The following is a 61,266-nucleotide window of genomic DNA, read 5'->3' as shown; positions in this document are numbered from 1 at the left end:
AGGGCCAAAAAGTCATCTTGTACGCCGGCAAATACAGTAGTTGTTGCTGAGTCTTAATGCTGAACTTATCCATCTTCTTTATTGGTAAAACTTGAGAACCTTGATCCTTAGCATGGCAAGTGACATATTGTTATCAGAATAAAGACCAAAAGGAAGACAAAACACTGTTTTTCATATGTTAATTTATATATACAGGTGCAAGTTAATAACTTTTATAATTTAAACAGATTGACTTGAGTAGGATTGGGATTGGGTGACCTCTGTGGCTCTTTGCCCGTTTTCTTGGTTGCAACTTTGGTTCTTTGGTTTTCAAATCAGATTTGGGCTGGACAGAAGGCATGTCCTTTGGCAGCCATTCAAAGGGAGGACTGTCCTCTGAAAGAGGACTTGTGGTTACTCTCTTGACCATCCCTTGAGTTGAGGTCACCTCCCGACTAGTTTGAGAGGGGACTCCACTCGTGGACCCTCTTCCTTTATTTTTTTGTGATCTTTTATGGGAAGTCAAAGAGTTAGGCTTTTGGGGCCACAGCTTTTCTCTCTGAAAAGCAATCAAGAGTGAAAAAGCACCCCTTTATTCTTTTTGTGCTTGGAGGAAACTTCCAGAATCCCTCATTCTGGAGACAAACAGGAAGCTGTTGAACACTCTGTTGCAAACAGTAGCAAATTAGGAATGTTCCCACCATTATCTGTGCCCAAGACAAGTAGTTGGGCTAGAGTTGGAACAAAAGGTTTGTTTTGGTTTGTTTTTGCCTCACCAACTTGCATCAAATGTAGGTTCTCAGAAACATAACCCATTCTGATGTGAGGCCCCTCTTTAATTTCTTTATGTGACAGGGACAATTCCAGTACTCAAAACCATTCTACAGATATGCACTGGAATTCTAATGTCCCATGGCATGGCATGTATTTAGCACAGGGGTGGGCAATGATGGCTGCCCAGATGTCGTTAGATCTTAATTTCCATCAGACCTAGCCAGCATAGCTAATAGTGAGGGCTACTAACAGGTGAACTTCCAAACATCTAGAAGGCCAGAGTCCAGCTATGATTCTGTTCCACTGGTGGCGTGGCAGATGCTTTATGTGGCTGTTGGTAGGTTCAGACAGTTCATCCTCATTCTGTGTTACGTGCTGTCAAGGCAGTTACAACTTATACTGATCCCAATAGGGCATTCAAGGTGAGACATTTAAGGAGCAGTTTACCAGTGCACCCCACAGTAAGTTTCAATCACCGAGCATGGATTTGAACTTAGGTCTTCTGTGTCCTAGTCCATCATTCTGTCCACTACAGTACATCACACTGGGCATCTTCATCCAAACCATAATGTATGGTTTTTTGTGAGCAATAGCTCAACTCCCTTAACTGAGGACAGCTTTGGAGTGCCTGCTCATATGTGATGTTTCCAGGTGAAAGCTTCAGGATAAAAGCTACATAAAGTCCAGGCTTTGTGTGTGTGTGTCAATGGTAACTTTAAAGTGAATTGCCTGATGGAGTGACTCCATGATTATTATGAAAAAAAGTGAAATAATTAATCCTGCAGGGAGATCATGATGGCAAATGTGCTGAAAATGCTTTGTGCTTGGTGTCACAATGCCCTCAGATGAATGACTAGACATTTCTCCCCTTCTCAAGTGTCAGAGATGTGATATAACTTAGAATCTTGCCTAAGATCAGGGTCAGCACAAGCTCCTCTGCCACATGGAAGAGAGTGAAACTCCACTACCTTGTATTGCATGGGCATTGCCAAACCTGCATCACGTGCAGCAATACTCATGTTCTGTTGGTGAGGCTCATTGCCAAGGGATAGAAGGTGGAGTTGATACAGCAGCAACAGTGGTAGCTGGAGAGACAAGGCAGCAATGATGTGACACTACCTCTTGCCTGCTGTGAGTGGAACAAAAAGCAGCAGCTGCTCCTGCTCCAGGAAGGCCGCTTGCCCTGGAAAAGATGGCCAGCTTCTAAATGCAGTCAGCCATGAGGTAGTATTGTTGTTGTTGAGGGTAGGCAACCTCCAGGGCTTGGCCAGCTGAGGCGACTTAACTGAGCTAATGGGAGGCCTGGTCTTGCATGAGATGGAAATTCTTTTACTGTATCTCCACAAGTGACCCAGAAAACATGCAGGCAGGTTCCAGACAGAGGACTCCTAGTGCTGCCAATCAAAAGGCATTGTGCAGTTATCATGCTTTCTCCTCCCAAATAGATTTTTCTGTTGTCAGAAGTGTGGGAAAACATGGACGAGTTACAAAACACCAATATCTGGATCATTGATAAAATTAGGTGAACAACGCAAGGTGATTTGTGCATTAAAAACCTGTTCTGGAAACACATAATGACTTTCTAGTAACATTCCACCCACCCATGCAATACTATTTGGAGGATTAAACTTGCCATTGTATTCATAGACACACTCTGATCCTCTATGCTTCTTTAGAAGGAAGTCTTAATTCACTAACACTTGTGCCGGATTGTATTTTCATGTAAACTCACTGACTCTCACTGAAAGCAGGTTCCATTGATACCAGTGTGATGGAATTCTGAGCAAACATTGGTAGGATTCTGTCAAATAAGCATTTTCCTCATGCTTCACCCTTAAATTAAACTTCATTTATGTTTTCCTTCCATGCAAATTCATTGCATTGTGGAGCTGCTGCAAAATTGCATATTAAAGTACCCTCCAGAAAATTACAACTCAAATGTGGTATCAAGTTAAAGGGGAGGGTAAACCCTTATCATTAATTTTCAGCCATCCACACCACAATGTAAGAGTAATAATATAGACCTTCATTCAGAAGTTACCAATATAATTTTTTAAAAAAAAGTTAATAGGCACGTTCCTAACCAGGAAACACTGTGTGTCTCTATAGAGTATCATAGGGGGTCTTTTTGTTTGTTTTTGTTACAACCACTGTTTGCGTCACCTTATTTTGTCCAATAATAATAATCTCTCTTAGGCATCCTTCAGTCTTGAGAGACTATGGTAACGTGCTCTGTATCGAGGACTTGGAACAGCGTCTAGTGTGGCTGAAAAGGCCAATTCGAGAGTGAAAATCCCCCGTGACAATACAATAATAATAACAAGAACAAGCACAACAAGAAGAACATTATTATTATTATTATTATTATTATTATTATTATTATTATTATTATTATTATTATTATTATTATTATTATTATTATTATTATTATTATTATTATTATTATTATTATTTTTATTATTATTTTTATTATTATTTTTATTTTTATTATTTTTATTATTTTTATTATTTTTATTTTTATTTTTATTTATTTATTTATTTATTTATTTATTTATTTATCTATTTATCTATTTATCTATTTATCTATTTTTTATTATTTGAATGGGCTTTGGGGATCCCTTTGTTGACTACAAAATGCCCTGTGAGAGGGCTACATGTAGTCCATAGACAACATTTGGCAGCCCCCAACCCAGGGCTGAAATCAGATATGCTGAAGTCCTAAAGTATGCCAAGTCTAAGATGCCCTTGCATTATTACTCCTTTTTTTTTGGTAATATTTTGAGCCGTCTCATAATCTCAGACCCTAATATGTTGTTTATTCAGTTGATATATAAATCCTACATTGCCTAAAGCCAAAGCTTTTTGCTTAAGCTTGATGGGAAGCTATGCAGACTGATAGCGTTTCTGTCAAACCCACTGTTTACTTAAGATAGTTGCATCAGATCATCAAGCTCTTACTTTCTGCAGAAGATATATTATTTAAATTGCTCTCTCAAAAGCTATCTTACATAATCTAACAGATGGTGAAACTACCGCTTCAGAAACAGAGACATTTCCTCAAAAGCATGGGGTTTAGAAATTGCTTCTGACAAAATTAATTGATTTTTTTGGGGGGGGGGTGTCGGGGGGAAGATGCTTCATCCAACTTCTGAACCATGGTTTAAATTTAAGATAATTTGATAAAGCCATAGGATGTGTAGGTTTCTCTAACCGACTGAAACTTTTTATAATCATTTCTCTGTGAGTTATCTTCTCCAAGCTCACTTACGTAATTTTTCTATGTAACCTGAAAGCTGACTCATGCCTTCAGTAGGATGCAAGGTTTTGCCAGCAAAATGGAAAAGCATACACTGTCACCTCCTTTGTAATATCACCCCATGAGTAAAGGCAATTATATTTCATTGTGTAGTACCTGTAGCTTCTGTCTGTGTGACTGCCTCTTATAAAGTGGGAATCGGGTGGCTGTGAGTCAGACAGTCTGAACGATTCCAGAATGCAAGCAAATGTTCCTTTTCCAACAGGGGCCAGCCCTCCCAAGCAGGTGAGCCAGGCATAATCAGGAAAAGCAATTCCTTCAGGGCTCAGTAGTGTCCTTAGTCCTGAGCTGTGATTGATCTGGTACCTGGAGAAGCTACACGTCTACATGGTAGTCTTCTCATCATTTGTTACTGGCTCCCTCAGTCAGGATGGTGTGTGGCAGATGGAGGCAGGCTTTCCTTTGGCCTTGAAGTACTGTATAGGAACCATTCATATGACAGTTGGTCCAGCATTTTTCTCCCTGCCTCTCTATGCATAGAGAAAAACTAAATGGGCTGGTGATATTGTCAGACAGCCCCCTGGATTGGTCCTGAGGAGGTATCTAGCCACCAGTAGCAACCTAGCCACCACTGTAGCCATCAGCAGCTTTTCAGTTTTTCAAAAATGGAAGCTGGACACTCCTGTATGTAAACATGTCCTCAGCCATGGGACTACCTGAGAAAAGGAAAGTAGGCAGGCACTCAGTCTGCAGGATTGCCTCCACGAGGCTGCAGCTAAGGGCCAAGCCTACTTTGTGCTCTGCTTCCCAGTCAGGGAAAGGAGGAGCTGCAGCGGGGAAGAGCAGATTAGCCAAGTTGCAACCTTAAGGGCTCAGATGGTTTACTCTCCTGCTTTTTCTTCCTTCTGAGCCTGAATGAGGGGCTCACCATAGACACCCTGGGCCACCTTGGCAGGCCAGATTTGGCAGTTCCACAGTTTTTTGTCTCTTGCTGCAAGAATCTACTTTCTTACAATAGGCCCTCTTTGTATATTTGTAAATAAAACAGATATTACAGAGACATATAGTCCCATCACCTCTTGTTCAAAGACCTACAGCGTTGCCTTCGCACCTCACTGCAGTGCAGAGTGTCTAATAATATTATTAACAGAATTGTTTTTTTAAATGCTTGAAATATTACAACATCTCCATGCTTTCTACTTTGATGGATTTTGCATGCATTTCACTTTCTTTCAGATATATTCACTTAATGTCACTTAAGACCACCCAATTTGACAGATGAGGTGAATCTGAACAAGTGTCTTCCTCCTTTCCCCACACCACTATTTCTCCCTGTTTGACAGTCCAGTAACCCCCTGATAAAACTAAGTGCGATGGACAATTCACTCCTCCTACATAGCAGTGGTGGTAGTTGTCCCAGGTATAGCAAAATATATTGCAGGCAGGAATTATTTAGACAATATGCATGCTGCGTATTTTCACTTTTAAGATGCAATACTCTTAATGATGGAAACTGCCTTGGGTCCTTTTCAAGGAGAATGGTGGGGTAAAAATATTTTAAATAAATCAATACAGTAAATACTTCCAATCTTTACATTTTTTAGTTGTATCTGTTCTCTCTTAGTATTTGCTCAGAATATCATTTGTTTCTTCAGTTAATATGCAGAAAAACTTTGTATCCTCCTGCTGGGGAACAAGAAATCTCCCCATTGTTTGGTAATAGTTCTGTTATGGCAATTTCTCCCAAACGTAGGTGGGAAAGGAGCTAAAGAAGACTTGAGAGGGGTGGGTCATGAAGTGTTGCTGAAGAAAAATACAAAGGAGGAAGAGGAAGAACAGAGAACATGATGTACACAAAACAGCCAACTACAGTTCCCTAAAATGTATGAAGGCTCAAATTGAAGGACTGTTGTGTCAGGACAGCACTGAGTAGACCATGTAGGGGAATTTATTACAGGCCTCTTTATGGGTCTTTATTCATCACAGCCCAATTGAGAAGGCTCCAGAATCAGTTGACTGCTTCTCCTCACAACGACCTTCCAGTGTCTGGTTGCTCCGGTACATGGGGCTACTGGTGGCATCCGGATGCAGCACTTTCTCTGATACCTGGTCAGAAGGAAGGGGATACAAAGACACGTTAGCATCTTATCTGGGAGCAGGAATCCCTGTGGTCTGTGCACCTCTGGGTTTAGAAGAGGTAGCTCTGTTAGTCTGTCCTAGCATGTAGGGCAACTCTGGATAATTCTCCTCACATTGAGGAGTGTGCTAGCAGTGTAGACCCCTGAGATAAATGTATTTAGTTTCAAAGTTCACATGCAACAAGCTCAGGCTTGTATGATTTAAGAGCTGAGCTTGGTGGTGATCCCCCACCTCTCCTAGTCTTTAAAGGCTCCCAAGCTCCTACTTCAGGATACACTTACATGATGCAATGCACCACATACCTCAGGGTGGCATACACAATTCTTCTTGCCTCTATTTTATCCTCACAACAACTCAGTGAGGTAGGTTTTGCTGAGGGAAGCTGATTGGCCTAAATTCACACTCAGCTACAAGGATGGGTAGGGATCTGAACCCATTTCTCTCAATAACTTGTTCAATGTATTTGCGAAGGCTTTCACGGTTGGGATCTAATGGTTGTCGTGGGTTTTTCGGGCTCTTTGGCCGTGTTCTGAAGGTTGTTCTTCCTAACGTTTTGCCAGTCTCTGCGGCCGGCATCTTCAGAGAACAGGAGTCAGAACTCTGTGCTCTGGTGCAGTTTGTTTGGGAGTTGAGTATTTATGGCTGTGTGATCAGCTTTTGTCCTTTTCAGGAAAATGGTGATCAGTGTGTTTTTGTTGTGGGTGTATTGTTGTGATAAGGAGGAGACTGTCTGTCACTGACTGATGGGTATCATTAGCTGGTCTTTTGTGTGTAGTGATCACCGGTCCTTGTGGCTGGGTAGAGTTCATTGACCTTTTGTCCACTGTATTTTTCAGTGCTGGGAGCCAGCAGTTCACACATAAATGTTTAATTATCCCTGGGAAGGTGCATTTCAAATGTCGACATGGCACACAGCTACCCTTCTCCCTCAGCCTTCTTTGCCATGACCACGATGCTCTTATACACCCCTTTCGCTGACATTCAAATCCCTTCTGTCTGTTTTTTTATGTTTAACAAGTAAAATAGTGCTGAACTGACAAGGCATTTATGAATTTCATTGCAGCTTTAGTCCTTAGAAGAGCGAACAGAAGGAAGGCTAATGGTGTAGGGTTTACCATACCCCACTCTGCCCATTGTTAGTGCTATCATCTGGACATGCCTGCGTCAAAGGACCAACAGAGGTGGTGATCACTGAAGTCAAAAACAACATAAAATAGTGTGACTGGAAATGCTACCAAAAACCCCGCAAGCCTTGCTGGCCAAACAAAATATGCTGCATACCAAATAATCAGATCTACTTGCAATTAGCACAAATGTTTTGTAATGGACAGAGCAAATATCGAAATGAACATTGAGGAACACTGCAGAGACAGTGGGACAAAAACTCATCTAGTTCTCTTTAAGGTTCTTAAACCCCTCACAATGATGGGAACCCTGGGGAACCACTGCTGGGAATGGACTAAGCTTTCTTCCCCAATACTGTAATGCCCCAAACCCCCCCCCCCAGCATTACGCCTCCACCATTGCGCTTAGAAGTTTTAAAACTGTCCATTAGCACCATTGGTTACCTTGCAGTAGGAGGTGTGAACTGTGGATCAAATGGCAGTATGGTGAATGGGTAGAAAATCAGGTCTAGACAGGAAGCCATGGAACAACTGTACAGTGATTCCATTGCTAGGAAATTGAGCCAAAACAAACCATGAAAGGGCTAGAAAGGCTGATCTGGGCAGGATTACACCTAGAATAGAAGGTAAAGGTTCCCCTTGACAATTAGTCCAGTCATGTCTAACTCTAGGGTGCAGTGCTCAGTCCTGTTTCCAAGCCATAGAGCCAGCGTTTGTCCAAAGACAGTTTCTGTGGTCATGTGGCCAGCGTGACCAGACACAGAACGCCGTTACCTCCCCATCGAGGTGGTACCTATGTATCTACTCACTTTTTTACATGCTTTCGAATGCTAGGTTGGCAGGAGCTGGGACAAGCGATGGGAGCTCACTCTGCCGCGTTGATTCGATCTTACGACTGCTGGTCTTCTGACCTTGCAGCACAGAGGCTTCTGCAGTTTAACCCGCAGCACCACCACATAGAAAAGGCCTCCCAAAAGTAGAAGTTTCTCATACACTCAGGAGCAAATGGATTTGGATTTGTGTGGATTTGGCAGGACAGAGCTGTATCAGAGTTGTGTCAGGGATGCCTCTTGTTGGCCAAGATGGGACAATGATAACTGTATAACCTTCACAGACCCACCTCTTCAAACTTTTTGGCTTTGTACTGATCTGCTCCCTTCAGGAAGTTTAGGAGAATGATATCACACAGGACAGTCCCCTAAAGTGAGAAAAGAGCAGGAGAGACAGTCTGTTGAGGGCAAGAAGGCAACATGTTAACAGAATGAATAATACCTGGCCTAACTTTTGATTGCACGCCGATCAAAATTTTCAGACAAATACAGATCTCTTACCCAAGTGGGAACTAATTCCTTGGGAGCTTCCAGAAATCAGACACTCCTTCATCCTTAATCAGATTAACATATGCTTTGGCACCTTTAGCAGAAACAGTACTATTCATCTGCGTAGGTAGGTAGGTAGGTAGGTAGGCAGGCAGGCAGGCAGGCAGGCAGGTAAGAAGTAATTAAGTAATTAAGTAAGTAATTAAGTAATTAAGTAAGTAATTAAGTAAGTAATTAAGTAATTAAGTAATTAAGGAATTAAGGAAGGAAGGAAGGAAGGAAGGAAGGAAGACCCCTGTCAGTGTATAAAATGCAGCTTTTAAGATGACAGAAATGTAACCTCCAGCACCACCAACAGGTGCAACACTCTTGAGATCTGAAATTCTGAGAACCAAGTAGATTGTGTCCAAACCCACAAAGGCTTGGCAGTTCTCTCCTAGAGACTACTACTAGTGCTGTATACTCTACAGTGTAGAGTGAGCAAAGACAAAACTGCAGACAAGAGAAATTGCTTACCACCCCAACCGATGTGAAGGCTGCTACAGTATTAATGAGGGTAGGGATGATGTTGAACTTCCCAGCCTGGAAGAACAGAAGGTAGAGTTAGCATGTATAAATAAGGGCTAATACAGCAGTGAGCAGGGAATAACAGTGAAGCATGATCTGGGAATGAACACTTTTGCCTCTTCCCATCTACTAGTTTGCACTGCTAATAAAATAATAATAACTTTCCTTTACAGGTTTTTTAAAATAGAATCTGCAAAGATTCTAGTACTGTATCAGTTGACAGTTTAAACAAGTTTTGTGCTAAACTGCTATCCTGATAAACCATCTCAAGGCTATCATGGTTCTCTCTGTCTGTCTGTCTGTCTGTCTGTCTGTCTGTCTGTCTGTCTGTCTGTCTGTCTGTCTGTCTGTCTGTCTGTCTGTCTGTCTATCTATCTATCTATCTATCTATCTATCTATCTATCTATCTATCTATCTATCTATCTATCTATCTATCTATCTAATCTGTCTCTGTCTGTCTGCCTGCCTGCCTACCTACATACCTACTGTACCTACCTACTTACCTACCTATGTCTCCCCAGATCATAATTATAACTGAAATGATTGCTCTGGTTCACATTTTGCACTATACTCATATACTGCTAAACCACTTTGTCGCTGTATTGGTTGTCAAAACAAGTGAGGAAAAGAAAAGAAGAGAAGAGATGCTGAGTTAACAACTAAATGCAACAAAAGTATTGAATATAGGCACATAACATTTTTTAGGTCTGCAAAACCTGAAGTTTATATTTATTTATTACCAGGGCGCGCTATAGGTGGGCAGGAACCAGGTATAAAAAGGAGTGTAAACAGGAATGGGTGGGAGTGGGGTAGAGAAGAAGCATTGCATATCTTGGAATTCTTTGCTAAAAGAAAGTCAGATGTATGATTCATATAACTGGTATGCTCTGGTATGTAGTACAGGGAGCATGAATCAACATGGAACAATCATCCAGTCTGGTCACATTAATTAGTGTACTTTCACCAATTACCCTGCAGGAATATTCTATTATTTCTATACATGCATGGGTATATGGGCTTTTTACTCTCCAAATGGGGATAGAAAATTCTGACCTTCAAATATTTTTGGCCTACAACTCCCATAATCCTTCATCATTGGCTATGCTGGCTAGGGTTGATAGGGGCTACAGGCAAAAACTGTCTGGATAGCCATGTGTTGCCTACCTCTGCTCTTGAGTTGTTATATGCCATAAATTCAGAACTGACTTATAGAGACCCTAATAGGGTTTTCAAGGTAAGTGAGGGATTTAAGGAGTGGTTTTAACAGTTCTACTCCCCCAGTGAGTTTCCATGGCTGAGCAGGGATTCGAACCCCCTCCTGCAGAGTACTGGTCTGTCATTCAATCCACTACACCCACACTGAATACTATCTGTTCTAGACAGACTCAAATTCTCACATTTAAGACTTCTCAGAAGGTCTCTCCGTAGATACAATTTTTTGTTTGTACAAATGGTCACTCACATTTCCATACACCAGAACATCAAAGCGGATGCCATATGCCTTCATCAGTGTGCGAAACTCAGTACCATTCTCTTGCTTGTAGTACTTGGCATACCTGGGGGCAAAAAGAAAAGCATATCTCCACCCATATATATGGTCCAACAGCAAACAAGTGTTAGTATCTGTCATGCGGTACATAGGTAACAGTGAAGTTCTCCAACAGAGTATGCTTTGGGGATCTGGCTTTCATCGAGTGGTACAAGGGGAGAGTTAGTGAGTAAATGTGCAGCTTGAAAGCATTAGGACAGTCTGTACGCCTAAACCAAAACTTGGAAGTTACGTTTTGGAGTATTGTGCCCAGGATCCCCCAACTAGCACAGCCAGTCTATGATGGCTTGGTGATTCTGGGAAATAGAGGGTAAACAACAACAACAACAACAACAACAACAACAACAACAACAACAACAACAACAACAACAACAACAACAACAACAACAACAACAACAACAACAAAATGGCTTTTCCAAGCTTTTGCCTCAACAGTTGAACCTCAGGTTTCTCTAGATTACTGCACTCAAATCAATTAGTATTGCCATTTTGATTATGTCATTATGTTTTTATGGGAATGAAGTGGGTGTGGGTTGTGGGATTCTGCTTGTTTGTACACCATCCAGAATAGTGTTAATTCACTAATTGTGTGGTATAATCAGTCAGTCACTCATTCAGTCATGTACAGTAAAGCAACCACTAAAATGCCATGAGAAATAAATGAAGTTGTTTAAGGACTCTATGAGTCCAAATGACATAGGAAGCAGGCAGAAAATTGGTCCATTTCACCCAGTATTGCCTATTCTACCGGTAAAAATTTTTTTTCCAGAATTTCAGGCCAAGGGATCTTCCTGATCATCTTCTACCTCTCACCTGGCTGTTTAATTAGAGATGGCCTGAGCTGAACAGGGCAGCTTCTGTCTGCAAACCATGTATTCTACCCCCCTCACCTTTCCCCTTCATCCTTTAAATCTAAAGGACACACACATCTGTGCAAACATTCTATGCTCACAGTAGATGTATCTTCTATATGTTGATGAAATGTTGTGTCCCTGTAACAATACCAGGCCAGGGGTTAGGCTTGTGAGTGCCAGGGACAGTATGTTTTTAAGAGAAAGCCAGACTGAAAGTTGAAGGGAGGGAGGTTTGGACTTGCCTGAAATTGTATCCGCGGGAGACTTTGCTCTTTTCAGAGACGCTGTCAAGACGACTAAATGAATACCTAGGGATGCAGTGCTCCCAAGAATGGTCCAGATCACACACCCATCCAATCTTGATCCCTATTATTCCACCCTGCACAGAGGGAGGGAAAGCCAAAACGAAACCACAATTCTATGAGAAACTGAGCAAAGCAGGCAGTTCCCATCTAGTAAGCAAGGGCAAGGAATGTAAAACAGATTCTGACAGCACATCCTTAAGACTACCCAATGCAGATTAATTGCCCTTCATGTTCTTTGACTCTTGGAACATACAATCTGAGTCAACAAAATCTAGTTAAAGTGTAAATTCTCTCCCGCCTTTCTCCCACACAACATTGTGAGATATTGATGGGGGGGGTGGAGGCGAGGAGAATGTGTAGCCAGGAAAACATTGTTGGGTTGTATTGCCCATCACAATGAGCTCAACAAGCCAGTGGTGAAAGAATAAGAGAACAGCAGCTCATCAATATCTGAGGGCCGCATACTCCCCATCCCTAAATTAACCCTAAGTATTTCCCAAGGAGGTCAGAGATCAAGCATTACATCAGTGCAAGGCAGGCTAGTCTGAGTAAAAGTAATGGTCCCCAAGAGTCTGAGAGAATTTTGCAGATGAGTAGGAGTTGGAAGATTCAAACCTAGACCCTGGAAAGCCAACACAAAATACCCCTCCCACCCCACCATGGTCACAGAGTGCATATGCCAATGTCACATATTGCCAGCACTCATTCTTACCGTCCCAGCCAGTGTGGAAAAGTTCTGGCCAGCAAATCTCACTATGTCCCCAAGGCGCAGGATAGGACAGAAGGGCTGCCGTACAGGGTCAAAATGACATGTCTTAATATCTTCACTGGTGAGGCTGGGTAGGAGGTTTCCCCTGCAAAGGAGGCAAAGGAAACCACGCTGAGATGAAAACTGCTGGTCTCCCAAAGGAAGCAGGGAAAGGACAGAGGTGGGACCATTCTGAGCGAGATACAATAAAACCAAGATTCCAACTGCTTCCCAACCAATCTCTTCATCTTGCACTAACTGGAGTTGAATGATGGTGTAAATGAGACTGGTCCCAAGAATTGTAGGCAGTTTGTTAAAGGGACCTGCTCTTGAATCCAACCTTACCTCCTGCTTGGAATGACAGGGCTGAAGATAGAACAAGTGGTCCATCACTCTCCTGAAGAGCTAGCAAAAATGCAACACCAAGATGGCTTGCCTAGATCTGCTACACGGGGTCCTGGACTTGTGTCTCCTTTTGCTGTCAGATGCTTGCTGGCACCTGAACGCAAAACATTTGACCTCTAGATTTTACAGCAGGCATAAAGTAACTTTGGTTCTCCAGTTGCTCTGTACTACATCTCCCACAATCCCGAATTATGAGCTGAGTTTGGATTCTGGGAGGTGAGGTTCCAAAATATTTCAACCCCTCCATTTTAGAGTCTACAATAAAGAGGTGTGTGGTCTGTGAGAAAACCAGTTCTGTGTAAGGCACATTCCTGCCAGTGTACAAACCACAGCTGGATCTACAACTTCTCTAGCTTGTTGTGAAAACAGGGACAATGGTTAGTCTCCACAGAAACAAGTTCGATGGCAATTTTGCACTCCATCACAGACAAAGTGTCATGGCTGTGTTATAAGCCCTGCTTTTGGTGCATAGTGTTTCTCTGACCTAGGACTGTGGTAGGACAGCTATTGTGCACCTGCTTCTCATTCTTTAAATGGGGCCATTTGCAAAGCCCATCATGCAGGATGTTGAGAAGAAATTTGTGTCCTAAAGGCATTTCCAGGAGATGATTTTCAACCAACTCTATCAAAAACTTGCCGGAAATCAAACTCCTGAACACACTCATTTTGAGCTCCAATTTATGATTGTAGTTCCCTTACTCACTTTTCAAAATTGAACAGTGGGAAGCGAATGCTGTTCTTAATGAAGAGTGTGAAGTTTTCTGCTTCTAGCATGACAGGTCTGTAGGGAGAAAAATGACTAAAATCAGTTCCTTGAAATGAGGTGAATCTAGGAAGCAAAGGCTAGTAGAAAGACACTTCCTCTTAAGAGTTATTTCTTATCCTTGGAAATCCATTTTGTCCTAGACACACTGGGAAGGACCTGATACTTGCACTAGAGGAGGGGGAAGCCATGACTGATGTCATTGGGAACCCTTCAACCAACCCAGGGCTCTTCCAGACAGAGAATTTGGTCAACAAAAATACCTGATTGGTCTCCAATGATCTGGACTCTGTCCCCTATTCCCCACTCCTGCAAGCAACATTCCTAGATTGATTTAAGACAAATACTGGTGGGTGCAGATGAGATAACCACATTTGACAGTGAAACATGGCTGTTTATTTTATTTTAAATACATTTCAGTAATCCATTTATGAAGACCACAGAGAAAGGGATTCCCTCGTATTACATCAAGGGCAGGGCTACGCTTCTCTGTGAGATGCTAAGATTCTATCTTGCACTGACTGGCTAGAACCAGTTGGAGATTGGAACTTGGTTTTGAATGTCCAGAGATGGGGCTCAAGTCACAGCTGAAGCCTAAACTCTTGCCATTGAAGACAAGGCAATCTACTGCTGCCCCAATTCCTATCAAAGGGTTCATTATGCAGACAGTGATCCCTTTGCTTTGAAATAACCATGGGCTATTCTAAATGAGCACTTACACATCAACATTGTCCACCTCTGCTGGGCACCAACCTTGGATCTGACAGGTACGGAAAGTGGCGTTGTAATTAACACATCGACCCGTTAGGATCCCTGCAGAAGAAAATAGCCTTTCATGTAAAGATTACGTTAAAAATCAAAATCCAGCATGATCCACCTGTTCTTTCAAAGCCTGCTGAGGAATTTATGTGCATCTCAAATAGAACAACCAGCTGGACCTCTCACTTTTTAGCTCATTATAATGTGTTCATTTAAGGTCTTAGCGCTGAACAAATGTGTACATCGCACATTTAGATCAGTCCATTGGAAGTCTAACTCTAACAACCTGTTAAGAATTTATTCTTGTCAAGTTTAGTGTCAACTGTTTGTTTGGGGTCAACTATGAATCTGCCTACTGGAGCAAATTCACTACTTCCCTGTTTCCCCTAAAATATGACCTAACCTGAAAATAAGCCCTTGTATGATTTTTCAGGACGCTTGAAATATAAGCCTTACCCAAAAAATAAGCCCCAGTTAAGTGAAAACCCACCCTCCACCATTGTGCAGCAACCAGAAGATGACAGGAATGTAAAATAAAACATCCCCTGAAAACAAGCCCTAATGTTTTTTTGAGCAAAAAGTAATATAAGACCCTGTCTTGTTTTGGGCAAAATATGGTAGCACTTTATAGCCTTTACAATATGTAGAGCATTCTTGAAAACCTTGAAGGGTTTCTCCCCTCCTCAGAAATATAAGAGATTTTTCCACTTTGACAGAAGACATACCAAGGTTGAGAACTAACAGCTTGTCAAAGCCCAGACAAAGTACGTTGACATAGGTGGGATTTGAACACTGAGCTCCAAGACTAGGGAGTTTCTGATGTACTTTCTTTGTGCCACACTGACTTTTCTTAGTCCAGCCTCTTCCACAGATTCAGTGCAAATTATAACATTTTAATCTTCCATATCTAAACGGCAAACCACTGCTGGGATATGTATGCCCAGCTCATTGTTTTTGATGACCTTCAATGAATTCCCCCATCCCGTCTGCTGCAAAATGTACTATGGTGTCAGAAAAGGGGGGGGGGGTGATTTTTTCAAGCCCAACAGCATTGCTAGAACCACGATTCAGCTTAAAACAAGATGCTTGTTACCCATGCACCTTGTTTTGCAGAGAAATTGCATCATCTTTGACATTGCAACGGCGAGTGCTAGCCTTCAATTCGTTTTGCCTCTGTTCTCATTAGGGGGCCAAATTTGCTTACCCCCTCCAGTGGTGGGAACAGGCCTCTTGCAATCATTGTCTGACTTACACTTGTACTCTGGTTGATTCTGAAACAGAAAAGAGCAGATATGTGAAGAGATAATAAATCTCTGCCATTTTCCCCCTATTTTTATCTTGTCCCCTTGCTGCTGTTCTGAGATGTATAGACTTCTCAGAAAGTATTCACTTTGCTCTCCCAGGTCCCACCTGCCATTAGTGGCCAGATTATGATGGACGGAGGACGTAATTGCTCAGCTTGTGGACAGATATGGGAGGTGGCACTTCTTGAATCAGCCATAAGTCACCAAATACAGTACTTAGAATAATGGAATCATAGAAAAATGGAAAGGGCTGATAAAGGACATCGAGTCCAACCCCCTGCTCAATGCAGGAATCCAAATCAAAGTATATCTGACAGAGGGTTGTCTAACTTTCTCTTGAATGCCTCCAGTGTTTGGAGCGCTCACCGCCTCCAGAGGTAATTGGTAATTGTATTGCTCTAACAGGATTTTTTCCCCCGATAGGTTTCCTGTAACTTGAGCCTATTATTACGGAATCTTCACTCTGGGATGATAGAGAACAGATCCTGCCCCTCCCCTGTATGACAATCTTTCAAGTATTTTAACAGTGCTAGCATATTTCTCCCCCACCCTTCTTTACTCAAGTCTAAACATGCTCAGTTCTTTCAGTCTTTCCTCACAGGGCTTGGTTTCCAGTTGACTGAAGCTCAATAGTAGGTCATGTGCTTAGCATACAAATGGTCCCAGGTCCCATGTTTGGATGGAAACAATCCTGCTCTGAACTCTTGGAGGCTCACTGCCAATCAACCTGAGCTAGACTTTCTGTACTGCAGTTTTAGGCACATCCTGTCCCTCTGTAGCCTTTCAAAAATAGCAGATTTGGGGGAGGCAGCACAATAGGCTGAGCTCCTCTACAGTCTTGAACCTTGCCTACCCACCCCCAGATCCATGAGAATCTGCCCAAGGCAGGGGAAACCACATCCCTTGATTCTTTCTTCCCTCACCTTCTTACCTCAGGGCAGAAGCCTTGTACCTGGTTCTCTGTCACAATGAGTTTGGTGATGATAACGAAGACTGATGTTCCCTAAAAAGGGTGGCATGGGAGTGGGGGTTAAAAAGATGAGAAAGGAGAAAATATGTCATGCTGAGGAATCTAAAGGCACAGTGGAAGAAGAACAGACAAGTGAACAAGAGAGAGAGAGAATAATTATTCCCATAAGTCCTTCCCCCCCCCCGCCTCAGTTTTTACTAGCCTGTCCATCTGTTAGATACTTGCGGCACCAATGACATAAAGGATAAATAACTGACTCTTGACAGATTTGCAAAAGCTCTCTTGCCCCATCACCAGGAGGCAACCTTTACAGGCTGCAAGACCTGTGACCATTTAAAAGTCTGAATCAGACTTTGTAAAACACGAGAGACTTTAAGGCCTCAGTCAGAAAGGACATGAAGTTTTTATATCTTTTCCCCATTACTTTTAGTAACCAAAGCAATCCTGAATGCTCTTCCTGTCAAGAAATTGGAAAAATAGGGGATCATGGTTTCTGTTGCTTTTCTGGAAAATAAGGCTATGCAATTTGTTCCTAGGATGAACTGATCAAGAGAAGGGGGAGAAAGTGCCCACCGTTAACTGGGAGGCAGCAAACACCTCCATCTTATTTCTGTGAGAAAGGAGGCTTCAAGGCCGGACTAAGCTTGCTCCCTGGTACAGAATTAATTAGCAGAATGATTTCAGCTGAGTGAACGGATGGGAGGACAGGAGTTACTTTCTTCTTCATTAAAGACCAGGAAAACTTGACACCTGATTGCTAGATCTTCTGGATAGGTCTGGCAACTGGCATTTTTGGTATAAAAGTGGGGGAAAATTTACTTAGTTTAGCCTAGCTATCTCTTAGGAGAATGTTATGCTCATCTGCTGATCTGTTACATCACTTGCACTCTGCATATGCTCTGGAACTATTCTAAAGGTCTGCTAGGATGTATTTGTTTAGGTTAGCTAGCTTTCGTATCTTCTTGAGGGATTGTTCTGGAATTATTGCTTCCTCACACCTTCTGATTGCTTATTTTATTCCACAAGCCTTTGACTATTCTATAACTGTTGAAGCTGTGCTGAAGTTCTTCTCTTTGTCTTTTTACACCACCCATAATAAAATACAAAATTTTTACTACTGTTTAGTCATTTTGGAGTAAAGCCTACATAAAACTAGGCTTGCCTTATCTACCAGAAGCCTGAGTGTTCTGTGGGTATTTTTGGTGTTCCTATCTTGCAGGGTTGATGTAAGAGTCAAAGCGCTCAATAACGTAGATCTTTGGTAACTCCCTGGAAGCACTGCTAGGTCAGACTGGACTAAGGCATTGAAAGCATGCCTAGTAAGATGATTTTCCCCAGCCACCAGCACATTTTGCCCTCCTGTAACTTTACTCACACCAGGAATGTCAGGTTAGCATTGGTGAGTGGTTATTATAGGCCTCTGAAACCTAGGCTAATCTTGACATTTCCCAAACAACATAGCTTTATTTGTTTTCACTCCCAATTATTTCCCACCCAAGCTGCTCATCCATTTTCTCCCTATGGTTAAAAAAAAGCCCAGGAGCAAATTTTCAGCAGAAAAAACTCCTCACACCATCAGCTGCCCTCCCCTGCTGTTTCTCTGTTTAAATTTACAGGGTGACCTCAGACACTAAGTCCTGCCAATCCGATGTGCAGTCAGTTTTGGATTCAGTGGATGGTACTTCACTGAATATTTGAAAGGCGACTTTTAGAAACCTACAGTTTGCATGTTCTTATGTGAATTCAACTTCAGGCAGTATCCATGTGAATTGCTAGAAGCTGAATGGGGAGGTTATGGCCTCACTTCACATACTGTATTGTCAAAAGCTGCCGTGTTTCTGCATTGCTAGAGGTCCATTTCACAAGCATGCATATTTTCAACTTTATGTATCACAGGGATATACAGTATCATATGGAAATATGTACTAGGGAGTTGAGATCAACTACGGCTCCTTGCAGTACTGATGAACAAGGATGCAACCTATAGAGCAGCAAAAATGCAGTCCTCTGTGAAGTCGTACTCAGGACGTCAGCTTGCCCTGGATAAATTTGCTTTAGCCAACCACACAGGAATCAGCAGAAAGAGAGGAAGAAACTGCCAATCAGCCCGTTTGCAGCTTGTTAAGGCAGCTTCTCTGCTGCAGCCGTCCAGATCTGGAGGATGCACAGCGACAGCAGAAGCTGCCTAACAAGCTGCAAGCAGGGGCTGCTTGGCAATTTCCTCATCCCCCTTTCTCTCTTTTTGGGTCTCCTAGGTGCCAAGTGCAATTTTGTTCCAGCATTGGTACTGAGCTGAAGGAAGTAAGTAAGTTTGGAGACAAGGAGTGCTCAGTTGAAGGGAACTGATGCTCCCATGAGTGCTCCTTTTCTTCCTCTTTCCCTACCTGACCAACCGCCAGCAACCCTCCCTGCACATGCTTTTCTGCATCAGCTAGAGACAATACTGTCTGAATCAATGTTAATGCATTTGGTTGCACAAAAGGTGATGGAGGAAAAATGTATAGATGGGAGTGGGGGAACTCCAGGCTGATTTACATTGACTTGTAGTCAACAGAAAATAATATGAATCTGACTATTTCAATCCTGGAGGAATTCCTTTATTATTTGTCACCAGCCCCCTAAGAGAGCTGATGCAGAGTTTGGGAAGCTACTTTTAAAATTATAATTAGTTACATTGGCAGTTCTTCAGTTACAAACAGTAGTTAATTATTGTAATAGCTGCTTTTTAAAAAAATGACTCCTTCCTTTTCTGTTTCTCAGAAGTAACTAATTATTTTTAGGGGCCTCCTAGGTAGAACATGGACTTGATCAGTCTCTGAAGATCCAGTGATCAGCCATAGAGATTTCCAACTCCTCTTCTCTCTGAAGATTCAGAGTCTCCCATGAAATCCCCTTTGTCACTGGGAAGCTGTGGGGTGCAATGAGATGGGAGGCAAATCTTTAATTACAGAAAATCTCTGCCAGCAAGATGACTTTTTCCAGCAACCGTGACTTTTGATAATTAAAGGCTCCCACCTGGTGCTCCCTGCACCAGAAATGCTGAGAAGCCCAAAGTGTATTTATAATAGTAACAATAACTAATAACATTCCAGTCTAGCACGTTGCATAGGGTAGTTGCTGGAAACATAAAATGGAAAGGGGAAAAGAATCATGACTATTGGCTGAATAGCTCAGTAGTTTAGATATCTGTCTGTGGAGCCAGAGGTTGGGTGTTCGATTCCCCACTGGGTCTCTGCACAGTACCAGGGCATCCCCAGAAGAAAGGAATGGTAAGCTACCTCTGAGTATTCTCTACTTGGAAAATCCTGAAAACAGTCCCCATAAGTCAGAATTCACATGACAGCCCATCATCATGATGATTATATACCATCCTAAACTGTTTCAGGAATGGGTACCTAAAGATGAAATACGTAACTTCTCCCAGGTGGTTGTGAGATGAGGACCAGTACTGAAATAAAACCAAACCACCACCACCCTTAGGCTTGCTGCAAAATGAAGATCGAAATCCTGTTCATTTTCACATAATGCAAAGTTATGCCAGAGGAAGCATGCTGAGCATGACACCCAGGCACTCCAGATTGCTCAACTGGATTGCACAGTCAACCACATCACTCCCAGTTTGCTCACTGCATGGCACAAATGTGGAACTACTTTGTGCATTTCGTTTCCACCCTACCACACTTCACCTAATACAGTATGTGCCCAACTTTGCGTTGCACATGAATAGAATGGATTTCAGCCATTAAGTCTGGAAAGAAGGACAATCCAATTCACAACAATGAACACTCATTTTCCATGCATGTGTCCCAAACAGGCCCAGCTGGGTTGGCAAAAGGACGGAGAGCTGGCTTCTTTCTCTTCTCAGCTGGGAAGGAAATGAGAATAGAAACAGACTTTCCTCTTATTCCTTGATGTGTCACTTCCCTTCTCTCTCCACACCACCATTTCCCCCTTTCTGAAATAAAGAAATATTACTCACAATTTCCAAGACTATTTATAAAAACATTCCCTCATCATAGTTTTCAGAAATCAAACTAAATAAGTTGAAACACGGCATTCAAATCTTTGAAAAGAAAGCAGGACCTGCAATGAAACACTGAATCGCAAAGTGCTTCTTCTGTTCTGGATAACGTGTTCCGTTCCACCCATCCGTGGTTTTCCCCTTAATCAGCATTTTGGGGTCACTAAGCATAGCTAGACCTGGCTGCTCCGTTTTAGGGCCTCTGCCACTGAAGGATATCTTCCTTGAACTATTGATGTAATTCTGAAAGCCTAGATGCTCCCTCAGGCCTGCTGATGCCTTCTTCTTCTTTGTGTGTGTGTGTTGGGGGGGGGGGCTGGTGCTATTTTGGCTACAAAGTAATAGCACTCACAGGCTGAACATCAGAAATAGAAGGAATAATAAAGTGCCTTTATAGCGAGTTCAATGGTGAGGGAGGTATGCTTATCTTCAGGATATTAAAACACTTCCTTTACTGGCTTCTGTCACTCAAGCTGCACAGTAACAGGTCAGGATGCTGGGCTCGCTTCCATTATACAGGAGCACAGGAAGTTGTTTTGTCCAGAGTCAGGCCATTAGTCCATCCAGTCCAATGCCATCACCTCTGACTGGCAGCAGTGCCCCAGGATCTCCAGCAGGGTTTCTAGCTCTCCTTAGAGACCCTGGTATTCTCTGACGCTTCCCCATGCTTGTACTTAACCAGGCCTGACCCTGCTTGCCTTTGTTTTCAAAAGTTCAATTTAGAGAGGCTTGTGTCTCCCAGGGAATTTGGGGGGTGGCTGGATCCATCATTCTTTTGCCTTCCAAAAGTACTTATTTGGGGGCAGGAGTTGTCTCTGGCTGAGACTTAGCTGCCAGGGCTTTTCTTTTTGGACTTTTTTGGCTTCTGTGCCACAGTGGGTTGGGGGGGGGTTCCTAATTACATTATACAGAGGGGGGGATTTGTTTAGGCAGGCAGGTCACATTTTAGTAAAAGAATTACACCACCATCATTCTAAAAATAAAAATGACACATACACTCTCTATTAGTTTACTTCCTCAATCTCTATTGTTTTATTTGTTTAGTTGGTTTTGTTAGGCAGGCAGTAGAAAATGAAGGGATTTCTTCAGGGGCAATCCAATGGGGAAGAAGGCTGTGAAGCTACGCAGGCTAGGTAGCAGCACTCTCATCATGACCACCACATGCACAACCATGTCTACGATAACCAGTGCTGCCACTGTCTCTCCTCTCGTGGCCTTGTAGGCAAGCAGCAAAGCAAAGCTTCCAGAGGTGCCAAAAGAACTGCCTCTCCTCTTCCTAGAGGAATCTGATGAGTGACTGGTTTCCGAAGATACCCAGTCCAAGTTGGAACCAGTAATGGCAGAAAAGGCTTCACAGCCCCCCCCCCAGTTCCCAGAGTCATCTGCTCCCTGCTTCCAGACCACCAGCACCCCTGGGACACAGAGCTCTTCCCAGGCCAGCAGTCAGGGGCAGGCAGTGGGTCCTCGTTTGGGCAAACATGGCAGAAGGGCCATGTGGGATCATTTCATGGCGCTCAGCAATAACCCACAGCTGGCACACTGCAATACTTGCCTTGGGGTGGTCCAAAGGGGGTCAGACCCCAGGCACCTGTCCTCCACCACCGCCAACATCTGGAGAGGTGCCACCCTAGGTTGCTGGCCAGGGAAGGCACTTTGTCCATGCCATCTGGGAGAGGGAAAAGAGCAGCTCCAGGGGAGGCAGAAGGGAGGCAGGAGGAGGTGCCTCTTTTCAAAAGGGCAGACACGGGGGTTTCTGGGGATGGGAGCATGAGTCAGGCCATGCTCCATGAAGTGGCACCCATTGGGTCTGCCATGACCCTCAGCCAGCGGTCGAAGGGCAAGACCCAGCAGGCAGCCACTCATCTCATTGCCAAGATAATCACCCTGCTCGGACTTCCACTGTCCACTGCGGAATCCCACGCCTTCCACCATTATTTTTGCCCCTGGTATGACTTCCCCTCACAGAGAACTCTCAGTTCTAGAGTGCTGCCCTCACTCTATGACTCTGTGAGGGAGGTGGTCCGTGACCGTTTTTCACGGCTACAGGGGCGCAAGGTGCACTTCACAGCGGACCTGTGGAGCGGAAGTCAGCACGGCTATCTCTCGCTCACAGCCCACTGGTGGCAGCCAGAGGACTAGAGTAGTGGCAGGGCTGCAGGGGGAGGCCCTTGCCCTGCCCCCAGGCTACAGGTCTGTTCTGCTGCAGGTACGGCACATGGAAGCTCAGGCAATGGGGAGGAACATCGCCGATGAGTTCCTGTCAATGCTGCAGGAGTGGGCACCGGAGGGGGAGGTGACCCATGGCCACATGGTCACAGATGCTGGGCGGAACATGTTGGCGGCATTGAATGCAGCGGGCTTTGAGGGCATCATACACATGGCACACAAATTACAGCTTGTGGTGCGCAATGTCCTTGGCCTGGGCAGCCACATCAAACCCGAGTGGGACGCAGGCACCTGGGAGACGTGGGCACTCCTGGAGCAATGCTGCCAACTGGTGGGCCAGTTCTCCCACAGCCTGAAAGCTGCCCACGGGCTGTGTGAGAAGCAGGAGGAGTTGGGTCAGGAGACCCACGTTCTCCTGACAGACCTGCCCACCAGGTGGAACTCCATCTACACCTTGGTGTCCCACCTGGTGGAGCAGAAGGCCGTTTTGGAGGGCGTCATGTCCTCCATGCCCATTCTGCCCAGGGGGGGAAGAGGTGGGCATCAGTGCCATGGATTGGCTGGCCCTCTCCCAGATGGTGGAGGTGCTCAAGCCCTTCCTGGAAACCACAGACACCTTGTGTGGTTATATGGCAAGCCTGGGGCAGGTCATTCCCCTGATTCATGCCCTCGATCGGTCTCTGGAGACTGCTGTGGCACCAGGATCCTCCCTCCTTCCATGGACCAGGGCTTTGGTGAAGAGGTTGCAGGCAAGCATGCAGAAGCGACTCCATCCTGTCTACATCGACAGAGCTTACCGCATGGTCTGCTTGTGTGATCCTCGAATCAAGGGGGGGCTTGGCAGCATGCACCTCAGACCTTGGGAAGTGGAGAATGGAGCTCTCCACTGAGGTCCTCAGGGCGTTGGGGGCACAAAGTCTGCATGGGGAGATGGGAACATCAGGCCATGAGGGGCAGGGTGGTTTGCCTGAACCACAAGGAAGGACTTCACCTGGTGAAGGCTCCATTCACCATCAACATTACTGAAGCTCTGTGGTGACCTTGGTACTTGCCTCAGAAGAAAGATAGTTGGCTGAGGAGGATTTGGTAGAGATAATGGTGCGGGAATATCCGGCTGAATCCCCTAAGCCCCACCAGTCAGATCCCCTCCATTACTGGGCTAAGAAACTGGTCATATGGCCAGAGTTGTCCAATGTGGCCGTGGACCTCCTTTCCACCCCAATCCCCACCAGCGTTTAGAGCGAGCACGTGTTCTCCCATCTCGGAGACATACTCTGACCATGCCACTCGCATTTGGATCCCGTTACTGTAGAGAGACTGTCGTTCATCAAGGTGAACCTTCCCTTGTTGGGCTTCCTCTCACTGAACCCAAAGAGGTAGGGTTCCAATGAGAGTCTCTCCCTTAACACACCACCTGCCAGCCTGCCCTCTTGGCACACCCAAAGCCTGTCCCAGCACCCCCGGACATGACAAGTGGGCCAGCCTGTCTCAGCCCCCCCAAAACCTCCGAGGGCTATCTTTATCATATCTGAGCGGTCTCAGCAGCCAAGTTGTAATCCCCCCCCCAGCTTTCTAGTTCTAAATGAGCATCTTTGCTTGTTTGAAGGTTGTCAGCAAGTCTAGTTAGACATTGATCTGTCTCAGACCCACCCAAAGCCTGTCCAGGCGTTGCCCCATCACTCGGTTTCTGATTGCAGAGCACCTGTTTCTGACAGCCCCGTGACCCCACGGATTAGCCGCCATTAGTAGCACCAGGCTTGGACCCTTTTCTCCTGTTGGTGCTACTGATTCCCTGAGAGGCAGACTCTGGTCCCCGAGCCTGTCCATACATCCCCCATACCAAGATGGACAACAGCAGCAGCAGCAGCAGCAACAACAACAACAACAACAGCACCTACAGTGGTACCTTCACTTGCGAACTTAACCCATATTGGCACGACGTTCGTAAGTCGAAGCACCATTTCCCATTGAAATGCATGGGGACGGGCCCTGCGGATTAACCGCTGTAGTATGAGCATGGCCGGGCTCTGCCCCACCCACCCAAAGCCTTTCTGTGCATCACCCGAATGTGCCAAGAGGGCCATCTAACACTTTTGGCTGGCACACCCAGCGCTGGACCCGGCACCCCCGAATGAGTGAAGAGGGCCATCCAGCTCTCTTGGCAGACCCAGACTGAGCAGTAAGAAGAATGAATAAAGAGTTGCTCTTGTACATTAAAGTACAAGAGCAACTCTTTATTCATCTTGTACACTAAAGTGTACAAGAGCAAAGTGTTGGGTGACGCCCATAATGTGCCAAGAGAGGGCTATCCAGCCATGTTGGCACACCCAAAGCTGGGCTCTGCCCCATCCAAGCCTGTTCAGGTGTCGCCCCATCACCTGGCTTCAGACAGCAGAGTTCATCTGGTTTTCAACCCGTGCCAAGGGGACTGGCCTGTCTAAGCCCCCACCCCCAAACCTCCGAGGGCTATCTTTATCATATCTCAGCACCAAGTTGCAAGCAACCCCTAGCTTTCCAGTTGTAAACAAGCATCTTTGTCTCCCCATCACCCAGCTTCAGATTGCAGAGCTGATCTGTTTCCGACAGCCCCGCAGCCCCATGGATTAACCGCTGTTAGTAGCACCGACCCTATTCATCTGCTGGTGCTGTTGGAAGTTGCAAGCAAGCTCAATTGCCCCCTGGGGGCAAAAACCTTTCCTTTGCAGCAAATCTGATGTTGCTGAAGAAGATCAGAGTCTGCTCTGCTGCCTTTTGCCTCAGGGCCCCGATGGGGCAAGACATGCCGCTTTGCTGCTGCCTTTTCCCTCAGGGCCCAATGGGGCCAAAAGCGCTTGTTTTCCTGCTGCCAACTTCTTCAGTGCCCGACGGAGCCAAAAAGCCTGCTGTGCTGCCAAATACCTCCTTGCCTCCAGTCCTCCTGAGGGCAAACTCTACTTCACCGGCAAATGTAATGTTGCTGAAGACAAACTGAATGCCTCATGCATATCTCTCAGTGCCAAAGAAGAGCTCTCATTCTGCTGGGACCAAAAATATAACTCCCTCAATGCCATGGGCTTCTGTGACGTGTGGTAAACTCTCCCGGGGGGATCCAATTTGTGGGTAAATAACTCAAGAGTTCCAATATCCAATCTTCACCAAAGTTGGCAGGGGTGTTGGGGAAAGACATAGGAAGCTACATTGTGATTCTGGAGTCTTTAAGTACCTGAGAGAGCTTTCCTGGGGGGTCCTCTTTGTGACTATATAACTCTGGGGTCCATGATCTAATGTTCACCAAACTTTCATGAGCTGTAGAACAGTGTCTGAGGAAGCTTCCCTGTCAATTTGGTGTCTCCAGGTCATTGGGGGCCAGTGTTATAGCCATTTAAAGTGCAGCTGGATCGATGAATGGGGAAATGGGGGGGAAAACCCAAAAGCAACCAACCCCCCCCAAGGCCCATCAGAAATGGGGGGAAACAAAAAAACAAACAAACCCCCAAGACCCATCGGAAATGGGGAAAAACACTCCAAAAAGCAACAAAATCCCCCAAGGCCCATCGGAAATGGGGAGAAAACCTAAAAACTAAACAACCCACCCAAGACCTATCACAGCACAGAAACATAACCCCCCCAGCTCAAAAACATGCTGCAGAAACAGCCAGAACAGTTTTTAAAAAGCAGTAAATAGCACCTTACCTTACAAGGCAGCCCGAAGCCTCCCTGCAAACACACACACACTCAGAAGCAGAAGGAGGCACACTCTCTAACTGCTGGGGCGAAAAAGCTACAAAGAAGCAGCCTCGTCGCCACCTACAGTTAGACATTTGAATTTCCTGCCTTTTCCCCCTGCCTTTTTTCTGTTCATAAGTGGAAACTCCGGTCGCAAGTAGAAGCAAAATTTTGTGGCTGGAGCTGGTCGTAACTCGAAATGGTTGTGAGTAGGGACGTTCATAGGTCGAGGCACCACTGTACAGTGGACCCTCTACTTACGGAATTAATCCGTATTGGAGTGGTGGCTGCAAGTCGAAAAGTCTGTAGGTCGAATCTCCATTGACCTACAATGCATTGAAAACCGATTAATCCCATAACTGGCAGTTTTTATTCTATTTTTGTTCCATTTTGGGTTTTTTCTGGTCTGTAAGTCGATTCTCCGGCTGCAAGTCGAATCTAAATTTTGCAGCCAGAGAAGTCTGTAACTCGAAAAGTCTGTAAGTCGAGCCATCTGTAAGTCGAAGGTCCACTGTATTTTAAATGTTGACTGCCATTATCTGGGACCTTGTGGCATGGAAAGGAAATAGCAGCAGTTGCCTGGAGCTGAAAGGAGCATGGGGTCTAGGCAGAGCTCCCTTGGCATCTCCCTACTGATGCCAAATCTTGATGCTGGGCCTGCCTAAGGGAATAGTTCTTTTTAAATAGCTTTACAGAAAAGAAGGAAGGAAGCCAAGCTTTGAAAGAAACTCAACTGCCAAACTGTGGAGAGTTGCTAAGGCAAGTATCTGTCCGGAGCAAATGTGTCCAAGAAAAAGTATGACTTTTAGCACTATCTAATTACTCTACCAATTACAAGGATATTTATACAATCAACACTTTAAAAATTGTTGTAGGTTTTTCTGGCTGTTTGGCTGTGTTCTGGAGGTTTTTGTTCCTAACATTTCGCCAGTCTCTGTGGCTGGCATCTTCAGAGGACAGGAGCTAGAACTTTGTCTGTGTTTTGGCATAGTGTGTGGGACAGTTGAGTATTTGTAGCCTTGAGTATTTGAAAGCCTTCAAAAATTGATTACCAGTGTGGATTCTGCAATTGTCATCTTCTGTACCTCATTTCCCTCACAACAAGCATGTACACTGTGCCTATAAAATTGTGGGTTATATATTGAACTCCGTGGCCTAAATCTTATTGGCAGTCCTGACTGGAGCAGATCCAGTGAATCCACAGGCTCTACATAAGTGTTCACTTACTGTTCAAAGATTGATTCAATGGGTCCAGTTTAGCTGGGGCAAGCAATAGGAGTCTTATCTGTATGCCTGAGGAAATAGATTGCAATTTTAAAAAAAGGACACTGAAACCATTCTGTTTGTCTTGTCTTAAAGATGCTACAAGACCTTGGATTTGACTAGGCAACCAATTGTCTTGGCCTAGACTGGTCTAAACCATGCTAAATAGGGCCACTTTGAGGTGTGATATGTCACTTGGGACAATTCTTGCATCCACATGCAAGGATCAGCCACATCGCTCTTCATGGAACTCTGTTTTGCACATTCTTGACTGATCTTTCCCTTTAAAGGAAAGGAAATTAAATAGAAAATAAAATAAATCCCCCTCTTATCTCCTTCACATAAGCCACTTGAGAAACTGAAAACAGAAGGGAGGGGAGACAAAGCTTTCCACTTCTTTTTGCTGCCAGTTGACACAGGGCATCAAGAAAGCATTGAAAAGGCTTTTAAAATGCTCCTTTCAAAGCACTGCTGATGTGTTACCAACAATAAAAAAGAAACAAAAAACTTCCTCCCTCTCCTCCTATCTGCTGGGAAGCAAGAAGGGAGCTTTCCATTTCTCAAGATTGTTAAGTGGCTTAAGCTAAGGAACAGTTTAAACCACCCTCTTTGGTTGGAAACCAACAGACACACATGCTGGAACTGGACCAAAACAGACGAATCTTACCTGCACACACGCACAAAAGAAAAACAACAACAAAAACCCCACTAGTCTCTGACAGAGACCCCAAAAAGTATATGTAGGAAAAGGAAAAGGAGCAAACCAACCTGGACCAAACTGCAAAGCAAATGTCTGCCTCTAGTCATACCCTTTATTTGTTAAAAGGTAAAGGTTCCCCTTGACAATTTTTGTCCAGTCGTGTTTGACTCTAGGGGGCGGTGCTCATCCCCGTTTCCAAGCCATAGAGCCAGCGTTTGTCCGAAGACAATCTTCCGTGGTCACATGGCCAGTGCGACTTAGACACGGAACGCTGTTACCTTCCCACCGAGGTGGTCCCTATTTATCTACTTGCATTTGCATACTTTCGAACCACAAGGTTGGCGGGAGCTGGGACAAGCAACGGGCGCTCACTCCGTCGCGTGGATTCGATCTTACGACTGCTTGGTCTTCTGACCCTGCAGCATAGGCTTCTGCGGTTTAGCCCGCAGTGCCACCACGTCCCTTTTCTTAGTTACCAGAGTAGTTTTAAAATCTTAAGATCATGGGGAAACTGTTGTTTATACATCACCTTTAAAGAATGATTCAAAGTTAATTCCAACTTGTGACCTCTAGCTGTCACAGCTACACATTCAGAGATGGGAAAAAGGCAGATTTTTAAGAGGATTAGTTTGAATGGAGGATGAAAGGGCTGGAGTAAAACCTGCCTTCAATGAAGAAAATACTGTAGAAGTCCTGTACAGATTTTCTCGGGTCCATAGTCTCTCAGAGCCAAGCCCTGCAGGCAAGTTGCCCATGAAGGGACCATCTAAAGTCATCAAGAAGTATTCCCATTCTTTGTTAAAGGTATGATCAAGTCAACCACATTTACTACAGCATCATGCCATCTGTTGACGGAGGTGTTGCACTGGTAAAGTTTAGCCAGCCACTTGCTCAATCTGGCTGACACTTCCAGGTGCTGTGGACTAACCATGATCGTAGCCTCTCTATATTTTTTTTTCCTTCCATCTATGCAAATCTTTCTTCCTGCATAGCCTGGTTCCTATAGGGCCTGCACTTATTTGGTGAATTTCCTGCTTGGCTGTAAAGGTGAAACCAGCATTAAAATTCTGTTCCACTTGCAGGGGCGGGTTGGGATGGGGAAAGAGGGTCATCTGAGGTCTTGAAAAGTACAGTACATATTTAGAACAGAAATTGCTGGTGTTCACTGACCTGTTCCAAATTTGATGCTGAAGGTACAATAAAACCTGTACGCACATCCACAGAATAGTCTGACTCAAGGCTCCAGTAATTTTAGCTATAGTTCTGGTGGATGTAAGACACTGTAGCCTAGTGTCTTAGATCCACCAGAAAGGCTTTTTCTCATAACTCTAGCTGGTACTGCTGCCACTAATCGCCAAACTTTACTGTATTTCATACAATGACAAGCAAGCACATTTTTGGCTATTAAGGCATGACTCATCTGAACTATCTTTCAGGGCTGCTGCTTTAAACAAGACTTTGCATTTGGGCATGACTGCCTAGAACAGTGGTTCTTAACCTTTGTTACTCGGATGCTTTGAACTGCAACTCCCAGAAACCCCAGTCAGGACAGCTGGTGGTGAAGGCTTCTGGGAGTTGCAGTCCAAAACTCCTGAGTAACCCAAGGTTAAGAACCAGTGGCCTAGAACACAAAATACTTGCAAGGAGCATTTGCACATATGTATTTATAGCTGTTTGTCCCTTTAAAAATGCAATGCCAATAGGGTGCTGACCCTCTCCTGATCACTGCTTGTGTGTACTATAGATGGATAAAATGTTTGTATGGGTAATTAAAAATAATGATGTATCTTGCAGGTCTGATTTGCCTACACCTGTTTATCTCTTGATGGCTATACCACCAGGTGAAGACCGGAATGAATCAACAGGGCACCTCAGACATACATGCTGCAAACAGACCTTCCTTTTATACCACCTCACGTACCTGTAAAGGGCCAAATCCAATGGTCTGATCAAGGAAGTTAGCAAAACAAGCAGGTTTTTCAGCAAACCTTTTCCCCTCTACTCCCAGAAACCTCTGAAAACTCTTTTAAAGTTATTTTCAAAAAGTCATTTGTTCCATTTACTCCCTTACATTATAATAAGTACTTTGTTGTCATTACTCAGAAAAATGTTGAAAACATAACTTTTTAAGTTATTCACAACCTTTTCATTGTGGGTTTAAGCCCTTGGATTAATATGAAAATGACACAAAATTTGAAAACTTCTGCACAAAATGCCCAATGCCCTTCAATGCCCTTAAAGTGACTGTTTCTAGTTACTCATTATAGATACAGAAGAAAACATTTCCCATGCTGACCTAACCCTGATTTTTTTTTCAGAGAGAGCGCAGTTCATTACAGATGACTATGTTACTTATAACTTGCTATGTCTAACCTCTACTTGGGGGTCTCTGTTGATGTGTTGAGTGAAGTAAGGCACAGGGAATGGAGGGGAATGGGGGGGGGCACTAGCAAAATATCAGCTTGAATGAATTCAATTTCACCTTTTTCCTCCCAAGACCCTTGAGACCCATGTCCAGGGTCCCCAATCCCTGTGGGGAGAATTTCATGGGGTGTGCTGTGGGTCTGCCAGGGAAAGAAAGTTGCCTGCCATTCAGTTGCCTTGCAGGGGAGTTTTCCAGATTCTTCCTAGAGATTTTCCATGGATTTTCCATACAGTTTATACACTGACCTATTACTTTTTTTTATTATTGTTTTGATAACTTGGGTTAGGGTATGGGATGCAGAAGGTAAGAGGGAGTGTGAGGGGGGAAAGGGTTGGGGTTGAGGAGAAACAAAAATATGCTAACATCCAATCTATTCATACTGCAATATCAAAATTCAAACTCTGCTTTTCTATTTTTTGCCTTCCAGATTTTAGTTCACATTTTGATTTATGTTATTCAAGCACAATCTAGTGACTCTAACCATTTGTAGAATAAGTCCCATCTTTCAGTTGCCTTTTGTGTAGGACAGTCCTTCATCACTTCTGATAGAATGTCCCTTTCTGCCCCTTCCCTTATCTTCTCACTAAGATCCTCTTGTTTCGGTACCACCAGACTTTTCCAATTTTTGGCATAAAGAATTCTGGCTGCAGTGACTATATATATATAACTAAACACTTCTTTGCTTTATCTATGTTATCTGGTATCATAATAGAAACAGTTATGGAGTTAATGGAACCTTACATAGCAATATTTGTTGCAACACAGTATGCACTCCTATCCAATAGTTTTGCTACTCTACAAGTCCACCACATATGATAATAACTTCCCATGTGTGCTTCACATTTCCAACAGGCATTTGATACATCTGTATAAATCTTCGACAATTTTTCTGGAGTCATATGCCACATATAAAACATATTATATATGTTCTCCTTAAAATTAACCAATTTTGTAAGCTTTATATTATTTTGCCATATTTGCGACCATTGATCAATATCAATATTATGTCCTATATTTTGTGCCTACTTAATCATACATTCTTAAACCATCTCATCTTGCATTTTAATTTCTAGCAAATAATTATACATTTTCTCAATTATATTTTGAGCTTAATAAAAATTTGTCAAATGTCGTTTGTTCTGAGTAGAAACCCTCTATTTTGTCTTTTCTCTATCTGGATTCCAGCTGTTACACTGGGCTATTACTGATCCCACACTCACTAATACAGCTGAGAGAAGTCAAGCAATGTACATGCATGAAGCGAGGCCTAGAATGAAAACATGAACATGTAAATATATATATGCATGCAAGGAACAGAAGGCAAAGAGAACAGGTACACCACAAAACTGCCAAATATAGAAAGATCCTGTTTTGACTACTCACATTTTGTGTGTCTCGCTGCTAGTAAATCAAGCAGCTGGCTCATCATCCCACTCCATAATGCTGCCAACCCCTTGCAACCCCCTCTCCCATCAGACTTGTGTAAGGAGTTACCTGTGGTGGGGTAACATAGTCAGCTGTGTCCATCACACGGTTGCTGTACTTGCCAAAGCCTTTCACTTTTGTGACCACAGAAGACTCAATGGACGTGTCCCTCATCTGATAGGCCTTTTCATGGAGGAACACCCACCTGTAACACAGAAAAGTATTAGCAGCTGCTCCAGCCTGCTTCCTCCCTCTGCGTCATGGTAGGGTCAGTCCTGCACAAATGTTTTCCCAGTTTAGGTATTTTATTCATATTTGCTTCTGATTATATATAAGTCACCGACCAATATATGAAGACTTCCAAAGAGTGTGCAACATTAATGAAGCCTACAATACAAGAGCAGTCAATAAAACCAAGGTACCATATTGACATTATCCATGGCCAAAATCCTTCTGGGGGAAAAAACAAACACATGCAGAAGAGCAATCATCCTTCTGGCTTGTCACCCACCACACAACCAAGCACATGGCGAGGCATAATACTGCTTCCTTGAATAGAGAAAGTAGAGGAGCTTGACGAACAATTGGCAGTGCAGCTTGCACAACCACCTATTTATGCTGTGCAATTCTAACAGGATTCTGGCCCATACAAAGCCAAGCCAAGCCAAGCCATTGTAAGTGAAGAGGGAGTTTTACCAGGTGCAATGTATTCAAATCTCAGCAAGGTTATTTATTTATTTAACTTATATGCCGCCCACACTACCCGAAGGTCTCTGGTTATGGTTAGAATAATTAAAATCTGCAGTCTAGACTTACACAAATTAGGTGACATTTTGTCCTATACAAACTCCCCGGGGTTCTGTTCACACCTAAATGTTGACATTCAGATTTTAGCAGATCATTGGCATCTAGCCTTTGAAGAAGACATAACTTATTGTCTGCCTTTTTCTTATTAATTTGTGGCTGCTGTATAGGTTGGGTGTGGGCTTTTGAAGATTTCAGATTCTCCTTTAACTGTTCCTGATATTGTCTCCTTTTCTATTTTGAGAGGTGTTTTTTTTACTGTTTTTAATATCTACCTTTTATGTATGGCATTGAGTGGCAATGTGATTTATTTATTTGTTGGTTGGTTATTTAAAATGTTACCTCACCCATATAGTGGCCAGGCTACTACTCTGGGCAGCTTACTTTTATATAAACTAAAAGTGGCACTCACTGACATTCATTCTTCTATGCAATTATTAAAGGAACAGAAACTTAACCTTCCTTTAAATCTAATCCACTTGATATTACTCTAATATACAGCCATTATCTTTACAAAGTTGCTAAGATTGAGGATGTAGTGATTTGAAGCAGGAATGGAGAAAATGTGTCCTTCCAGTTGTTTTGGTGTATGATTCAAAGCATGAACAAAGATGGGTTGGTAGGAATTAAGCTATACTCCAGAAATATCTGGAGTGCCAAAGGTCCCAACTCCCTGGGGAATTAATGTCTGACGCTGAAGCATGAGCCAAAAATGTCCTGAGTTGTAGAGGATGGCCCACCACATTTTACCATCTGAGAAAAAGGACCACTGGCCCTCCCCTCCCCATCTTATATACAAAAGTCTATTGGAGTGCTGGTTGAACCTTACTTCAGCCCTGGCAACTGGGCAGCGTCTTCCACTATTGGTGAAGGTACAAGTTTATCTTGAGGACACAAGCACATGCAAGTTTGTCCATTATCACCTCACTGTTTCTTGCTGTAACCCACCACACTCCTCTGCCACCAGTGCCTCCCCAGGCAGCTGCCTCACTCTGCCATATGCAGCACTCGCCTCTGGAACAACTTACCTCCTGAGATTCGTGCAGCTCCCTCGCTGGGTATTTTTAAGAAACAACTTAAAACATGGATGTTTAGGCAGGCCTTCCCCCTTTCCAGCTAATTCCTAATTATTCTTTTTTCTTTTTCTGCTACAATATACCCTGCTTCTCGCCATCTTTGGGAAAAAAATTATTTTTTAAATTTATACGAATTATGTTATGCGATATGTTATATGTTTAATTGTTTTATAGTGTGTGTTGTAAGTCACCTAGAGTGGTCACAATTGACTAGATAGGCGGGGTATAAAGGAAATAAATAAATATATATAAAAATAAATAAGTAGTTTGGCCTACCTAGAAGAAAATGTCTTCCAGAGAAATACATAGTATTCCCTGAAACCTATAAGGCAATAAGTGAAGGTTGGTCCAGATGGACAATATTGGAATATTCCTGTCTTGAACAAATAATTAGACAATTCTTTTGTCCATCACTTCTTGTTATGTGCTGCCCTCTAGTGCCCACACGTAGTTTAGCTTATTGCAGCCACAGAGTAGGCTCCAGGAGTGTAAAAACTAGTGGTGTTGATTTCACCTGGAACAAGCAGAGATACAGACAGGAAAGGCAGAACTGCAACCTGCACACACTTACTTGAAGTAAATCTCACCGAATTCAATTAACCTTTTTCCTAAAAAAAATCTGCAAAATGTAACATGTAATCTTAAAATGTATTCTTAAAATGTACCCAGGCTTCAACACTTTCCTTCATTAGTCTGATTTCCTCCATACAACAGGCTGCCTACATGATCGCCCCAGCAATTCTTAGACAATATCTCTATCTTTTATAGAACATCAGAGATTTGTTCCTGCTTCAACCACATCCTTTGGTGAAAATGTTCCAATTGCCAATTAGCTCCTCTGTGAAATATTTGCACTGGATTGCCAGTCAGAGAACCTGATTCACACTGCTGGATCTCACTCAGGCACAGTTGATGCCGTTGGATCTGTGCTAGAAGGAATGCTTTGAACGTCACAAGGAAGAATAAAACCCTGGCAAAGTAGCAGGTGCCAACACATTCGAGGGTGGAAGGCACTAATGGATTAAATTGAATTATTTTTTGCCTCCAGCTTGTGCTTAGAACTTGGTAAAATGCTCATTGCTCACAGTGTTATGCCCACTTATCATTAAATTGAGCTATTGTTTCAGCCAGCGGTTCAGTTACTTTCCTCTATTAAATCAAAAGAGGTAAAAAATGTTACTCCATTTTGGTGTCTCCTCTCCTGCCGACTGCTAAAGAGTGGCCATTCCGTGATGATGATAAAGATTACTGTAACAAATAGTCAGATGTTATTTACTGTTTGCCTGGGATCCAGAATTCTTCTCTCTAGCATGAGCATTTCCTTCAAAGGATGTTGCATTTTCTCAGCACTCAAACCATCCTTGTTTTGTCATTGGGGAAAAGTGGTTTCCCCCCCCCACCTCCAGCTAGCACATCCGCTGCTAGCAATGTAAATGCTGTGTGGGAACAGCACCATTTCTCTTCCTCTGTGCCGTTACTATTTAACAGCCTTTCATGTGCTTATCCAGACATAAAGAATGGCACTCCAATCCAGTTTCTGAAAGGATTCCTACTTTCTTGTGAAATCCGTTTGGTGGTTTCCAAGCATTTGTGTGAATTTTCTTAGGGGAGGCTGAAATGCCTCCCCTAAGACTTAGTTACTGGTATTAAGAGCTTCAAGCTAAAAGGTGCAGGTATTTTGGCCCCATGCTTTCAGCCCGTCCTATAATTGAAAAGCACACCTCAATAATTTTTCTGTCACTGAATAAAGCTCTTAGGCTGAAAGGATACCCCACCTTCGCAAACCTGTTCTTTGTTACTAACCAACACCACCAGTTCATTCAGCTATAAATTTATGGGATCCATTCTTTGGCTACAATCCTACAACACTGCCAGTGCAGGGTCAGGCATGTACTCATTGCAAAAAGGGCCCACATGCCAGAAAGATGACATCCTCCGGCAATGATATCTTTGCCACTTGTCTGTCTTACAATGGTCATCAGAACATGTTTTTTAAAGCTGTGTTGGCTCAGAGTAAAACCCTGCTGAGCCCCAAACATCTGTTCATGCAGCCATCATCCAGTTGCTGCTGGCAAACACACAAGCACCTGTAAGGGCATTTTCCCTCTCCAGCTATCCTGACTTTCCCACCATTACCATCAGATGGCAATGTAGGGATGACACAGGATGCTCCTGATGCAGGATCAGAGCTTGCCTGAGTGTAGTGCTTTCAGTTGCCTCCAGAATTAAATCCTCGATTTGCAGTCTCTGAATTTACATCTTTAGCATGGGATCAAGCATTTCGCTTTGCTTCACTAGGAAAAGAAATCAACTTCTGTGAGCAGACAACATACTGTAGAGGGCCTCACAAATACTGTGAGGGGCTCATCGATGGCACCCGGGCAGGCTGTCGGCCCCTATCCCAGGCCCCCGAGCAAGGTTCTCAGGCCCAGCTATTGCTGGATCCTAGACATGTATAGGTTAGGACTGACTGGCCCAGAAGGGGGAGGCGGCTGCCTCAGATGAGAGCCACGCTTCTGAGGATTGGGGGTAGGGGGTGGGAGAGATGGCTTTGCAGCGGGGGGGGGGGGCTATAAAGGAGGCCTTGGAAGAGGTTGGAGGTGGAATGGAGTGAAGACAAGGGAGACCCATACCCGGCTAGGGAGACTTTGGAGCAGGAGGAAGAAGGTGTTTGGAGCAACAATTGAGAGTGCAGAGGAGGTTTGGGAGGCAGAAGGAGACAGGGACTGCATCTGTCATGAGGACCCCTGGACAGTACCTCAGGGACAAAGCAACCCCATCAAGAAACCTGACTCAGTCCACCACCTTCTGCCCTCTCACCAAGACTGTTGCCCACAATTTACATGGGCCAAGTGCATCCCATGCCCACCCAAAGGTGATGCTGGAGGTGGTAAAGGCAAAAGAAGTAGCGGCAGCAGTGGCAGCCACTGCAGTGACCAACCCTAGTGAACCTCAGCCATTCTCAGCTTCAGTCACACAGGGAGACATCCACTGAAGGAGGCCACACCGCCCAGGACAAACTGTGGCTTTGCAGGGGCAAGCGCTGTTAGCTTCGCCCCTGGGGACAGTGGCAGGAGTGTATTACGTGACACAAAAGTTTTTAAAATTATAACATTTTTGGTTACTACATGAGGTCTGGGCACCCTGTGACAGATCTCACACACCAGCTCCATGTGCCTATTTGAATATCTATATAGAACCAACTGCTGTGTTTGTTTTCGATTATACACTCCTCTGAAAAGCACCAAGCACATGGATGGTGCTGTAGGAACAAAAATTCTGTGTGACTGGGAACCGTGAAACCAGGGCGGGCCTTACCATTAGGGAGAGCAAGGTAGCTGTTGCCTTAGGCAGCAGACTGCTTGTAATTAATTACTTTAAAAAAAAACTACAAGAAATGGGGAAAGGGCCTTGCAGTATGTTCTGCCTCAGACCCTGAAAAATAATTGAATTGGCTTGGCTCTGCACTCTGACTTGAATGGAGTGTGGTGGGGGCCTCTTTGCTGCTTTGCTTCAGATATCTAAATGTCTTGAATGGGCCCTTTCTGAAAAGGAGAGGTCCCAGTATCAAAAGCAGAGGCATATCTGTTCACAACTACTTCTGCAATGCTCCCTATCACACAGAGAGGATTCTAAAGGGAAATACCATAAAATAGGTCCGGTGATGCTACCCCTGAGTTGTGTACATTTATCTGATGTGTAATTCACAAAGGTGCTTTAATTAGAAGGCAACTGGGCACAAATGCAATATAGATAGACCTCTCCAGCAATCTGCAAAAATGGGAGTGTACGCATTTCTAACCATCTTTGAAATTATGCAACACAACAAACTATTCTTCATTATTTCTTGCTTTATGATGAATACTGTTGGCCCCTTTGGACAGTCTAACTCTATACTAAAAGAATGAGGGGTATATTTCTAAGCCAGTTAGTCCTGAAGAAGCAATATAATCGTCAGCCTAACTTCTAATGTTTATTTGGTCAACTAACATGCTATAAATGGGTGGTCATTAAGAATATGGGAAATCACACAGTCAGAAAAACTGACATCATAACTGGACAGAGGGACTATCACAATTGATGTGTGTATCAAAACCTAGGTTCCTTTTTTCCTTCAGGTGAACAAGGAGACTCCAGGCATACTATAAATAGTAGTGGTTCATAAGTCTTTGAAGGGATGTTATTAGTAGCAAAGAGAAAAGTAAATAAATGATATGAATTACCTAGGACGCTACTTGTGAATCAACCCAGGTTAAAAACCATGTTGAAAACCCCTGAGTTGCACCCTCACCTTAGTGTCCCCTTCCCCCTGTCCCAAATCTGCTTTTTCACAAAGTTCTTTCTCCAAAATGTCCATCACCACTGGTCCATTGGCATCTTGAAAGAAAATGCCATTACCCGGAACAAAGCATAACCTTTGTTGACTCAAGGACTGTAGGTGAACTGTTGATAGAGCTATACTGATGTTAACTTTCCTTCGCCTAACGGCAGGACTCCAGCAATGAAGGAGCAGCAGGATGGGAAAGCTGCTTGTTTGGGCCCTTCTGCTTCCCTTCACCATACCATCCTTACTCTCCCATCTCCAAATTCTCTCTTTTGTATTGGTCTTTCTATCCATCCATTGAAACCCATTGAAAAGAGGATGGAGGCTCCATCTGGAAATTCTGGTACCCAACCCACTGGATTCTACGAGCCATTCCTGAATTCAGCATATATGAACTTTACTTGGGTTAGAAACCTCTAGACCCCTTCACACTGTGCAGTTTTTTTCCTCCCTTGCCCCCACTCTTTCCTTCTCTTTCTGTCTTGGTGCTCATTTAGCCTCTCTCTCTCTCCCTCCCCACTTTCCCACCCAGCCTTACTAGGCCCATTCCCTTTCCCTCCATTGCTATATTATAGTTCTCCAAATCCAAGCAGCCACACTTGTGAATTATGCAAATTATTTTCTCATTAGTTCTATCAAACAGTGAACCATAGAAGCATTAATAATCATGCATGGACTGCAAATTACCCACTCAAAAACAGTATTTTCAAAGTTGGTTTCTATATCAGAAACAGAAAGTTCTGATTTCTGTTCTCAAAGAGCTCCTGTGCCTTTTCAGAGCTGCTGATATTTCCTTCTGTTACAGTGGACCCTCGACTTACAGACGGCTTGACTTACAGACTTTTCGAGTTACAGACTCCTCTGGCTGCAAAATTTAGATTCGACTTGCAGCCGGAGAATCGACTTACAGACCAGAAAAACCCCAAAATGGAACAAAAACAGAATAAAAAACGCTGGTTATGGGATTAATCGGTTTCCAATGCATTGTAGGTCAATGGAGATTCAACCTACAGACTTTTCGACTTGCAGCCACCATTCCAATACGGATTAATTCCTTAAGTAGAGGGTCCACTGTACTTTCCCAGAAACAGGCAAATAGGAATCCCACAACATTTGACATCTCTTTGAGGCAATTAACCCAACTGGGCCTAAGCTCAGGCTTGTCCTTTACATATCCCATCTGCATAATGGGAATAATCAAACCAATTTGACTCAGGATTAGGGTAACTATCTACACTAGCCCTTTTGGTGTGGGCTATTACAGTCTAAATACAGTTGAATGAGTTCAGGGGGTGGGAGGAGCAATGTGTCATTTAGTGCGATCCTCATGTCCAAATGGTATATCAGCTTCAAGTGACCCTCTGGCTCCTTCCACTGTCAATTGAACATTTCCTCCGCTCCTCTGCAGAGGGTCAGGGGAAGCGAAATTTGTGTGTGTGTGTGTGTGTGTGTGTCACATTGGATTATCACTGATGTGCTGAATTACTTAGATTAGATTTTAATTTCCCCCCTCTGTTTTGCATGTGATAGCAATGAAGAAATTGGCCACTGCTGCAGTTTTGATCGACACATCACATAAATGCAAATAAAAAAAATTAATCTAAGTGATTCAGCGCATCAGCTTTGACAATTACAAGACCCAATTTTAGTCTGTTCCAGGCTATCACACACCAACCTATAGGAAAAACTGAGAGTCTCCTCACAAGGGTTCAAAAAGATGTGGGTTGGGGGCAAATTGGTCTGCTGTAGGCATTATGTTGTGTGATTATTGGAAAGAAGATTGAGCCAATCTGTCCCCACAATGCACCAAACAATGGGTCAAATGTCTGTCTGAACAATCCTTGAGATAATACAAGAAAATGGCTTTGCAAGCTCTTTGTTTTGTAAGGAAACTCAGGATTTAGAGTTTACTCACTGCTCTGTGTCAGAGGGCTTGACTCCACTTTCCTGAGCTACAATTCTTCTGAATGTTCTCTAGAGTACAGATTTAATCTGGAGTAATCCTCAATCCTTCTCTTTACGGAGTACTTTGCAAATTTACCAAACTACAAATCCCAGGATTTCTTATCATAGAACCATGAAAATTATAGTGTTCTGATACTGATTTAATTGTGTGGTGTAGATATATAATTCTTACTCTCTTTTATAACCTTTTTTTGGCTTGCACAATGAAAAATGCTAAACAGGCATCAGGTAGTATGGCTAAAATGCAGATAAAACAAGACCAAGTGGGCAATATGGCAACTGGACACACACACACACACACAAAAAATTCAGGAACAGGCAAAGTTGACCAGACAACTGTATTACACAGAATGGCCTGTGTTCCTCCAGTAGAAGTGAAGTGGCTGTGACAGGTTACAACTGAAAGTTTATGTGAGATTATACTAGTCTCATCCATAATATATTGCAAAAATGTGAACTAAAGATTAAGGCTTCCTTCTTCTGAAGAAACCCCTACTCTTGAGCAGACAATTTATTTCTGAGGAGACCAATATCTGTCACCTAATGATTCAACTGCTGGTAGTACTGGCTACAGATTTTAATTAAATAAATTAAGTAATATATTTTATAAATAAAACAACTCTCTCTCTCTCTCTCTGTATTCTCGAAGGCTTTCACGGCCGGGATCCGAAAGTTGTTGTGGTTTTTTCAGGCTCTTTGGCTGTGTTCTGAAGGTTGTTCTTCCTGACATTTCACCAGTCTCTGTGGCCGGCATCTTCAGAGGAACAGGAGTAGGACAGAGCATAAACAGAATGCTACTCCAGTCTTCTGAAGATGCCCGGCCACAGAGACTGGCAAAACATCAGGAAGAACAACCTTCAAAACACAGCCAAAGAGCCCGAACCCCCCCCCCCACACACACACACACTCCTCTTCCACTAAAGAAGGAACACTTTTGACTCTTCAGGCTCAAAAAGCAGACTATTGACAATTGAGACTAGCATTTTTCTCCTTCCCCCATTGTCTTTTTGCTTGTCTTCCAGCTCACCAAATCACAAAGGGTATCTGCAGGAATGCTTATGGGAAAGTGGAGGAAGCTCCCTGGAGATATGTTGGCAGTATTTGATCACGTAAGGTGTGCTATTGAAACCAAGGTGGTTTTGCACATTAAAATAAATACATTCAGGATTTGACAGGATAAGTCCCCCTCCTCAATGGATACCCATGAAAATAGCATGGAGGTGAAACCATACTGATGTTTGCCATTCAAGAGATTTCCATCCAATATCCAGAAAGTCACATAACAGTGGCACAAGCAAGTTGTGCAGACTGGGGTGAGGAGTGGTGTGGTGGTGGGAGGCAGCCCTGGCACAAACAGGGGAGAGTAGACTCTGGATTTAAGAATGGAATCCCTCTTCCATCCCTTGAGCTTGAAAAGGGTATTGTCTCAGCAGTGAATCACACAATTTGCATTTCTCTTCCTCACCTCTGAAATCTATGCTTACAATGGCTTTTGCATTCCTGACTTCTAGGCATATCAGAACAAACAAAAGACAGGGTGCCATTGCCAGACTTGATTAAAAAGAAATACTCTGAGTCCTTGCAGACTGACATTTTAAACCCTATTAACTCACATCCACAGAGATAAAATAGAGAGTACTATACTTCTGTGCTCATCGTGATGCCAAATGCATTTACCTTGCCACAAGCACCATTATTTTGAAAAAAAGAAAAGAAAAAAGAAATGGGAATACTATGTGCTAAAAATAAAAAGAAGAAGAGAAAATGGTATTTGTAACTGTGTATAGACCTGGCTGCCCAACCTGGATAGGCTATGCCAATCCCAGGCCTGTTTGCTGCTGCCCCATCATCTATCTGCACACAGCCTTTTGGGGACCCCTGACTGATGGGGTCTTGAACTTCAGTCCTGAGTTCCAGTCCTCCAGCTCCATCGAAGACACATTTTATCGGAGCCAAAACATTGCAACTTTTAAAGTAGTTGAAAAAAATAACTTGAGTGAAGCACTATGGCCATGATCTGGCTAAAACTAGGGCTTGGCTATGCAGCTCCGTTGAATTGGGCTAAAAAAGGATAACTTCAGATCAAATATAGATCTGATAGGCTATTTGGGTGCAATCCTTGCACCCACATGGCATATACATCTCAAGTGACTTAATTGGCCCACCTCTCAAAGAAAGACAACAAAGGGGGAAAATCCTCCTTGCCCTTCCTCTCTCCTACTTCAGGGAGGAAGCTTTCAATTTTTAGAAAAAATATATAAGTGGTATAGTGCAAAAGCTCTCTCCTAATAAGCTTTGAAGCAAAGCTTCCACGGAGCGGTAGAAGTTTTTAATTTCCTAGTACTGTACTGTGAATTGGCTAACTGCCTTCTTAAAATACTAAACATTACTAGAACATGGAAAGCAGAAGGGAAATTTAAAGCAGGAAACTCTGATTTGGTTTGACACCAGGGATTGCACACATTGGAAACAAACCAAAATGGAGTGATCCTACCCTCACCTAAAAAATAGCAGCCCCCCGACAGAGACCCAGAGAGGAACAAGTCAAAATGCCCTGCGGATGGGCTGGTTCACTCTGGCACTTACTTTGTCTGTTTGCTGGCAAAAGGGGCAAAATGGCTTCTCCCCACAGTGGACCAAACAGTGGGACAAATGCCCATGTCCCTTGGTTGCAACAAAACAGCTGAACCCTGTGCATCTGAACTAGACAGTTCACTAGATTTGCTCCCGAGTAAGTAATAGATCCTTGAAACCAATGGAATAAACAACTTGTACGGAAGTCCCTTCCCTCACTATGGGCCTTTTTGGCATGCAGATTTTGTGCAAGCAGAGGGACACATGCAGACACCTTCAGGCTGAGCCTGTGAGCCCTGGCACCACCCAAGAAGGGATAGAGATGGGTGCCCACACCCTAAAGCCACCTTACTCCCCCAAATCAAAACTCTCTCCTCCCCATACTGCCACTCGGTCTGCATTTTCCCTCCATGCCTGTAGACCTGGGAAAGCAGAGCAGTTCCTTGAGACTTTAGGCAGCCCTCTGAGGCATGGCAACCCAAATAAAGCCACTGTGTGTTTAATGGGCTTTTCTTCTTGGTAAGTAGGTTTGAGGGGTCATCCACAGCACCCCATTCACTAAGATTTCAGGGCCAAAACCTGAGACCCAGGAGCAGGCCTTCATGATGCTGTAGGGAAGCTGTTGTCTTGTCCCTGAGCCAGGGCGGACAAAGGATAAGAGGGGTTTAGAACAGTGTCTGGGTCAATTTATTTGGGAAACAGGCGCAAGGCCTGCCACACCCCTGCCTTGTTCCAACTGGTCTGATGGACCCAGATGTGGCCGTCTCTCAGATCTCTCTCCAGTACTGTACCCTCCCCTCATTCTTGATTTTTTTTCATGTATCAACAGTGGGCGAACCTGGCCCAACAGTGGCCCAACAGTGGGCTGTGAATCCTGGCAGCAGACAGGAATAAGCAAGTACAGGTCCTCGGACTTTAAAATCACCTCACTCAGAGAAACCACGCTTCCCTCCAAATTGTAAGATATATTTCCTTGCTCAGGGGCCTAGAGAAGCACAGCCATTCCCTGAGATGACAGCCATTGGCTGAGACTTGTGTACAAGTGTGTTTAGAACTACAGGCACAAATAAGCTCAGCTGAATTGGGACATGTGCACTTATTATTACACTATCAAGTAATTGTCCTGAGTAGAAAAAAAAAGGGGGGGGGGAGGTTCATTAGTCTGTTTGACCCTTGGGAGCAGAGTGCGAAACGAGGACTTAACAGGCAGGTTCTCCTGGCAGTGCTCTATCGGAGAAGAAATTTTGCTCCTCCCTAGAGAGGAGAAGACGTAGGGAGAGGGTGTGGGGTGGAAACAGATGGCAAAGGGTAAAATGGCTATTCATGCTAAGGGGATTCTAGTTAACAACATTGGTGGTGGTGGGGAGAGGAGTGCTATCCAAGCACTTGAGCAGAGCTGGCAGAGGGCACTGGGGGGCTGTGCCAAGGCCCCCACCATTTCCTGCCATCACTCTTTGGAATGGTGCCCAGGAAGCAAAGTCCCTGCCACAGTTGAGCAAGTGAACACTCTCAACTGTTCTGATATTGCGGCAGCTCCCACACATGATCACCTCACGTATGGTATATTACCAACTCCCCCATGCCAGCAGAGTGCTAAGCGATAATTGCAGCCTCTCTCACAAATATCACCCTTCCACATCATCAGACTCCTGATAATTATCATTTGATCTTGCACTTCTGCCATCTTGCCCCAGTCACGTTTACTCAGGGAAAGTCCTGCTCATCTCAATGGATCCTTCAAGTAATTAGGCAACTGTCATTCATTCTGCTTTAAAACTCGAGGTCACTGCTCTAGCTACAGAAAGACATTCATTCCCAGATAGCTTTGAAAAGCAATTCAAATTAATCCTCACCCCTCCTGCAAACATTAACGTTAGGAACTTTTATTTTCCTGGGGCAGAATGGCATTGTCACAAATAGATTATATAACCAAAGTATATATTGTGTCTCTTTGATTACAGACTCTCTGCAGCATAGTACAAACTGTTTGAAGTATGACATTCTGCTCGCTAGATTGTATGGTTGTTACAATCCCCACTTTCCTTCCATAGTGTGAGTGCGCACCTCACTATCAACACTCAAGTGATGTTGCCTGATCAAAAGCATAAACAATGACACTGACTGGGATGTTCCAAAATAAACGTAGTATTACTCATTCCTTATACCTTGCAGTGGCAAAAGGATCCAGGGCTGCTTTTCTCAAGTCTGGCTTCATTTGGGAGAAGCAAACACTGGGGGAATTTTGGGAATAAACACTTTATTTACGGGTATACAAGTAAGTCGCAGCACGTCCTTAACAAACAGGAATCTGCTGCCCGTCACCAGGTCTCAGAGATACTCTATCCCTAAGGTTGTTCCCACCTTAAGGTCTTTCTGCTAGCACTAGGTCTCATTCTGTCTCTCTCACCTACACACAACCACCCCTTTTAATAATCGTTTCTCCTTGCCTGCGGGTAGAGGGTCACACTTTAGAAATTCTGACAACACTCTCCTTCCAAACACTGGAGACTCACCTTTCTGACAAGAAATTGTATCCAAATCAATGATGATGATGATGATGATGATGATGATGATGATGATGATATGCCGTTAAGTCAATTCTGACTTACAGCGATCCTTTTCAGGGATATCCAGAAAGAAAGTACTCAGAAGTGGTTGACCTAACCCTTCTTCTCGGGGCCACCCTTGGACTGTGCAGCTTGCCTGAAGCCACACAGGCTGGCTCTACTCACAGGAGGCCCAGTGGGGAAATTGCACTCCCAACGGCTACCTAAACCATTGAGCTACCCACACCTTAATCATTAACTCCCCTAAATAACCAAGAAAGGGTCTTGTGGCACCTTGAGGGCTAATGGACTTTATTTGGTGCAAGTGTTTGTGGACTGCCACCCACTTCTTCACTCATAAGAGATGGTTTTAGTCCTAAAATGCTTGAGCCAAATAAAATGAGTAAGTCTATAAGAGACCACAGAACTCTTTGTTGGTTTTTCTGCAAGGGACGACAAAGCAACAGGGATTATGCTCTGCAATAAATCAGGTGCCTGCAAAAAAATTTCTGAGAATGCAGCAAAGCTACATAGTGACATGTTGGCACAATTCATGTGCGTGCTAGACACCACGGATTGCATGCATCTGTGGACATTAAAAGGAAAAAGACATTCAGTTCATGAGAGAATTCTATTTAAGTTTTATTGAATTTTTTATTATTATTATTATTATTATTATTATTATTATTATTATTATTATTATTATTATTATTATTATTATTATTATTATTATTATTATTATTATTATTAATAATAATAATAATAATAATAATAATAATAATAATAATAATAATAATAATAATAATAATAATAATAATAATAATAATAATAATAATAATAATAATAATAATAATAATAATAATAATAATAATAATTGATTTGATTTGATTTGATTTGATTTGATTTGAATTGATTTGATTTGATTTATATCCTGCTCATCTGGTCAGATTGACCACTCTGAGCGGCTTCCATAAAAAATATACAATAAAGCATGAAAATTATTACAAGTAAACAACACCACATATAATAAAACAAATAGATAGAAAGAGAAAGGAAATTAAGTATTGACAGGAGGGAAGGCCTGAACATATAACCATGTTTTTAGCTGGTTCTTAAATGTGCCCAGTGTAGGGGCTGCATGAATCGCTGGAGGAAGGTTGTTCCAGAGGTGAGGAGCCACTGCCGAGAAGGCCCGATTTCGTATTCGCTCCTTCCGGGCCTCCCTCGGCGTTAGGCTCCCCAGCCTCACCTCCTGGCTCATGCGGGTGATCTGGGTAGATCTAGGTGGGAGCAGGCGTTCCGCCAAATATGTTTACTATTCTATAGCTATTACCTCCATGTGTATAATCCTAAGTGCTCTCCCCTACTCTCTCTCTCTCTCTCTCTCTCTCTCTCTCTCTCTCTCTCTCTTTCTCTTTCACACATACATATACACCTCCTGCAATTGAGCTAGCTCAAAGGTGTGGTAAGTTGTTTAACATTAACTAATACCGTATACATTCTAACAGAGTTGCCATTCTATGTGGCAATACATATACAGATTTCCTCCCCTTGCATATAATCACCAACTCCCCCATGCCAGCAGAGTGCTGGTACACTATTCTGAAACTATCCCTCAGGAATTAATGGACCACTCAGATAAAGGTAGATAGAGGGAAAAAGAGAGGGGGATGTCCATTCCAAAGTGACCACTGAACAGTTCTTCCACTGAACAGTTCTTTGCTTGCTTTCCACATGCCCCAATGCTCCCTTCAGCTTGGGCAGTCAGAAAAGGTGGTGCAGAGGTAAATCTAGAAGTGAAGTTACTCATCATAACAGCCAACACCCTTCACAACAAGAGTCCAAAAGTGCAGCTATTTGGATCACTCCATTAACAGCAAATAAAAACCAGGTCTTTTGTAAAATCAATGACTCTTAACTCTCTATTCAAGACCAAAGCACCCACAAATACTTTTCATTACAGCAGGAATGGGTTAAAACAATAGGCTGTGATAAACTGCATTTCTTTCTTGGCTACTATGAAGATGCAGTGGAAGGATACTGAACAACTAAGGTCAAAGCAAACAGGAAATTTTGAAGAGGTTGGTGGATGATTTCATAGTCCCTACTAAGAACAACTTTCTTTGGTGTCAGTTCTAGAAGGTGTTGTAAATCTTCATAAAATTGTTCTATTTCAGTCTCCTCAGCAATGGTGGTTGGTGCATAAACTTGGATTATTGTGATGTTGAAAGGTCTGCCTTGGATTCGTATTGACCTCATTCTATCATTTTTGAGATTGTATCCCATTACAGCTTTTCCCACTCTTTTGTTGACTATGAGGGCTACTCTGTTCCTTCTACGGGATTCTTGCCCACAATAGTAGATATGATAATCATCTGAGTTGAATTCACTCATTCCTGTCCATTTTAGTTCACTGATGCCCAGGATGTCGATGTTTATTCTTGCCATCTCCTGTCTGACCACCTCCAACTTCCCAAGGTTCATAGATCTTACATTCCAGGTTTCTATGCAGTATTTTTCTTTGCACTTTCCTTTCACTTCTACATCACTACATCACTAGAACAACTACATCACTAATCAACATTTGCCTTTTATCAGACCAGACAATTCCTCAAGTTCAGCATTGTTCACTTTGTGAGTGGCAGGACCTCTCCAGGGCCTCATTGCTTGTGTTGTGGTCCTTTCAATTCTCTAGAGACATCAGAGATTTGAATGGAGAACTTTCTGTGTGCAATGTTTGTGTTCTGCTATTAAGCCATAGGAACACACCCTCACCTGTGTTCTGCATTCATCCATTTTTTCCCAGTCTCCCTCTAATTATTTCTCCTCTTCAGTTTAGTTAGCAACTGCCACATTTATTTTTTAAGGAACGACACACAGTCACCAAATGTTTTTACTTCCATGTGTTCAAACATGCCTGTTTCCTTCTACTTTGTACCATGTCCACCTGAATACCTGCCCCACAGAGCAACATGCAGGGTGGTTTCACAAAACTAAATAGAACATACAGCCACACTTGAAGCAGATTTTAGCACAACTCTATAAACTGAAGTAAGAGAGATAGGCTAATGTTTGCCTCACTCTGTGGCTCAGTATGGCAGGTCTCCAGGTTACTAACAGCTGGCGAGTGTATGGTGGTGAGTGCATAACCATACACCTGAATTCAGCCAAATTCAGACCTTAGCTTAACAGTTAAGTAACTGCAAAAGGAAGATGACTTTTCTTTAACCACTCAGAGTAATTTACCTACTAACTAGGAGCAAAAGCCCAATAATTCCTGGAGCGTTCTCTGGGAATTACCCTATCTTAGTAACTTAGACAGTTACTAAATGAAGAAGCAGCCTCTTTGTGGGAGGCTGGGGAAGGTTGATACAACATGAACCCGATTCTCCAGCATCTCCCAACCCTTCTTATCACAGCCGACCTAAGAGGCACTGGAGCAAGTTTATACTTCTCAGCCTCCCCCCCCCCCCCCGCCCCTGACAGGGAGAATAATTTTCTATACAGTCCCATGATATCTCAGAAATGTCCCATCAACAACTTCCTGCTGGTTCTTTTCCCACATAAATAGAATAGAACATGTAGAGATCTTTGCAAGTCTTTGAAGTTTCAAGAATATTCCAAAACAAATCTGTATATGTCCCAGAACTGTCAGGAAGGAACTATTGATTTATGACCCATAGCTTTCACTACCACCTCCTGCCTGGCTTTTCAAACTATTCAATAACATCTTATGCTCACCAATGTAACTGTTTCACAAAGCGCACACACGCACACACACACACGCACACACACACACACACACACACACACACACACACACACACACAGACACACACACACACAATATTTAAAAGACCATCAAGCTTTGCTTGGTCACATTCTGCTCCACCTTTCTTGTTCCACGTCCATCTGTCAGCTTCTTTGTTTCAATGGTACTGTCTCCTTTCCTTTTGGAAGTGATCTTTGGGCTTTAGACCCTTACCCAGTTTTCCCCTCGCCCATGTGCCCCACATTACTTCCCCCATTCACCTGTGTTGCCTCACCCAATGAAGTAGGAAATGATGAGCAACTGGACAGCCCGGTTGATCACGCCGATGGTCCAACTCTTCACCACTACTGATTTTGTGGTTTCGTAGGTGAAGAAGTCTGATACACAGGCCATACTGGAGGAAAGCATGGGCACCGTGGAGTCTGTCCAGGATGAGCTGAAAACCGGATGAGGAGTTGTGATGACTGATGAGTCCAAGAGCAGACAGAAGGATACAATATATGCTGACAGAAGTGGCTTTTAAAACGCATATGGCAAGCACACTTTCTCTCGCTCTCTCTCCTGCTCTTCTTTGTGGCTTCTGGGTAAGCCTGAAGTGCAGGCAGAGACCCCATTTAATAAGATCTCTCCTCCCCCACCCAACACTGTAGTGATGCTTCTGAAGAAAGGTGGGGCTTCCCAGCTCATCAATTACAAATTGGATTACTGTATAGTTGAGTGTGTAGACGGAAGAGATCTTAGCATTAAATAATGAATCTGCAACTGATGCATTTTCTCTGAGTGGTGTTCCGGTCCTACAGACGCCACTTCTGCAGCACTGGCCTTTGCACTTGCAGAATGGGGGGAAGGGATCAGCACAGAGAGAGGTTTGAAGAGTGCTTTCCTTTGGAGACAGATGTGGAAAATGGGAATATCCTGGCATGGTGCTGTTCACCACTAGGTTTCTAACAGCATCAAATCAGTGATAGTGGAAGTAAATCCTGAATATCTTTTTAGAGTTGAGCTTATACATCAAAACAAACAGGAGTTCAGCAGCTTTCTGGCCTGTCAGGGAAAAGCAAGTTCCTACTTCATGATCTAAAGTGCTGCTTTGCATTTTATGATCATTCTTATTTAGAGTGGGAGCAGCTACACAAACCATGAAGATTGTTCACCTAAACACAGCAGAAATGGGTGATCTGGACTGTTGCTCTCCCAAGAAGCCAAGGAAGGCATCCACAGCTGGTTTAAAAATTTGTTTGATTAGATAGAAAAAGAAGAAGCTAGAGAACTGATTGCCGCCATGTTTTAATGTTGTAAATCTAAACCATGATGTTAAATCCAGGGCTTGCAGGTGATTCGAAATGGTAAGCCATCCTGCAGGGGGTTCGAGATCAAAGCAGATCTAGAGGTCTGAGCAAAAATGGCTCAACTGAGGCTATTGGAGTTTAGGCACATCGTGAGAATACAAGACTAATTGGAAAAGACAATTTTGCTGATAAAAGTTGAAAACAGCAGGGAATGAGGATGTCAAAATAAGAAGTGGATTGACTCACTGAAGGAAGCCACAACCCTGAGTTTGCAAGAGTGGAACAGGGCTGTTGACAATAGGACTTTTTGGAGGTCAGTGGTTTCGGTCTCTGGTCGTGAAGCCAGAGGTTGGGAGTTTGATTCCCCACTATGTCTCCGTGACAGGGGTTGGACATGATGATCCATAGGGTCCCTTCTGTAAGCAATCAGATCCCCTAAAGGATGCTTGATTGTTCAGACAGAGAGTAATTAGGAGCTTGTGCACCCTTATGTAGCTGGGTTGAGTCCTGGTAACACCAGCAAAGGCCTGCGCCAAACTCCTGCTTACAAGTCTGCCCTAAAAAGAACACCTCTGTCACCTTAGAAAAATTCAAAAAGCAAAACATATGAGCTTTGTAGTCAGTAGACTCAGAATACTCAATCAGATTGGGACTCAGTGTGGCCTAAATTCCCCCTCAGGGTAACACTAAGACAGCTCCTCTGTTCAAGAGACCAATTGATTTTTATAATTATTATTTTATTTAAAAAAAGAAATAAAGTTTCACAAAATAAAGTCAGTTTTATGCATAAGCAAGCAAATGATTATTTTCAGGGCTCTGTTACAAAATAGAAATGAAGCAATAATTCCATTAAAATACAAAAACAATAAAAAATACTAAAAATCCATAAAAATATGTAAAAATCTATTTAAGGGCAAAAGGCAAAAGCCCCCCTTCTTCTAAAATTCCCTACATCTCTCCCAGTCTTTCACCCGCACTGAGCAGCAGGCAAACAGACCTGGAAAAACTACATTTTCAAAATAGTCCAAAAAGATAGAGTTAGGTAATCCATAGGAAAGAATCCAAGAAAGAATGAATGCATGAATGTATGTATGAAAGAATGTATATTGTCCATAGTAAAAGTTCCTTTTTTAAGCTTCGCTGGCACATCCCTTATCTCCCATCTCTCACGTTGTCATCCAATCACGGCATGAAGTCAGGTAAACAGTCCCTCTTTATCTTCTTTCTTCTCGGCTTTGTTCTCTTCCCATGGGTAACAGGTGTTGTTTGTCTTAGCATGTCTGCAACCACGCCACAACAAGGTCCATCCTTCTTATCTAGGAATGTTTCCCTCAGGCCTACAGAAAAACATTCCCACCTTTTTCTGAACAATACACTGTCAGCATGCAGAAATCATTTATACAGAGAACCAAAATGGAATCCATCTTACATTGTTCACTACCACATATCCCATCTTCAGTACAAGATTTAAACCACATAGCCCATCTCATGACACCTTCCAGCTCTGCAGTTCTAAGGTGGTGTTGGTCATTAATTCACAGAGTTGACATAAGTTGGAAGTGACTTAATGGCACAGAACAACAACAACAACAACAACAACAACAACAACAACAACAACAACAACAACAACAACAACAACAACAACAACAACAACAACAACAAGCATTTTAACCATTTATTCCCTGAGATATCCAGTGTGGTGTAGTGAATAGGGTGATGGACCAGGACTCAGGGGGCCTGGGTTTGAATCCCTGCTCAGCCATGGAAACTCACTTGGGGATTGGAACTGGTAAAACCACTTCTTAAAAATCTCACTTACCTTGAAAGCCCTATGAGGGTCACTATAAGGTGGTTCTAACTTAACAGCAGATAACAACAAAAAATTCTCTATGTTGGACAGTAAGCATTTAGTGGCATAGAAGCAATCTTTATTTTTTGATTCATATCTTTGACATTCAGAATGATTACCTAAACACAATTGCCCCTTTGTAAAGGAATTACATCCACAGTTCTTTCTAAGAAAACATGAAGACTTATTCCAAAGAAGTAGCCATATTAAGATGTTGGCCCTCCCCCTCAAAAAATGCAAAATACACTTCCTGGAGCTCCTCATTCTTGTATGAACCTCCAAAGCAATGGTTTCAAGACCAGAAGCTCCTAATAGCTAGACAGAAAAATATCATAGGTTGCATATTTGCCTGACTCCATGTACTTCTGGTGGAACCTATCAGTGGTGCCTCCTCAGTCAAATTGAACTAAAACTCATGCATTTGTCTTCTGCTGGAATGCAATTGTGTCCATGGATTCAAATTGCATGTACTAGTGTTTGCAAGCAACTCTGAGATGACTCCCAATCTCATTTCACAATGGCTTGGTTTTCTTTTGTTTTTAAAGACCTATCCAGAATCTTCATTCATCTCACTCTCTGTAAACCAGAACCACAGTTAACTTTTAGAACATTTGAAGTAAACTTATCAATATTATCAGTGCTAAAAAAAGAGAAAAGAAAAGAAAGGCTTACTATGACATGAAAACCAAAAAAAGCAGAAAAACTAAACAAAGCAAAGCAAATCAAAAACACCAGCTCAAGAAGCTCAAGCAGGTTGGTCTTGAAACACAATAGACTCCTAGTATGTATTGGAAAAATGGGAGGAACCACACAATTGCTATATAGTATTTATTCTTGGAACCTAGCACCACATTTCCTTATGACAAGAATTTCAGAATCTCATTGGTAAGGGTCCCTCATCTGTGTAGAAGTCCTAAGAACTTCAGTTTTCTGATAACATACATTTAATAATTTCTTTCTCCTATACATTCAACCCATGACAATTCACTGGGAGTATCGAGCCATAGAATCGTAGGGTTGGAATGGACCTTGGAGGACTTCTAGTCTGACCCCTTGCCCAAGGCAGGAGACCTCATACCTTCCCGGACAGGTGACTGTCCAATCTTTTCTTGAAAACCTCCAGCAATGAGGCACCCACAACATCAGGAGGCAAGCTGTTCCACTGCTTAATGGTTCGCACCATCAGGAAATTCCTCCTTATTTCCAGGTTTGATCTCCCTCTGATGAGTTTCTACCCATTGGTTCTTGTCCTACCCTCAGGCACAATGGAGAATAAATTGATGCCGTCTTCCCTGTGGCAACCCTTCAGATATTGGAAGGCTGCTATTTATTTATTTATTTATTTATTTATTTATTTATTTATTTATTTATTTATTTATTTATTTATTTATTTATTGCATTTATATGCCGCCCATCTAGACATAGTCTACTCTGGGCGGCTCACAACTTAGAAGAAAAAACAATTTAAAATATACAGTTTTACATTAAAAAACAAAATGATATAAAATATAATATCATAAATTTACGATTTTAACAGTTAATTTAAAGCAAAGAATCCCAAGATGGCAAGAATAAAAGAAGAAAAATAAGAATGACTTAATTGACTGAAGGGAAGGCCTGCTTGAATAACCAAGTTTTCAGCTGGCTTTTGAAAATGCTATCATGTCTCCCCTCAGTCTTCTCTTCATTAAGCTAAACATACCTAGTTCTTTTAGTCATTCTTCATAGGATTTAGCCTCCAGTCACCTTATCATCTTTGTTGCTCTTCTCTGTACCCCTTCCAGTGCTTCAGCATCTTTTTTGCATTGTGTTGACTAGAACTGGACACAGCCCTCCAAGTGTGGCCTCACTAACTTGGTATAGAGAGTACTATCACTTCCCATGATCTTGATGCTGTCCCCCTGTTGATGCAGCCTAGGACTCTATTGGCTTTCTTTTTTTTTAATTAACAATTTAGGATAAGGTAGGGGATACAAAAAGTAAAGGGGGGAATATGGGGGGGAAGTAGGGGGAGAAGAACACAAAATATATTGCCATCCAATGTATTCATGTTGCCATATCAACTCGACTTTCCGCTTTTCTGCTATATGATTGCCCTTCAGGTTATAAGTTACATTTACATCCAAGTTTTAATGTACCGTATTTGCCGGCGTATAAGATGACTTTTTTGCCCTGAAAAACATGCCTCCAAGTGGGGGGGTCGTCTTATACGCTGGGTGAACCCAGAGCGGGCAGCACGTAGCGCAAGGAGGAAAGAGGAGAGGTGAATGAGGAAGAGGAGGAGGAAGACGAGGAGGAGGCGGAGGAGGCACCTCTTCTCCTGAGGAGGCAGCGGGTGGCTCCAACTCTCAGACGCCGCATGGCTCAGTAGGAAGCAGCATGGAGAGGCGAGCCTAGCCCGGGAAGCGGGCGGAGCTCAGTTCCCACTGGCTCAGTCACTTCCTCACACAGTTGCCCTCATGGAAAGCAGCAGCAGCGCCGCCTCCTTCTTCCCCATGACCTACCACCATGTTGCCTGGACAGAGAGAAGCTGGCAAGCAAACGGCACCTGCGACAAGCCAGCACCGCCCCACTCGTCGCCACCGCCGTGCCGGGCTCCCAAGGAGATTTCTGGAGGCCGGGTGAGTGAGCAGGTGCTGGCCTCTGCCTTGGGCCAGCTGGTAGCCCGCCCCAGAAACTTGCTTTCCTTCTCCTCCCTCTTTGGCCCCTCCAGCAGGGTGAAAGGCAGAGGGAGGGGGTAGTCTTATACGGCGAGTATATAACGAATGCTATATTTTGAGTGGAAATGTTGGGGTCGTCTTATACGCCGGCAAATACGGTATGTTATTCAAGTACTATCTGGTGGCTCAAGCCATTTATATAATAAAACCCATAATTCAGTTGCCTTTTGTATTGGACAGTCTTTCATCACTTCTGATAAGATATCCATTTCTGCTGCTTCCCGTATCTTCTCAATAAGTTCCTCTTGTTCTGGTATCACCAATTTCTTCCAATTCTTGGCATAAAGAATTCTGGCTACAGTGACTATGTATATAACTAAGTAGTTCTTTGTCTTATCTATATTATCTGGTATAATAATAAAAACAGTTCTGGGGCTAGTGGAACCTTACCAAGCAATATTTTTTGTAACAGAGTATGTACACCTATGTAAAATTGCTTCGCTACTCCAGAAGTCCACCACATATGATAAAAACTTCCTTCATGTGCTTCACACTTCCAACAAACATTTGATACATCTGTATAAATTTTTTGATAGTTTTTGTGGAGTCATATGCCACCTATAAAACATCTTATATATATTCTCCTTGAAATTAACTGATTTTGTGAGCTTTATATTATTTTGCCATATTTGCAGCCATTGATCAATATCAATATTATGTCCTATATTTTGTGCCCATCTAATCATACATTCTTTGACTGTCTCATCTTGCATTTTAATTTCTAACAAATAATCATACATTTTCTTAATTACTTTATCATTTGAGCTCAGCAGAAGTTTGTCAAATATCATTTGTTCTGGATAAAAACCTTCTATTTTGTCTTTTCTATACCTAGATTCCACTTGTGCTCTGGACCACCAGTCTATATATATATTTTGTTTCTCTAACTCTTCTTTAGACCCTAACTCACAATCCTATTTGGCTTTTTTGACAGCTGCACCACACTGCTGACTCATCCTGAGGCAGTGGTCCACCAGGACACCTAAATCCCTTTCACAGGTACTACTGTAGAGCCAGGTATCATCTATCCTGTACCTGTGCACCTGGTTTCTCCTGCCTAAGTGCAGGACCTTACTTTTTCCACCACTGAACTGCATCTTATTGGATAGGACCCAATGCTCAAGTCTGTCTAGATCCTTCTGAATGTTGAGTCTATCTTCCAAAGTATTAGCAATTCCCCCCCTGCTTTTTGTCATCGGCAAATTTGATGAGTGTTCCTTCAATCCCCTCATCCAGGGCATTTACGAAGATGATGAAGAGCACTGGGCCCAAGACAGAACCTTGAGGGACCCCACTGCACACTTCCCTCTGTAAAGATGTGGTTCCATTGAGGACCATGTGGTTGGTCAGCCAGCTGCAAATCTACCTGGCAGTTGCACTGTCTATCCCACTTTGTTCTATCTTACACAGAAGTAGATTGTGGTCTACCTTACCAAATGGCTTACTGAAGTTCAAGCGGTAAAACCATTCCTTAAATACCTCACTTACCTATTAGGGTTGCTATAGGACAGATATGACTTGACAACACATCACACACACTAAGGCCCTCAGCTTGCAGAATTCACTATTACTAATTCTTTATGTTATTTACATCCCATCTTTCCTCCAGTGGGATCATGGCTTAGTATATGTATCTTTCTGCTCCACCTTATTTTATCCTCACCACAATTCTGTGAGGTAGGCTGGGTGGAGAGAGACAAAGTGAGTATGTGTGTCAGGCCAAAGGTCACCCAGTGAACTTCCTGAGTGGAGTTTCAAACGCCTACCTCTGGAGTCATAGTCCAACAGTTGCATTACATTGGCTGTTAAAAAATAAAAATTTACTGTCCACCAAATTTAATTCCGTAAAAGCACTAAATTAAAACAAACACAAGAACACACTGTAAGTTGGTCATTTTATTAGCTGGAATTACAGAAATGAGTAATGAAAATTGGGAAGCAATGAATACATGCAAAATGGTTCTGAACTCAGTTATTATATCAGATTATTCTGGATATAATAATTCTTGAATATTCCCAAGAGATGCTTTTGTAGTTTGTCTTGTTGTCAAACCAACTGGAGGCACTGACAGATTTTACTTTCTTGGGCTCCGTGATCACTGCAGATGGTGACAGCAGCCACGAAATTAGAAGATGCCTACTTCTTGGGAGGAAATGTGAGGGTCCGTTAGTCTTCGCCTCCCCTGAACCAAATAAAACAGAAGACGTTTTTAAATCAAACTTTTCTTCATTTATTAACTTGGGTAAGGGAATGGAAATGTCCACCAACTTGGGAATAAACTTCTCCTGTGTGAGCAACGGCTCATACAGGGGCACCCAATCTTCATCAAACGGGTTGCTTGACCTCGCCGCCCATGGGCCAGCCTGAACCCGGGTGGGTTCTTCGGGAGCGAAGTCCTCTGGGTCTATGGTTAATAACGGTGTTGTCTCTTCATACCCTGTATATCCCCAGGGTACGTGGTTCTCTGCCCCGTCGGCATCCCAGGGTCCTGGTAATAACCCAGCTTCTTCAGCTCCTCTAGATACCATAACTTCTTCTCCTCCCTCTCTTTCTCTATTCGCCTCTTTTCTTCAACCAGCTTTCGCCGCCACTCTCTCGTCTCCCTTTCTCCCCAATAAGAGGGTCTAACTGTCATTTCCCTCCTTCTCTTCTCCTCCGCCTCCCTCTTAGTGAGACGCACCTGCTCCCACTTGCCCGTCCAAGGATCTTGGATGGACACCAATTCTCATCCTTCTTCCTCTCTGTCCCTCCTCCTACTGACCTCCCCCACAGCTCCCTCCTCAGGATCCTTCCAAGCTCTTCCCGCCCAAACCTGAGGAGTCTGGGTCGATATATTTAACCCCTTCAGGCCCCGTTCTAAATCCATAGTGTCCACGGCCTGATGTAACATCCGGGGTGGGAAAGGCTTGGGAGCTGTCTGGGTGCCCACGGAGGCTCTAGGGCGGGACGACACTCCCAACATCACCTCACGACCCGGGGTACGGGTGTCACACATCCCCCCCTCCAAGAGTGCCGTCCGCTCTTCCTCGCTGCGCGCCCACGGACCCTGCCGAGAAAAATAGTGGACATTAGTATGCTCTTTGCCTTTCCTGTATCTTACTCGAAAAGAGAACGGTTGCAACGCTAAATACCACCGGGTTAATCGTGGATTGGTTTCTTTCATTCTCTCTAACCACTGTAACGGGGCATGATCGGTGACCAGGTCAAAGGGAGCTCCCAATAAAGAATATTTAAGACTATGGGTAGCCCATTTGATGGCTAGAGCTTCCCTCTCAATGACCGCGTATTTTTGTTCCCGGGGCGACAACTTATGACTTAAATACAACACCGGGTATTCTACCCCCTCTTTAACTTGTGATAGGACTGCACCTATACCCCGATCTGAAGCATCAGTAAAAAGGGTGAATGGTATGTCAAAATCGGGTGCAAACTTAACTGGTAATTCGCATATGATCTCTTTCAGGGTATTGAACGCCCTTTCTTGGGAAGGACCCCATATTACTTTCACTGGGGCCTTTTTTCTCGTTAAATCAGTTAGTGGGGCGGCTATAGAGGCAAAGTTTGGCACGAACCGCCTGTAATAACCCACCAGACCTAAAAATTGCTGAACTTCCCTTTTAGTCTTGGGTCTGTACCACTTAGAAATCTTTGTTACTTTCTCCTCTTGGGGTTGTATTTCTCCTTGTCCTACTTTGTATCCCAGGTATTCCACTTTGGGCAGCCCTATCTTGCACTTCTTAGGATTAACAGTTAAACCTGCTTCTTGTAGCCTCTCTAGCACCCTCTTGAGGTGGGATAGATGTTCTTCCCACGAGCTGCTAAAAATTATAATGTCGTCAATGTAGGCGGCTGCGCAGTCTTGTAGGGGTTCTAACACCCGGTCCATCAACCGTTGAAACGTCGCAGCCGCCCCATGCAGCCCAAACGGCATCTTTTTGAACTGGAATAACCCCTTAGGGGTACAGAATGCCATTTTCTCCTTGTCTTGAGGTCTCAACGGGATCTGCCAATATCCCTTCGTTAAATCCATTGAACTGAGGTATTTGCCCCCCCCCCCAGCTTATCTAACAGGTCTCCTACCTTTGGCATAGGATAGGCATCGAACCTTGATATAGCATTAACCTTTCTGAAGTCAATACAGAACCTTAGAGATCCATCAGGTTTAGGCACCATTACTGGGAAGCTCCTCCAAGGTCCATTGGAAGGTTCGATCACCCCCAATTTAAGCATTTCCTCTACTTCTTGGTTAATAACCCCCATTACATGTCTGGGCCATGACCTCCCACTAACTCTCACTACTTCTCCGGGAGGTGTTTCTATATTGTGTTCCACCAACTGGGTACACCCAGGTATTGGAGAGAATACTTGGGGAAAATCTTCCTTCAACTGCATAGCTTGTTGTTTTTGTTCCCCAGACAAAAGGTCTCCCACAACTACGTCACCTCCTGAAGTCAGGTCTTCTCTCTCGGGACCCAACTCATCATCCACCTCAGTCCCGAACAACACTTCTCGATCTACCCATTCTTTTAACAGATTCACATGGAACACTTGGGTCTTCTTTTTTCTGTCTGGGGTCTCTATTTCGTAATCAACTTCGTTTAGTTTTCTTAGCACTTTGTAAGGCCCATGCCACTTAGCCAAGAACTTGGAGGTGTCTGTGGGCAATAGTACCAACACCTTTTGTTGAGGTTCAAAAGTCCTAGGGCGCACCCTCTTGTTATAGGACCCCTTCTGTCTAACCTGGGCTTGTCCTAGATTTTCTTTAGCCATCTCCCAAGCCAATTGTAAACTATTCCTCATTTCAACTATCCGTTGAAGTGCACCCTTGGAATGATCTTCCCCTTCTTCCCATCTTTCTCTTATTAAATCAAGGACCCCCCTAGGTCTTCGGCCATATAATAATTCAAAAGGGGAGAAACCAGTGGAGGCTTGGGGAGCCTCCCTGATTGCAAACATCAACGGGGCTAGAAAGGTATGCCACATCTTGGGTTTTTCCATTGACAATTTTCTGAGCATGCCCTTCAACGTCCGGTTAAACCTTTCCACGAGCCCGTTAGCTTGGGGATGATAGACAGATGTTCTCAAAGGCTTAACCCCTAACAGGTCCCACATCTGTTTGAATGTCAGGCTCATAAAATTAGAGCCTTGATCGGTTAACACCTCTTTTGGGAAGCCCACTCTGGAGAACATCTCTAATAACTCCTTAGCCAATACTTTGGCTGTTGTAGACCTTAGGGGCACTGCCTCTGGGTACCGGGTGGCATAATCGATGACTACCAGTATATACTGATGCCCACCCGCCGATTTGGTTAGCGGTCCCACAATGTCCAAAGCAACCCTGTCAAAGGGTCTATCTACCAGAGGCATAGGTATGAGCTCTGCCCCCGGTCCTGCTTTAGGCTGGGTCATCTGGCACTTAGCACAGGAACGACAGAACTCTTCCACGTCGTGGGCCATCCCTGGCCACCAGAACCGCTGTTTCACTCTGGCCAAAGTCTTTTGTGCAGCCAAATGTCCCACCACTGGTAAGTCATGAGCCCAATGCATCACCCAAGCCCGCAAGCCCTCTGGAATTACCAGCTGGGACTCTTCTTCGTTGGACGCCTTGTTTATGTGATACAGCAAGCCTCCCCTCAATTCAAATCCTTTCACCCCTTCCGGGGTAGTCCCTTCTGCCAGCGCTTGCTGTAAACAGTTGTTAAGTCCTGCATCGTCTTGTTGTAGGCTTCGTATCTGGTCTCTAGACAAATTCATAACTTCTAACTCCCTGGCCTCATTTTCTTCTTGGGCCCAGCCTATTTCCCCGGGCTCCTTAGCTAAATTGCT

General features: G+C 43.5%; 1 protein-coding gene across 1 annotated transcript; it reads right to left on the bottom strand.

Moving 5' to 3' along the window:
* Positions 1-5,935: 5,935 nt before the first annotated feature.
* P2RX3 (purinergic receptor P2X 3) lies at positions 5,936-50,100 on the bottom strand. The gene is made up of 12 exons (XM_072985418.2): positions 49,856-50,100; positions 32,590-32,725; positions 16,777-16,848; positions 15,746-15,812; positions 14,502-14,595; positions 13,723-13,800; positions 12,579-12,720; positions 11,804-11,940; positions 10,621-10,714; positions 9,108-9,173; positions 8,393-8,470; positions 5,936-6,115 (listed from the first exon to the last, which is right to left on the bottom strand). The coding sequence occupies exons 1-12, from the start codon at positions 49,987-49,989 to the stop codon at positions 5,990-5,992; spliced, it is 1,224 nt and encodes a 407-aa protein (XP_072841519.2). The 5' UTR covers positions 49,990-50,100; the 3' UTR covers positions 5,936-5,989.
* Between the last annotated feature and the right edge of the window lie 11,166 nt (positions 50,101-61,266).

Source organism: Pogona vitticeps, chromosome 1, assembly GCF_051106095.1.
Source record: "Pogona vitticeps strain Pit_001003342236 chromosome 1, PviZW2.1, whole genome shotgun sequence".
Lineage (NCBI taxonomy): Eukaryota > Metazoa > Chordata > Lepidosauria > Squamata > Agamidae > Pogona > Pogona vitticeps.
This window is presented reverse-complemented; position numbering and strand designations above follow the sequence as displayed.

What these genes read in the sequence shown, in the direction of transcription:
- P2RX3 (XM_072985418.2), bottom strand. Translation starts at nt 49,989, where the DNA reads ATGCTTTCCTCCAGTATGGCCTGTGTATCAGACTTCTTCACCTACGAA. An exon ending in ACTATGTTACCCCACCACAG is followed by an intron (nt 16,849 to 32,589) that starts GTAACTCCTTAC and finishes CACCCTTTTTAG; the next exon opens with GGAACATCAGTCTTCGTTAT. An exon ending in GAGGTGGACAATGTTGATGT is followed by an intron (nt 13,801 to 14,501) that starts GTAAGTGCTCAT and finishes TTCTCCCTACAG; the next exon opens with ACCTGTCATGCTAGAAGCAG.